This window comes from Panthera uncia, chromosome F1, assembly GCF_023721935.1.
Source record: "Panthera uncia isolate 11264 chromosome F1, Puncia_PCG_1.0, whole genome shotgun sequence".
Classification (NCBI taxonomy): Eukaryota; Metazoa; Chordata; class Mammalia; order Carnivora; family Felidae; genus Panthera; species Panthera uncia.
In genome coordinates this window covers 42,088,134-42,155,915 of record NC_064813.1, presented here as the reverse complement: position 1 = coordinate 42,155,915, position 67,782 = coordinate 42,088,134, and the positions used below count along the sequence as shown (strand labels likewise).

At 46.3% G+C, this 67,782-nt stretch overlaps 1 protein-coding gene across 1 annotated transcript; it reads left to right on the top strand.

Annotated features, from left to right (window-relative positions):
* Positions 1 to 8,386: 8,386 nt before the first annotated feature.
* Positions 8,387 to 57,684, top strand: DSTYK (dual serine/threonine and tyrosine protein kinase). Its single transcript, XM_049634468.1, has 13 exons — positions 8,387 to 9,008; positions 27,056 to 27,441; positions 38,179 to 38,848; positions 42,671 to 42,903; positions 43,307 to 43,390; positions 44,018 to 44,194; positions 44,815 to 44,944; positions 45,690 to 45,846; positions 46,298 to 46,430; positions 48,446 to 48,559; positions 49,976 to 50,090; positions 52,761 to 52,895; positions 53,311 to 57,684. The coding sequence occupies exons 1-13, from the start codon at positions 8,741 to 8,743 to the stop codon at positions 53,496 to 53,498; spliced, it is 2,790 nt and encodes a 929-aa protein (XP_049490425.1). The 5' UTR covers positions 8,387 to 8,740; the 3' UTR covers positions 53,499 to 57,684.
* The last annotated feature ends 10,098 nt before the right edge of the window (positions 57,685 to 67,782 follow it).

Genomic DNA, 67,782 nt, shown 5'->3' with positions numbered 1-67,782 from the left:
GAGCCTGATTCGGGGCTTGAACTCACAAACTGTGAGATCATGACCTGACCTGAAACCAAGAGTCAGACGTTTAACTGACTGAGCCGCCCAGGCGACCCTCTTCCTCCATGCCCTTAAAAAACTGCATATGCCCTGTGTAGGAAGTGTGTGTACGTCTCATCAGGAAACTTGCCTAAGTGGATTCCTAAGTCCTATTTGGATAAGGGTCCTGATTCCTCTGGAATCAGCTCTAGGAAAATGATAGGAACCTTAAACACTGACATACAGAAAGGTGGCTCAACTAGGTTCCAGGTCCTGTTTTCCAAGCACTTAGAGGTTTATGTGACACTTGATAGATACTGGTCTCTGTCTCTACAATTTGGGGGTGGAGAAGGTTCTCGTGACCGGGATGCCTTCATCAACCTTTGCTTCAGAATGCTACTTCCCACCTCCATTAAACCACTTTCCCTGCAGAGCTAGATTCATGAGCCAGGGGGTAGCAGGAGGATGATATGAAAGAAATATTTTCTTTTGGCTAATATATACTGAGGACCCTCTTTGTATGAGGCATTGTGTTCGGCACATGTAAATACCTACTAAGCCAGTTGGAATATGTCTAGAACCCAGAAAACCTTCTAGGAAACCTCTATCAGGATAATGTTGACATAGAAAAGGTATTTCATGTGGATTTCCATCTATCCATCTTCATCCAAGATTAGCGGAGAGACACAAGAATAAAACTTGTGGTGACGTTTTATTCTGGCCAAGTAAGGAAACTAACCAAAAATAGATTCCACTGAAAATGTCAGGCAACGGGGTGCAAAAAGGGTGAAAAGCCATTTAGACTTGAAAAAGCAATAGCAATCTTCTAGTCTTACTGATGAGAAATGAATTGTGGCAAAACTATGTCTGAGGCTGCTTCTAGTAAGCTTTGGGTCAGTTACTTCAGTTACTCTAAAAAAATTCTGGAAATTTTGTTCTACTTGGCAGTAAAACAAAGATGATTTCTACCCGGGGTTATACCAAATTCTTTTTAATTGATTGTTTTTCCTCCCCATGTTCTGCCTCCCAACAGCCAGGGATGCCACTGATGAAATATTCAGCATTGGAATGATATTTGATGTATAATTAAATAGGATACATTTAGCAGTTCAGTTTTATAGACCTTTCATGTTCAGGTTAATAAATCTTCACAGAAGGAATCTCACAAACAAGACCAAAATATTTTTGGGAATGCTATCCTCCTTGGAAAAATACAGAATACTGAACGTAATTACTGTATATAGGAAAGAAAACATTTATCAAGCACTTTTATGTGCCAGGCAAGGTACTAAGTGCTTTACACATTATTTAATTTAATCTTCATGACCCTGTGAGATAGGTGTTATTAGCTCTGCTATACAGATGAAATAACTGAGGCTCCAAGCAGTTAAGTAATTTGCTTAAGATCACAAAGTATGTATGAGCATATCCAGGGCTGGAACTTAGGTCAGATTCTGACTCTCGTGTTTTTCCTTAAATTTTTACAGGAGTTCATTTCCAAAGCGCTTTCATTTACCATGGCTCATTCCATCCTCCCACCAACACAGTGATGTTGAACACAATCATAGGATTCTCTCTTTTAACAAAAGTCACAGAGACAGGGTCAGAACCAAGGCTTACAGCAATCATAACCTCAGTGAATTTCTATTGAGTGCCTTCTATGTGCTGGTCTCTGTATTAAGCATTTTTAATAGTTTTTCCCATTTTAATCTTCATAATCTTTTGAGGTGGGCACTATTATTATCCCATTTGATGGATGAGAAAACCAAGACTCAGAAGGGCCAATCTCTTGCCCAAGTTTATACAGTAGCCAGTCAGGACAAGAATTTAGGTTTGTAATAATGATAACACAATTGATAAAAGCAGTTGCCATTTATTGAGCTCTTCTCCTGTGTTAGATGTTGCTTAGAAATTTTTTTTAACCCTACATGCTTTGAGATTTACAATTGGCATTGCTCCTTTAAAAAAAATATTTTTAAGTAATCTCTATACCCAGTGTGGGACTTGAACTTAAAACCCCGAGACTGAGAGCCACATGATCTACCTACTAAACCAGCCAGGTGCCCCTGGCATTGCTCTTTTAATGCTCACCATTTTCAGATAAGGAAAGAAGACCGAAAGAAAATAAGTTAATGTCTCCAAAGCATACAAATGGGAAGGGGTAGAGCTAGGATTTGAATGCAGGTCTCTTTGACTCTTAGACCTATGTCCTTAACCATGAGACTTTGCTCACTCCTGTTGTGTCTCTATACACCCTTGCTACCCAAAGTATGGTCCCCGGACCAGCAGCATTGGCATCTCCTGGGAACTTGTTATAAAGGTGGCACCCCAAGCCATGCCCCAGACCTACTGAATCAGAGATGTATTTTAACAAGATACCTGCATGATTCTTGTGCCTGTTAAACTTTGAGAAGCACTGCTCTGCAGCACTGCCAGCATCTCACACACGCACACACACACACACACACACACACACACACACACACGTGGGGGAGGGGCAGAGAGAGAGAGGGGAACAGAGGATCCATCCGAAGTGGGCTTGGTGCTGGCAGCAGTGAGTAATCTCTACACCCAACACGAGGCTTGAACTCATAGCCCCAAGATCAAGAGTCCCGTGCTCTACTGACTGAGCCAGGGGGCACCCCCAAAATTCTTGGATTTGTGATTGTGATTTTATGTTGCACAATAGAAAACAGTTATTCTTTCTCTTAGTAAACTCGTTCCTCATTCACACTGCAGAAATAAATGTCACTTTTGGTGTTCTGCAAAAGTGCCTGATTCCCACCTACATTAACATAAGGATCTAGACTCTGGAATCTCAGGGCACCTGGCTGGCTCGGTCAGGAGAGAGCATGCGGCTCTTGATCTCAGGCTCATGAATTTAAGCCCATATTGGGCATGGAGCCTACTTAAAAGAAATAAAAAGAATCAAAATAAATAAATAATATAAAAATACATAAACTTAAAAAAAAAAGACTTTGGAATCTCTCTAGAAATCAAATCATCTAACCAAGAGGAACTTGTCTTGGTTCCAAGAGGAACTTGTTCTTACTGGATAGTAGAAACACGAGTGGTTTTATGTTCTCCTTTGTGCTTTCCCGAATATTTAAAAATATCTAGAGTGAACATGCATTCATTCAGCAAATATCACTTAGTAGGAACACCTACTAAGTGACAGGCACTGTTCTAGGTGCTGGAGATAGAGCAGTGAATAAGCCAGAAAAAAAAATCTGTGTTCTAGATTGGTGGTGGCCAGAGGCAGGGCAGGGGGATGGGGCAATGTAGGTGAAGGGAGTCAAAAGGTATAAATTTCCAATTGTAAAACAAAGAAGTCATGGCGATGTCACCTACAGCATGCTGACTAGAGGTAAAAGTACTGTATTACATATTTGAAAGTTGCTAAGAGAGTAAGTCCTGAAACTTCTCATCACAAGAAAAAATTCCATAACTAGGTATGGTGATGGATGTTAACCAGACTTATAGTGATGATCATTTTGCAATATACACAAATATTGAATCATTATGTTGTGTACCTGTAACTAATAAATTTCAATGTCAGTTAATTTCAATTGAAAAAATCTTGGGGCGCCTGGGTGGCTCAGTTGGTTAAGCATCTGACTTCGGCTCAGGTCATGATCTCATGGTTAGTGAGTTCGAGCCCTGCATCGGGCTCTTTGCTAACAGCTTGGAGCCTGGAGCCTGCTTCGGATTTTGTGCCTCCCTCTCTCTCTTCCCCTCCCCTCCTTGTGCTCTGTCTCTCTGTTACTCAAAAATAAATAAACATTAAAAAAAAAAATCTCAGGGGGCCTGGATGGTTCAGTTGGTTGAGCATCCAACTCTTGGTTTGGGCTCAGGTCATGATCTCACGGTTTGTGGGTTCAAGCCCCGCATCAGGCGCTGTGCTGACAGTGTGGAGCCTGCTTGAGATTCTCCCCCACCCCTCAAAGTAAATAAAGTTAAAAAAAAACCTCTGTCCTGATGTCAGTATCTTTTGGTTTTTCCTCTTGGTATAGTCAGATTCCTTGAAGAACACAAGTCACGTTTCCTCTCTGGAAGGTAAATGTCCGGTAGCCAGAGATCTAGGAATTGAATGGAAGAAGAGGGCTGGGAATCTTAGCATCCGATATCCATAAATCCACTTAATCTCCTTATTTATACGGAGACTCCTATTCAACCATCTCTGGAGAAGAAATACTTCAGTCTCCTTTTAGAAGAAGGAGGGCAGCAGTTGAAGAAGGGAGCAGTAACGTGGAGATCTTAAATAGCTTTAAAAATTCTTATTTTGACCCATGCCCAGAGTACACCCTGTAGACGGCCCGCTTTTCTAGATCCCCACAGTGGGCGGCACGGGGACCTACTGTGAGTGATCAAGTGTGGAGACTTGAGGGAGTCTGCAGTATAAATCAGGTGGGGTCTCAGTTTGGTTCCATTTTGGATTTAGGATTCAGGTTCTGCAGGTTGGCAACTTAGTTAATGCTTGTGCATCTGCTTTCCAGCTTCTACTTTTCTTTGTTTTTGTTTGTCCTACTGACTCCACTCATTATTGTGGGTTCATGCTTTAAAAATCCCGTCACTGGGGAGCCTGGGTGGCTCAGTCGGTTGGGCGTCCGACTTCAGCTCAGGTCATGATCCCGTGGTCCGTGAGTTCGAGCCCCACGTTCGGCTCTGTGCTGACAGCTCAGAGCCTGGAGCCTGTTTCAGATTCTGTGTCTCCTTCTCTCTCTGACCTTCCCCCGTTCATGCTCTGTCTCTCTCTGTCTCAAAAATGAATAAACGTTAAAAAAAAAATTAAAAAAAAAATCCCATAACTGGGGCACCTTGGGTGGCTCAGTCAGTTAAGGGTCTGACCCTTGGTTTCAGCTCAGGTCATGCTCTCACAGTTTGTGGGTTGGAGTCCTGTGTCATGCTCTGTGCTGACAGCGTGGAGCCTGCTGGGGATCCTCTTTCCCTCTCTGACCCTCCCCAGATTGCTCTCACTCTGTCAAAATAAATAACAAAAATTAAAATAAAAAAAAAATTAAAAAAAAATCCCATTCCTGTCATTTTAGTGGTGTTCTAGGAGAGAACAAAAACGGATCTATGTGTTCATCCTCATTAACTGTTTAACTTTCATCACTTAAAAAAAATGTTTATCGGGGCGCCTGGGTGGCTCAGTCGGTTGAGCGACCGACTTCGGCTCAGGTCATCATCTCACAGTTCGTGAGTTCGAGCCCCGCATCGGGCTCTGCGCTGACAGCTCGGAGCCTGGAGCCTGCTTCGGATTCTGCGTCTCCCTCTCTCTCTCTGCTCCTCCCCTGCTCACACGCTGTCGCTCTCTAAAAAATAAATAAAGTTTTTTAAAAATTGTTTTTTAAAATCTTTATTTTTGAGAGAGGTGTGTGAGTGAGCAAGGGAGGGGCAGGCTCAAACCCAGGAACTGATGAACTCATGAACCCATGAACCATGAGATCATGACCTGAGCAGAAGTTGGATGCTTAAGTGACTAAGCCACCCAGGCGCCCCAACTCAGTTTTAAGGAACATTTTCCTATCCTAACTTGAATCCTCTCTTGACACCATTTAAACTTTCATTCTCTCCCAGTTGTCCTTAGAATTGGATGTTTGAGTAAAATACGTACTTTCACATGTAGCTGACTGTGATTTAGGAAGAGTTCATGTTATCCTCATATTTAAGATTTTAAGTAGCAGGAAACAAACAAAATGATCACTTTCCTCAGCAGATCAAAAATAGAGATGAGACATACACATATGCAAATTGTGAAATTATGTATGTTAAATTATGTAGAAGCTTTGTGATGGCAGTATTGTTTGTAATACCAAAAGACTGCCAAAAACCTAAAGGCCTATCAATAGAGGACTTGTTAAAGAAAACATACCAATCCATATGGTAGCATATTTATACAGTTAAAAAGAATGGGGCAGATCTTTATATTTTGGTACAGGAGGGCCTGGAAGGGCAGAATAGAGTAAGTATACTGTGCTATCATCTGGGTTTTTTTTTTTTAATTTTTTTTAACGTTTATTTATTATTGAGAGACAGAGAGACACAGAATGTGAGCAGGGGAGGGGCAGAGAGAGAGGGAGACACAGAATCCGAAGCAGGCTCCAGGCTCCGAGCTGTCAGCGCAGAGCCCGACGCGGGGCTCGAACTCACAAACTGCGAGATCATGACCTGAGATGAAGTTGGTCACCCAACCAACTGAGCCACCCAGGCGCCCCCATCTGAGTTTAAAGACACATACCTACACCTCCAAGAGGGCTACCTCCTGGGAGGGGAACAAAGTGACTAGGAGACAGGCTGGAAGAAAGACTTAGTTTTCCCTTGTATAACCTTTGTAGCATTTGAATTTATACAACAGGCTTATATTACTTATTTTTTAAAATTTTAATGTTTATTTATTTTTGAGAGAGAGAGAGAGAGAGAGAGAGAGTCGGGGAGGGGCAGAGAGAGAGGGAGACACAAAATCTGAAGCAGGCTCCAGGCTCTGAGCTGTCAGCACAGGGCCTGATGCAAGGCTCGAACTCACACACTGTGTGAGATCATGACCTGAGCAGAAGTCGTAAGTTTAACCGACTGAGCCACTGAGGCGCCCCATTCTTTTAAAAATAAAGTACTGACAGGGGCGCCTGGGTGGCTCAGTTGGTTGAGCGTCTGACTCCTGGTTTGGGCTTAGATCATGATCTCACAGTTTCGTGGGTTCAAGCCCCGAGTCAGGCTCTGTACTGGCAGCATGGAGCCTGCTTGAGATTCTCTCTCTCTTCCCCTCTCTGCCCCTCCCCAATTTGCACTGTCTCTGTCTCTCTCAAAATAATAAATAAACTTAAAAATAAACTACTAACGAATAGTTTTTTAAAGAATGAACTCCATGGCCTTTACCTAACATAATGCTCTCCCTCATGACTTCCACCTTTCCAAATGTTACTTCTTTAAGATAGTTATTAATTCCCAAATCCCTTTCTGGACAACTCTAGCCCGAGTACTCTCTTATCTGATCCTCTTTGTTAGAAACTATTGTGCGTGGAGGAATGCCTGGGTGGCCCAGCCGGTTGAATGTCTGACTTCAGCTCAGGTCATGATCTCAGAGTATGTGAGTTTCAACCCCGCATAGGGCTCACTGCTCTCAGTGCAGAACCTGCTTTTGATTCTCTGTGCCCCCCTCTCTCTGCCCCTCCCCTGCTCGTATTCTCTGTCTCTCAAAAGTGAAGAAACATTAAAAAAAAAATGAAATGATTGTATGTGGCAAAATTTTCACACACTGATTTGCTACCTCACTGCTGCTGCTTCTTTGAAGTAGTATCAGCCATCTTGTGTTAAACGTTCCGTTTTGTATTTTCATTTGTGTTTTACTGAGTCTTTTAGAGGTTGCATGGGGGTCTTGCAAAAAATGAGGAGTGGCTGGTGGAGAATATGTAAGTAAAAGGGAAGGAGCGCAAAAGAGTCTGAGGCTCTCTCCAGACCTGTAGTCCTTCACACCCACCTACCAAGCAGAGATTCATGTGAACCAGTGACCCCTTTTCATAAAATACTAAAAGCCCCCTCACATTTTAACATTGAATTAACCCAATTATCATGACATCACTCTGCTAAGAGCCCTTGCACTCAAGGGATGAGAGGTTGGGAGACAGAAGCAAACATTTTGAAGCAAGATCAACAAGCCTAGACCCTTATTTCATAGATCCCAAGACAAGACGCTGGAGGCATTCAAACTCAAACTCAAGTCTCCTCTTAAATGCAGTTGAACTACACCATCCAGCAGAGGTCTGGCCTGGGTGAAAGAGGGGGATCTTTGCACAGCAAGAAAGACAGGAAAACTCTGTGCCTGGAGAAGAGGGGAAGAGAAAGCAGGAGGTGAAAAGGAGGTGATTGTGAAGTTTTGTCTCCTCTGTAATTGTGTCCAGGGCTCTGTGGCAGTCTGTGGCAATAAAAGTCTCTATTAGCAGAAGCCAAGTTGAGATAATCAGAACTGGTTTGGAACTGCAAACCTCAACTTCCCCTAACCCAGCCCAGTCCCTTTACTTCCAGAAACCAATGGACTTCGGTTTAAAGCTCTTTAACGACCCTTTCACATCCCCCTTTTCCACACCTGGAGAGAAAGAGGGCGCAATACAAACAAGAACCGTTTCCCTATTTTTAGGGTATTTTCAGTCGATTCCCCAGTATCTACTGTATCCGGAAAGTGAGAACCGTTTAGGGTAGCCATGGAGACATCGTTGGCCTCAGTCTTGTTTCCTTCCTTCTCTCTGCTATTGAAATGTTTTGCTCTGATTTCACGAAGACACCCCACTTCTGCTGACGCGGGATTCTGCAGCCTCCTCTCTCTCCTCTCTATGCAGGGCGCGGGAACCCGTTTTGAAACGAGGGGAGCGTGTGCGCACAAAAACGGGCGAGGTTCCACCGGGAGTCAGCCCCGTCCACGGTCTCCAGGTTTCGGAGCCCGCCCCCGCCCAGACTACAAATCCCAGGAGATCCCGCGCAGGGCCTGCGCGCTCCAGTGATCCTTCCCTCACTCTGCCGGAGAGTGGAGATAAAGGTTCCGTTAGCGGCGCACTGCGGGTTGGTTTGTTTTCAACGGCGGTGACGGAGGTCGGAAGCCCGGCCGACTGCAGGCGGGGGCGTCAGGGGGTGGATTCCTCCTCCCCGAAGCACTGGGGGGCGGGGAGGAGGGAAGCGGGGCCGGCGGGCCGGGGACCGAGCCGCCAGGACAGAACGGGCCGGGGCGATGGAGGGCGACGGGGTGCCGTGGGCGAGCGAGCCCGTCTCGGGTCCCGGCCCGGGCGGCGGCGGAATGATCCGCGAGCTGTGCCGGGGCTTCGGCCGCTACCGCCGCTACCTGGGCCGTCTGCGGCAGAACCTGCGCGAAACCCAGAAGTTCTTCCGCGACATCAAGTGCTCCCACAACCACAGTTGTCCCTCCTCCCCCACGGGCGACGACGGCGGGGCCGAGCGCGGCCCTGCCGGCGACGTCGCCGAGACCGGGCTGCAGGCGGGTAAGGAGGGCAGCCGCGGCGGAGGCAGGGCTGGAGGAGCAAGTCGGAGGGCGGACCGCACCCCTGTCCCTGCAAAACAAGCCGGGAAGGGGCGCAAAGTGGGAGAGGGGCGGCGTGGCCGGGTCCCCGGGCCTGGGCCGGCCAGATCCGCGAGGCCGTGGGCGGGCATCCCCCGGGGCGGGGGTGGGCGAGGGGCGCTCGGAGGCCGGCGGGAGTGCCAGGAGCGCGCTCCCGCACAACCGGCCGTGCGCAGGGGCGGGGAGTGGGGGTGGGAGGGGGTGGGCGGCTGAGGTCGGAGACCCGCCTAGGAATGGAGGAGTGTGGACGCCCGGAGGAAGGGCAGCAGGTAGGGTGCCCCAGGAGCCCGAGGAGTCCAGGGAACTGTAGTGGATTGTGTATGTGTGTGTGGTGTATGTGTGCGTGCTTACGTGAAATGCTTTTGCACGAAAACTGAAGAAGTAAGGGGTGTACTGTAAATGGGGCTGGGGTCGCTAAAGGAAATCCCTATCTGACGTGCCAGGGTGCCTGAGGGGTTGCTCGTGCTTATGGCGAAGAAGTTGGGGAAGAGATCGGGTTGTTGTTTGGTCCTGAGACTTCGTGACTTGATTCTCCCTGGGATGTGCTAGAGTCCCTAAAGCATTTAAAATCGTGCAGGGCCTTTGATCTTTCCCAATTTCTTGCTTCCTCTTCAACTGCTTTTTGGTGGCGATCCCGAGGGTTTGTTAAGTAGCGCGTCTAATTAGGAAATAGGTGGGAAGGGAGAAGGGACTGGCATCCCATGTGGACAGGTACCCTGGGGACAGCACAGCAAGTAAGACAGTGGGTTTAATTTAGTGATTCTCAAACTTAAGTGTGTACTCAAACCAAATTAGCCTTAAAAATGTCTCATGCTCTACCCCACAGATGGGGACGGTCTCGTGGGTGGGTCCTGAGAATCTAAACATAAAACGCTGCGGGGATTCTGTTGCAAGTGGTCTACAGACACACCTGTGGAAGCACAAATGTAGATGCTAATAGCGAATTTGAACATGAGGCTCAGACCAGAATGAATTGTTGAGCTCTTCAGTGTTTGTGCGTTGGGTTCTGTGTTTCCGAAGTTGCCATGTTTCATATCCTCCAGTTGTCTGAGACTCCAGAAATGGCGATGAAAGAAAGTAAGATAATAAGAATCTGATCTGGTCCTAAATAATATTCTTCCACTTAGTGAGCTTGGAAGTAATACAACGGGGAGGAAAGCACGGTAGCTTTTCTGGAGTGGTGGTTTGACATCGTCAGCCCAGAGATTTGCCGTTCTGAAAATGGACCTATAGAGGCTGTCAGAAAATTGGCAAGAAGGGCTAATGTTTTCAGAGATGATCCTCAGAATGTGTACTTTAACCCTCTCCCATAGCAGTGCTTTCCAGCAGCTTTCCTGCTCCCAGGTTTTTCTTAGAGCTTACCTAAAAGAGTCCTCTGTCGCTGTTATTTGATAACAATTGTTTATTTTAGAATCACTACTGAAGGAGAGAAAAAAACCATCAGGGAGTAGTAGATTCATCGCAGAGAGATGGAGGTTTTCAAGGCACCTTGACAGACTCTTGTTTTTATTCTTTAAAAAGCCAAGTTAAGGGGTGCCTGGGTGGCTCAGTCGGTTAAGCGGCCGACTTTGGCTCAGGTCATGATCTCACAGCCCGTGAGTTCGAGCCCCGCGTTGGGCTCTGTGCTGACCGCTCAGAGCCTGGAGCCTGTTTCAGATTCTGTGTCTCCCTCTCTCTGACCCTCCCCCGTTCATGCTCTCTCTCTGTCTCAAAAATAAATAAACGTTAAAAAAAAAATTAAAAAAAAAAAAAAAAGCCAAGTTAAGAAAGACAAACGTACCCTTTGAATTTTGCCTCACTGGCTTTTCTAGTTGACTGCACCACGAACTAATCTTTGCGTACTGTATTTTTTCCAAAAAATTTTTAATGTTTATTTCTGAGACAGAGAGAGACAGAACACGAACAGGGGAGGGGCAGAGAGAGAGGGAGACGCAGAATCCGAAGCAGGCTCCAGGCTCCAAGCTGTCAGCACAGAGCCCGACGCAGGGCTTGAACTCACAAACTGAGATTGTAACCTGAGCCAAAGTCAGTCGCTCAACCGACTGAACCACCCAGGCGCCCCTTTGCATATTGTATTTAACTCTCTTCACCCTCTGGAGTCTATTCATCTGAAACAAAAACCAGGGTAGGGTGCAGATGACTGGACTGGGAACAGTTAGGTTTTGTTCCAGAAAGTGCTCCCATTCCCATCCCTATGGAGAGTTTTATCGTTGGAGGTGAAAATGAGCATCAGGGAAGATCAGTGAGGTGGCGCCTAACTCTGTATGTTTTGGGAATGGCCATTTTCCCAGTTGTTTAGGTAATTGTGTTAGAAAGTAGACTTAAAACCTTACTCCTTAAAAAGACAACTACCTCTTGTGTCCTCCTTTTACGGGCTATCGTTACAAGGTCAAGTCCACTCAGAGACTGTCTCAACTTTCTTTTGTGAATGTTGGTTTCTGAATAGGAACTTGGAATATCAAGAGAAGGAACACTGAACGTTTTTTTTTTTTTTTTTTTTTTACTTTATTTCACCCATCCCTCCACCCCCCTCCCCTCTGGCAACCACCAATTCTGTTTCTCTCTCTCTCTCTCTCTCTCTCTCTCTCTCTCTCTCTCTTTTTTTTTTTTTTTGTTTATTTTTTGTTTGTTTGTTTGTTTCTTAAATTCCACACATGAGTGAAAGGAACACTCAATTTGTAACTTAACAAATCTCTGGAAGGTTTTAATCATCATTTCAGAGTGGAAGTGTGCTTTTAGTTAGGATGTAGTGTTGTATTTGAGCAACTGAAGATCATCTAGTAACTCTAAATTTTTATTATTTCACTTTTAAATCACAGAGGAGATGGGAAGAATGCCAAAATACTGCTTTCTTATTAATTTTGACAGTTTTGTATTTATTGGGGGGGTGGAAGGTTAGAGGGTTATGTAATGGACATGATATTTCAGAAGCTAAAACGTAGGTGGGATTGAACTCTTAAAATAGGAATAGCTTGGCCCATACAGAGCAAACAGAATTGCAAGTGAAATTTCTTTGATTCCATTCCTCCCCTGCTGCCCAAATCATTGGCCTTCTTTTCACTTAAGTCTAGGGGATGAGAGTCCTTTTATCTGTTGACTTTCCTCTGTCAGAGGCTTTAGAAGTAACGACATGAAGGCTTTGAGAACTTCTTTGAAAAAAGGCAGAATGGAGTGTCACAAAGTAGCAGGGGGAAATTGTTCGTGTTTTGTGATCCAAAGAGTGCTTCGCTGTTGCAACATATCATAGAGGTATGAATTTTAAGAAATTGGAATGACTCAAATGTGTCTGGTTGGAATGCCCTCTTCTGTGCCGCATTCCTCCAGTCCTGCTTCCGCATCACCGCTGTGCTGTGTCAGTTTCCTCGTTGTTGGAGCCGCTGGTTACAACAGCGGTGCTCGCCTCTAGGGTTGTTGGGAGTTAATGCACGTGTTCAGAACGGTGCCTTATAAGGTGTTGTGTAAGTATTAGCTGTTATTATTCAATAAACATTTAGTACTTACCTCTAGGCTTGTTGGGAGTTAATATATGTTAATAGTTGTGTTTAGAACAGTGCCTGGCACCTTGCTGTGTATGTGTTCCACAGTAATATTATTCAATTATTATTCAATAAACATTTAAGTACCTGGGGAACAAAGAATCAGATAAAGATATTGGCATTGGCCTTAGGTTAGTGGGAATCAGTCTTTCCCTTCTATACTTTTCTCCTGAGAAAGAAAAAAAAGAATTGTAATTATTATCATTACGGTGCACCTGTTATTTGTTTATGCTGGATGAGGGATGAAAAGAGCTAGGAGTCCTGAAGTCAGTCCTCTAGAAAGGTACAGCCTATCTTCAGCCATATACATATGCAACGCCCAAAGCAGAAAAATGGCACAAAGGTAAGGTATGGCTGGATTATAGGCATTTTATGTGAGTTACAATTCTTAGATTTAAAAAAAATTTTTTTTTAACGTTTATTCATTCTCAAGAGAGAGAGAGCGCAAGCGGGAGAGGAGCAGAGAGAGAGAGGGAGTCGCAGGATCCGAAGCAGGCTCCAGGCTCTGGGCTGTCAGCACGGAGCCTGATATGGGCCTCGAACCCATGAACCACAAGATCGTGACCTGAGCTGAAGTCGGACGCTTAACTGGCTGAGCCACCCAGGCGCCCCCCAGTTCTTAGATTTTTATAGCTCTTTGCCTTTGGTTAGCAAACAGCTTAGTTTCTTCAACATTCTTCTCCCTCTTTTTTTCACACCTAGTATAAACTGGCTGCCAGTATTTAAAAGAAGAGGAAAAGCACTACGTATTTATTTGAAATAGACATTTTTCTTGGACTCCTTAGACAGAAGTTGGTATAGGTAATAAAGTTCAAGTGGCAGAGTGACATCTGGGAAAGAGACAGAAAATTGGGCGAGAGGAGATTCCTTATAGCCTAGTTTCATGTGGCTGCCTCCTTCGTGGGGCTGAGCGGCGGGGAGAAGTCGGGTTGTGGGGTGAAACAGTGAGAGACGGGGACAGGGGTGTGCTTTCCAGTAGTTTTCCCTGGTCTGTTTTAGAAGAGCTGCCTCAGCTTTTCAGTACATCCTCAGCAGACATGGTGTTGTAATTGTGGTTCTTATTACTTTTATTAGCCCAAGTGTAATGAAAACTTTCACTTTCTCTCACAAGTTTCTTCCTATATGGAGGCATCACATAGTGGTCGAGAAGCAGGTACCAGCATTTCCATCAGACCTGGTTTCCTATTGTAGTTCAGCCTCCGATTCACTGTGTGACTTGGGCTTTGAGTCTTGGTTTCTTCATATGTAAAATGGTAGTGATATAAAATGCTGTCTATTGTATGAGTCCATCTATGGGAAATGCCCAGAATAGGCCAGTCTGTAAAGATGGGAAGTATAGTGTGATTGCCAGTGGGTGAGGAGAGAGGAGGATTGAGTGACTGCTAACGGGTATGGGATTTGTTTTTGAAGAATGAAAATGTTCTGGAACTAGATAGTGGTGATGGGTGCACAGCTTTGTGAATATGCTAAAAATACTGAATTATACCCTCTAAAGGGGTGAATTCGTACAAATACATACATAAAATGGGAGTGGTCATGTCTACCTCCCAAAGTTGTTGTGACAACTAGAGATAAATACTCTAAAGCACTTAGCACAGTCATATGGTTCGTGTTAAATCTACACGGCTGTTTGTGTGTACGTATGTAGTTTGAGCTGGAGCCGGATTCAACCCCGCGTCTCTACCTACACTCCCAGTCAGTTCTGCTTCTGTGACTCGTCCCTTACTCTTCCGACCTGCCCGTGAGAATATAAAATGCACCCTGGCAGTGGAGAGATTTTGTTCTACATGAGTCATAACCCAGGCTCCGTAGCTTGCCATGGAGCTATAATTGACTTCAGTGGGAGACTTTATCTGATTGAATTGAGTGTAATGTGACCCTACCTCCTCTAGCCTCGTATTCCAGTTTCCAGTCCCTGACATTTAGGGTCCCAGGCTCCAGTTTGCTGATTTTGCTACCTCCGGTTCCCTGGGGGGAGCCTGGGAAGAAGTGGCTTCTCCCAAACACAGTAATAACTCTTTGCACCTTTTCCCTTTACAGCCTTTCCCTTCCTAAGCTTCCTTTCCTAGGGTAATCTGTTTCCCATGGCACAGGGCAGCTCACTATTAGAAAGGGTCGGATAATTCTGCCTGCCTTTAAAAGAAAAGACATGATTACCTTCACGATTTGCAATATGTGTAGTTTAGTCTTAACTGTCATTACTGATTTCAGTATACTTAGCTCTTCAGCCTTGCAAGTGGTTTTTTAATGTTTATGTATTTTTGAGAGAGAGAGAGAGCGTGCATGAGCAAGGCGGGTGGGGGGGGGGGCGGGTTGCTGGTGCAGAGAGGGAGGGAGACTCAGAATCCGAATCAGGCTCCAGGCTCTGAGCTGTCAGCACAGAGCCCGATGCGGGGCTCCAACTCGTGAACCTCGAGATCATGACCTGTCGGACCAGTCGGACGCCCAACTGACTGAGCCACCCAAGCGCCCTGCAAGTGGTTTTTAAAGAAAGCATGGATTTAAACAAAAATCCATTCTGGTCTTTAAATTTTGTTTTGCTCTGTCTGCTTTCCCAGCACCTCCTCTTTCTTAATGCTTTTATTCTCTGTCTCACTTCCTGCATTAAATGTACTTCTCAAAAACAATCTTTTGAAAATAAAACCTCAAAACATATGTTGTCGAAGTAAAGGGGAATATGAATTTCCCCTTGTACCTGTTGCTCAATTCCTGTAGGCTCTGGACATACAGAACATGTTTTGTTTGCTTCTGGGATTGCTACAGGTATCTTTGTTTTATCCCGTTTACTAGATTGGGGGGTAAAGACTGTGTTTTATTCATGTTTATACCCCCTGCAAAGCCCGCCATAATGCTTTATATATAACAGGCAGATAAATACCTGTTAAATATTTCCCCGGATGGTAGATATTGGAATGCTGCTTTTTCCACTTCAGAAGGGCATTTCCCACACCCTCCCCACCCCCCATGAAAGACAGGGATTTTTGTCGATTTGCCCACATTTTACTAGCCGGGCCCCTAGAAAAGAACAATGATGCGTTTGAGACATGACTGATGAGGCTAGGTTGCATTCTGTGCTGATACTCAAATGATTTTCATGCCCCAAAGATGGAGTTGCATACAGTCCCAGTAGGCCAGAGCTTCACCATGATAAGGGAAGTAAATCCTCAATATTCATTCACTCAACAAATCTTTATTAACGCCTGACTCAGTACTGGGCACAGGACATACAATGGTGAACCACAGACCCACTAATTGATGCTGTTTCAAGTTGACGTTATGCAAGGAGGGATTAGTGTTTCCTCGAGTTCCCTCCAGAGGATTTTCTACAAATTGGTTACCTACTTAACTATTAGCTGTCTGTGAGGGCTTGGGCTAAGGCGTATGGGAAGTTGTAAGATTAAACGACATTGACAGAAAAAGGAGTTGAGATGCTTTGCTAATTCTGACAGAGTTCAGGATAATTAGCCCCGACCTGCCTTTGATGGAGTAATTATAATTGTGTTGTTTGTGTGGCTCAAAAGCAGAATGCATTGGGGCGCCTGGGTGGCTCAGTCGGTTGAGCGTCTGACTTTTGATCCCAGCTCAGGTCTTGATCTCAGGGTCGTGAGTTCAAGCTCCACATTAGGCTCTGCGCTGGGCATGAAGCCTACTTAAAACAACAACAACAACAACAAAAAAAAAAACCAGTGCATTGGCGAAAGTTATCGTTAGAGCGTCTTTTGCCTTCATATCTTTTCTCAGACTTCCTCAGAGGGAAGCCAGCGTGAAGAATACGAGGTACGTGGATACATGAGGTTCTCTCCACATGTGTCAAGACCTAAGGGGAACTTGCTCCTTAACGTCTCATAGGAAAATAGTTCATCTCTAAGGATGAAGACTTCTGCTTCTTCTGTGGTCCAGGGAGTCTGATGGTGTTGTTCCTAGCAAGGGTACAGAGGGTGAGTCCATGTGGAAGATGCAGTTTTTCTTTCTGGATTCTCTCAGAGGTCTGACCGGAGTCCCCTGAAGGATTTCTAGTCTAAGTATAGGCCACCCGATGCTTGAAAATTGATTTAATTCTTTGCCAAAAGGAGAATCGATGTAGCAGCGGTGGAGATATGTGCCCCTTGCTTAGAGCCATCAGTCAGCCTCTCTGGGAAAGTCCCCTTCTAGATGGTACTCCCAAGTCCAAACCCAAACTCTCTGAGGGAAAGTTGGTCAGAGCATGGGGACTCATTAGTATGGCCTGTGGGCCCCTGGCTGAAGTGCCCATCACGTGTGGTGCCTTTTTGTGTCCTCTTTAGCAGGTGGCGTGAATGGTTTGGACCGACTCCCCGGCCTTGTGCCATGCGCTGTGGGAAGCTTTAGACCACAACTCTCTTTGGAGTTGGGCTTTGTAACGTGCTTCCGTTCCCTGGGGTGGTGTTCGCTGGGCAGGAAGATGGGAAATAGGACTTGAGGATTGTTTTGCTTTTCACTTGTCTAACTAGTCATGCCTCAGAGCTGTCCTGAGGAATGATGATAGGTTATGTACCCATAACAGCTTTTGATTAAACACACACACACAAAACACACTTGCTTTATTTATTATTTTTTATTTATTTGTTTGTTTGTTTATTTATTTATTTATTTTAATTTATGAAATTTATTGTCAGATTGGTTTCCATACGATACCCGGTGCTCATCCCAATTTTTAAATTTATTTTTGAGGAGACAGAGACAGAACGTGAGCAGGGGAGGGGCAGAGAGAGGGGGAGACACAGAATCCGAAGCAGGCTCCAGGCTCTGAGCTGTCAGCACACAACCCGATGCAGGGCTCGAACTCACGAACCGTGAGATCATGACCTGAGCTGAAGTCGGACGCTTAACCGAATGAGCCACCCAGGTGCCCCACCTCTTTTTATTTTTTAATGTTTTACTTACTTTTTGAGAGAGAGAGCGCAAGCTGGGAGGGGCACAGAGCGAGGAGCGGGATAGAGGATCCAAAGCTGGCTCTGACAGCACAGAGCCGGATGCACGGCTGGAACTCACGAACCATGAGATCATGACCCGAGCCAAAGTTGGACGCTCAACTGACTGAGCCACCCAGGTGCCCCTCACTTCTTTTTTAAAGGTGCTTTTATCCCTTTTCTTTGTTCAAATGTAAAGAAAAAGAACAAAACAGTCCAACTTCAGCTTCATCAGATTAAGAACTTTAGTGCCTTATTTATTTATGCTGGACATATTTTATAGCTTAGTGTTTTTTACCCTTTCCATTCTATATATGGGGAGAGAATTACATTTCTCAGGGGTTTTTTTTTTTTGTTTGTTTGTTTTTATTTTTTTTCAACGTTTTTTAATTTATTTTTGGGACAGAGAGAGACAGAGCATGAACGGGGGAGGGGCAGAGAGAGAGGGAGACACAGAATCGGAAACAGGCTCCAGGCTCCGAGCCATCGGCCCAGAGCCTGACGCGGGGCTCGAACTCACAGACCGCGAGATCGTGACCTGGCTGAAGTCGGACGCTTAACCGACTGCGCCACCCAGGCGCCCCTGTTTGTTTGTTTTTAAATCAAGCCAAACTTTCCAGAGCAAAGACTAAGGCCCTGTCATAAATGCAGCTAGATTCAAGACTAATTTGAATAAAAGCTCACTCTTCATTTAAATTAGAGGGACAGTATCTGAACCAATATGGAGTTGATTTTTTGAAGAATATTCTGTACAGCATACCCTAGCCTTAACTTTTAATATTTTGGAGATATGCAAGGGTGAGGAGGAATGTGTGGGGAGGGAGACCGGCCAGGAGGAGAGAAGACATTCTTATTCTTTCAGCATACAACACCCCACTGGGGGATCTCCGTCTCTCCTGATTGAGAAACTGGCCTGCTCGGCTGCCTCTCGTTCCGTGGGCAGAAATGGAGTGGTTCTGTGGCTCAAACTTGGAAGAGAGTTTGTAACTGTGGGACACAAGTGGTTACAGAAGAAGGACACCTGTACTCCAGAAGAGGTGGAGAGGTGGTCCCTACTGCCGAGCAATCAGAAGGGACCCCTGCAGGCAGTGCAAGGTCATGCCTCTTTGTGCGGCTCTTGTTCAGTGAACTGGATGGTTACCCGTAACTTTCAGAGGTGTGTCCTATCCTGGAGCGTCTTTGTCGGTACTGCTTAGTCTTGAGGATTTCAGTTCTAAATCTGATCCTGCACAGCTTTCTTAGATTAATGCCTTGAACTCCCCTGACTCAGGGCAAAAGTAAGGGATAGTGAAAAAACTGTTACTGCTTCAATTCTGTTATTTCTGTATTTGATGTGTGTGTCTGTGTGTGTGTGTGTGTGTGTGTGTGTGTTTTGCCTATTGGGTGGTTGTTGTTGCTGTTGTTGTTGTTTTTCTGGTAAAATTCTGTCTCTCCATCTCCTTCCTGTGAGATCCAGAGCTGGATACAGTTCGCTAGGTATCCTTCTGGCCCATTTAAACAAAATTACTTTGAAATAATTTTAAATTTACATAAATGTTGCCGGAACAGTACAAAGAGCTTCTTGTACCCACTTTGTGCAGATTCCCCAGTTGTTAAAGTATTGCTTTTGTGTTTGCTCATGTTCTCTTTCTCCCTCACTCTCTTTCTCTATTGTATCTACTCTTTGTCTGAACCTTTTGAAAGCAAACTGTAGACAGGTTGTTTTCTCTGCTCTAACACTCCAGTGTGCCGTTCTCCCAGCCAAGGACGTGCTTAGCGTGTAACTCCTCAAGTCAGGAAGTTAACTGACTCAGCGCTACCATCCAGCGCTCAGACCTCGCCCGCGGTTTGCCAACTGTCCCAAGAACCACGCTTTTTGTTTCTGATTCAGGATCCTATCCAGGAACACGTATTGCATTAGTTGTCATGTCCCTTGAGACTCCCTCAACGTGGAACAGTTCCTCGACCTTTCCTTGGCATTTATGTCGACAAGTTTAAAGAGTAGGTTTTATATTCTATAGGATGACCCTCAACCAGGATCTGTTTTGTCCTCATGACTAGACTCTGGTCCTGAGCTTTTAGCAGGACGGGGTGTGGAAACGATGGAATGTGCATCGCGTCAGGGGTACCTGATGTCAGCCCCCCATATCTGGAGATGTTAAGCTTGGTTACTGGTCATGTTGGTGTCCTCTGGGTCTTTCCACCTTAAAGTCACCATTTTTTTTTTCCCCTTTGCAGTTGGTTAGTCTTTTGCGGGAGGTGTTCTAAGATTTCACTGAGAATCTTGTTTCTGAAAACACCTCCCTCCACCGGACCTTAGCATGCACTGACAGCTCCCTCCTGCCTCGGTGCTGGTGTGTGTGTGTGTGTGTGTGTGTGTGTGTGTGTGTGTGGTTTTCACAGCCGTCATCCCTTCTGGCCATCATCCCTTCTGTATTTTGTAGTTGGTATTCTTGTAGTAAGGGAGAGTTTTCCTTTTCTTTTTTTGCTTAGCTGTTTACATCAGTGTGGACTTGGACTTGGGATTTTTTTTTTTCAATAGATTATGATCTCTTATCATTTAAGAGATTTTTTTTATGCCTAATTGACCTTGATTTGGTCAGTGAACCCCGCCCCCCCCCCCCCCCCCCCCCCCCCCCCCCCCCCCCTTCCCTTTGAGCTGGTTCCTGTGTCCTTTTGACTCATTCCCACCATGGACTCATTCTTGATGATTACTAGGTGTGGGAGGCTGGCTCCCAAATGACAGAAGCTAAGCCCTCTGTGAAGTTTGGGGTTGGCCTCCTTGGAGGAACTGCTTCCATCTCTGCATCCCATAAATTACAGCTTTAGCTGCCTGCTGCCTGTCCCTTCCCTCCGCAGGGTGACAGCCTCAGGAGCAGTTTTGCCCAGAGGGAAACTTGTCAGCAGGCTGCTAAGTGTGGGCTCTTCATTTCACAGCTCCCAGGGAATATAAGCTTCTGGGGGGATGCCATCTCCCTCTTCCCAGGTGCCAGGACAATCTTCTTCTTAAAAGTGGTTAGAGTGACACCTGGGTGGCTCAGTCAGTTAACTGTCCGACTTTGGCTCAGGTCATGATCTCATGGCTCATGAGCTCAAGACCCACATCCGGCTCTCTGCTGACAGGTTGGAGCCTGGAGCCTGCTTTGGATGCTGTCTCCACCTCTCTCTGCCCCTCCCCTGGTCATGTACTCAAAAATAAACAAACATGAAAAAAAAAAAAAAAGAAAAAATCTTGTCAGAGAGACCTCAACGTGGTCTCTAGGTAGGATAACTTACTGACGTTTCTGCCAGCCTGACTTTTCAGCTTTCAACAAGAGCTTTGGCTGCTCGAGAACATTTCAGTCTCTCATCTCCAAAAACCATTTTCTCCAGCCTCAATGTACTTGTGCCGTTTGGTCTTGAAGATTCTGAGACCAGACTACCTAGGCGTACGTTTTCCTTAAATTCTCCTGTGTTCCTAATGTCTCCTCTGTAATTCAGAATCCTTTAAATTGAACTGAAGGTCAGAGCTTGTTTGGGAGTGATAAATGAATGTGTCATGACAGAATTCTTTCTCTCCGCTCCTGGGATTTTTGTAGCCCAATACCTTGGCGCTTGTACTAGAATTTATGGTAGTGGAAAACTGTATAACATTCATTTCTCAACTTAGCATTTGTCCTTTGCTCTTGGCACTCGCAGTTCCTAAGAAATAAAAACGCCTCACTGCTTGTTTGTGGAAATGCAGATTTGGATCCACTGATTGCCTCAGCAGGTTATTAAATCCTCCCATAAAATCCCGTGTATGTCATTCACTTTTGGAGACGACTGTAAGTTCGATGCTGAAAGTGAGGTAAAAACACTTTACCCAGCGGAGGGAGATCCTTGGGTACCAGGAGCAAGGATTGCAGTAGTAACTATTGAGACCTGAATTCACTCTAAAGCCCCGCCAACCCCGCCAATTGCAACCTTGGTGGCGATTATAGTATTGCAATTGTGAGTTGCAATAATATAAGGTGAAGGTAGAGCCCATTTCGCCTCCTCCATGTAGTGCCTTCCCTACCTTGGCCATGGACTGCCCCTTTCCCTGGCCTTCGCTAACCTCTTGAGTGTATGTATATTAGTGATGGGAATGGAAGACAGGCAAGGAGCGAGTATTGACCTAGATCCCTTGCCATTACTCCAAAAACAATTCAAATAAAGTGTCTCTCCTAATGGGTCACTAGAGACGTAAAAAGGTCATTAGCATTTCTTCCCTCCAGTTCTCCCTTTTTATCATCGTCCAAAACTGAAACATAAAGGATAATAATCCAAACGGATAAGAGGAGCATGACAAATTTTTCTGAAAAGCACCTACCTTTTCTTTTAGAAAAGGGGCTCTAGAGACCTCCGGCATAATAACAACTCTCTTTAAAAGCGTGTACCAGCTAGTGGTAACACTGCGTTGTTACTGTTGTTTTTCCCCCACGGGCTTTATTTATTCCTCCTGATTTGGGGCAGTTTTCAGAGAGACTCTGTCAGTCCTCTTTAAATCGGGGTCCTGCAATCACCAAATTGTGTTTGGCCCCAAATTGGGAAAAATGTAGTGGGTCTGGGGGAGGAAAAATTTCTCCTCTGTCTTTCTGGAGTCTTCAGCCAGGCCTAGGAATTAAACCGATGTTTGATGGGTACACAAGAGAAAAACGCACACATTTTATTACATTTTCCATGTACATGAGAGTCCCCACAAGAGCTGAAGGGCCAAAGAAACAGAGCTGAGCATATATAGACTGAATTGGACAAAAAGAAGTAAATTATGAAAACGTGACAAGGCAGAGGAGCTCGGGCTAGAGCAGTTAGTGGTAGATAAGGGTTAGGCTAACAAGGCTTATTTGTACCAATTTTTCTTGGCCTTGACTCCAGGTCTCTGGTGATAAGAACGTTGCTTTCCTTCTGGTATAGCGAGTTCATCCTCCAGATGGGGGTTTTATCTCCTGCTTTCAGGAAGAAAAAGGGGAGGTCACAGCGCCCTTCTTATAGTGCCGTGTGTCAAATGCCTTGAGCTCAAAACACCCTTATGTCAAAGTGGCACATTTGGGGATGGCATATTCCACCATCCGTCAAGGTCACTGTCTATTACCAGGTGTTGAGCTGACCCCCTGAGACGTAGGTCCAGCTCCTGGACCGTCCTGTGTACCATCTCTCGTCTGCTTAGATAAATGGAGAAACGTGGGCTCTGTTTTGTTTTGTTTTTTACGCTACTGGTTCCTCATCTATAAATGGGGATAATAATGGTCCTTGTCTGGTAGAATTGTGGGCATTAAACATGATGAAGTAAATAAAGAGATGTACTTAGAAAGGGCTTAGTAAGTGTTACTGTGGGGGAGGAAAGTAATTTTTCCTCTGCTCTAGTGGGTTCTTGGCCGAGACACCCCTGAGATAAAAAGACACATAAACAGGAGAAGAGCAAACACCTTAAATGTGTATACCTCCCGTGTATACCGTGTATAACGTGTATACCTCCCATGTACGTGGGAGGGAGCAAGGAAAAACTCTCCAAAAAGGCCCACGCCACCACCCTAAACATCATCTCCAGCTACAGACAAAAGACGTTGGGGGCGGGGAGTCCGTCCTGGGAGGTCACCGAGAGAAGCACTGTGAACGGGGTAAACGTTTGTTCTGCATTAAGATAAGAGTTTCTAGAGATGTAGACTCATCTCTGTCTTCCTGGTACAGAGAGGGAGCCGCCCTTGCGAATGGAGATTTCCCTCCTACGGCTGTAAATGTAAATGTTTCTTACAAAAGGGTAACTTGTACTCAGTTTTCAGAGAGCTTCACCTGTGTCTGCTGTTTATTTTTAAATAGCCGGCTTAAAATAAATGCCAGAGAGGCATATTTTGGGGTGGTCTGTTTTGCTCCCCATTCACTGTCGCAAACAAATAAACCAAATGGGTTGCTACTGTAGGTCCTCTCCTTGTCCTCCTTCCAGGTGGAAACCTGTGTTTAGAAGGAACCCTAACCAAGACGATCTGTATTTAAGAGGCATCGAGAAAAGAAGTAAGAGCCTTGGCTTGCACTTAAGACAATTTGATTCGAATTTGCCTGCAGCTAGCGTTGGCAGGGTTAATGTGCTCCCGCTGAGAAGTCCTGCTGGTCCCTTCTGGCAGCCCCATATGCAGATGCTGTTATATTAATTACAAAAGAGAACCCGATTAACTCAGAAGTCCTTTAAGTGTCAGTGAGACAGCTGCTCCCGCTCTGAAGCCGGTTTTCTTCCTCCTTCCTTCGCTGCTAAAAATGCACTCTCCATAGATCCTCGGAACCCCTGGCTAGTTTAGTCAACTTTTTGATCTGCAGTTATCTTAGTCCAGGGAGAGCTTGCCTGATTCAATTCACAGATAAAACAACCAGACCAACCACCCATCCCCCTCAGTGGGTCTTCTTTGACCCGTTAAAACCTGATGGCGCCCTGGAATTTTTGGAGCTGGAAAGGATGTTGGAGATGATGTCATGCGGCTCTTTGAGTTCACAGATGAGATATCCAAGGCCGAGGAAACTCAAGTGAATTGCCAAAGTCACCGAGCTAGTGAGCGGCGGAGCCTGGGATACACTCCTCCCTCCGGAGCCCTTTGCCGAGAGAGGCGGGTTGTGAAATGATCTAGGGTTGACTTTGTTTCTGTCCGTGCCCTTGTTCAAATGTGGTACACCTGTGTCAGCGATCAATGAAAAAGCTAGAGTAGTGGCAGAAGCAAAGGGCTTGAATAGTGACGCGTTGAAAAACAGATGGCGAGACCCACATGGAAGATTTTTCTTCAGTCCACTAGTTGCACGGAGAGCCCAGCAGAGTGCCTGGAAACACATATTAGAACTGGGCTCAGCACCAGCCCCCTCTCCCACTGCAGTGGTCTATGGTGGTTTGACCCTAGCTGGTTTATTTGTGGTGGCTGTTTGTGTCACTACAGAGATTGGGGAGGAGGGTGATAATTTGGGTCAGATGATTAACGGGGTGTGTCTCCTGTGGTTTTGGCTGATGGAGCATGTTTTACTGGCTCTCCTATAGTTGGCCCTTTGTCTCAGAGGTTTTGTGATCTCTCCCTCTGGTCCTGAAAAGTGATGAGTTGGTTTTAGTTCAGCCATTTGGTTGGTTTTATCCACTCTCCACGCTCATTTAGGTTTATTTTTTTTTTTATTATGTGTCAACTTTTGTTGTAGGAGTTACGAAGGTTGTCGGTGTGGACTTTCACCTGGACACCTATCTATGAATCCGAGCAGCACTTGGGAAAGAGGAAGGGATAGAAAGTGTGGGTGAGAGGGACTCTAGCTGGCGAATCTATCCTTCTCACGGCTCAGACGGACACCACTGGAGCTAAATTCTGTGAGGTGAACGGGTCGGCCTTATTCTGTTGTCCAGGTCCAGTCTCCATGTTGACATGAAGGTTTTTAGGAATAACAGTTGCCCCTAAACTATTCACCATGGTACTAGACTTTTCTGAGTACTTGCTGGAGCTGCTTACAGCTTTCTGAAGATAATTCTCCCACAATAAATAGATTCTTACACCGAGCAAGCAAGTGCATAAGCCAGAGTACTTAACGAGGAGTCAGTCACTGTGCTGGGTGTTGAGGATACAGAGAAGAATATGGCCCTTCCTGCTTATGATCACTATAAACAGATAACTAGAATTGACCATGATAAGTGTTGTTTAGATAAAACAAGATAGGAAGGGACTCAGGACTAGCCCATTGCTACTTGCTAGGTGGTCACACAAACAATTGACCAAGGCCCCCTCCTCTCCTCTCCCTTTCTCTCCCCACCTCTCCCTTCCTCTCCCCTCCTCTCCCCCTCTTCTCCCCTCTTCTCCCCTCCCTTCCCCTCCTCTCGTCTCCCCTCCCCTCCTTTTCCCTCCTCTCTCTTCCTCTCTCCTCCCCTCCCTCCTCTCCTCTCTCCTCCTTTCCCCTTCTGTCCTCTCTTCTCCCCTTTCCCCTCTTTCCTCTCCCCTTTCTCCTTTCCTTTCCTTTCCTTTCCTTTTTATTTTTAGGTAATCTCTACACCAGCATGGGGTTCAGACTCACAACCCCAAGATCAAGAGTCACATGCTCTACCGACTGAGCCAGCCAGGCCCCCCTTCCCCTTGCTTTTAGATTGTGGATCAAAAAGACTAGACCCCTTGCTGGTATGTTACTCTTGTGCTTGGTAAATACCTTGCACACAATTAGGCACTCTGTCACCACTCCTTTTTTCTCAAAGCAACCCAGCTCTTTCCCAGGAGAGTAGATTTCCCTGTCTCGGAGTCCCGTGTTGCTGATGTACACGTGCAGGCTGGACTTACAGTCAGTCCAGCAGGTGCTGGTCTTAGAGACACGCATGAAAGGAGGGGCCTAATGAGACACACAGAGGGGTCTGGGTAAAAGCAGACTTCTTGAAACCTTTTGGTGGTGCCATTTGTGGAAGAGAAGGAGGTTTGAGGATTTGTAATGGGACAGGTACATTCCGAAGTAGAAGTGCTTCTTAAACAAATTAGACCTCCCTTACATGAACAAAGTAAACAGCTCATGGATGGTTCAACAGCTCATGGTGAGATGACTGAAGCGAATCCCTTTCAGCTGGTACCATACAACATTTCAGTGAAGGTGTGTGTGGCTGTCCAGAGACCAGCCTTCTTACAGCCTAAGAACCCAGGGTCCGGGCCTTTCTGAACAAACGCAGGGGCTGCCTGAATCCTAGGCAGGAGCGGGCACCGGCACCCGAGTCTGGAATGATTGCATTCAGAGTCTGAGTGTTTCAGGTCGATGAATTTCTGGTTCCTTTTCCCAGGCAGAGGTCTCTCATACTTTAGGAACATAAACCGAAGTCTCGCCATCCATAAACCGAAGGAATGTGATTTGGTCAGGCGATATTGATCTTAACTGAGCACCCGAAATTTTGAGAGAACAGATGACTTGGCAGCTGGGATGCCGTCACCCGCCATCAGAGAGACGAACTGGAAAAGATTCTGGAGCTTCGGCAAACTTGAATAACATTGCATTTTGATATATGTATATGTAAAGATTAGCTCACACATTTAGTTATAAAATATGTCATAAATGAGGAAGATAAGCTAACACTGCAGATGGTGGAGACATTTAAAAGGGCCTTACGTTCAAGTGTTCGGTCTTCTGTCACAAAGGTTTTCATTTTCACATGTTCAGGTACAGTTTCTCCTTGGGTTCCCATCCTGATTAGTGTAATCCTTTCTGGCTCTGTCATGTCAGTGATCTTGTGATTGTGGTTGAGTCCTTGTATACTCCTTGACCCTCCACTGGATGTAAAAGGAAGGGGAAGGGATCGGGTCACTGCCACCTTTCTAGGTAGAGATGCCTGCTCTGGGGACAAACCACGGAGGGGACTTCTGTTTGATATTTGAGGAGCCTGTTCTGATTGAGATGTTTTCCTGATGTCTTGTCCAACCAAGGGCTTCTGAGATACTTCTTCCCTAGGGTCCGGCCGTCCTGACTGGGTCTCTGTGCGAGTCTCTGTCTACCCCTCCTCACTGTGTCTCTGTACTCTCCTTCTCACCCTCCCCCTCCCCAACCAGGCCAGCTGAGCTGCATTGCCTTTCCAGCTAAGGAAGAGAAGTACCTCCAGCAGATTGTGGACTGCCTGCCCTGCATCTTGATCCTCGGCCAGGACTGTAATGTCAAGTGTCAGCTGTTGAACCTGCTGCTGGGGGTGCGGGTGCTTCCCGCCAGGCTGGGCAGCGAGGAGAACTGTAAGCTTCGGCGCCTCCGCTTCACCTACGGGACTCAGACTCGGGTCAGCCTGGCACTCCCGGGCCAGTACGAACTAGTGCACACGCTGGTTGCTCACCAGGGCAACTGGGAGACCATCCCCGAGGAGGACCTGGAGGTCCAAGAGGACGGTGAGGACGCTGCCCATGTTTTAGCCGAACTGGAGGTGACGATGCACCATGCCCTCTTACAGGTACCCGTCTCGTATTCCTTCAGTGGCGCGCGCGCGCGCGCGCGCACACACACACACACACACACACACACACACACACACCCCGGCTTTTCCTGTAGTTGAGCTCTCTCAGAAAGTAGTTTGGCCCTCTATAGTCTGGGCTCTGAGCATCAGCCAATAGAGCACATAACTTGGGAAGTTGAAAGCCAAGGCCACAGCAGTGCCCATCCCTGCCTCTGCTACCCTGCTGCAAGCCCCTGCACAATGTACTTTTCTCCTTGCCCCCCTGTCTCCTTTTCTGCCACAGAAGGAATGGGCTACTTGCACCTCAGGCTTTCACAGAATAACCATGGTCAGGGCTAGAAATCCTTTTTCATTTCTCAGCTGGAAGGTGTTGCCAGAATCCCTTTCTAAAAGGAACGATAAGGTAATAGATTATTCACGCTCTTATTAGAGCCGAGGCCAAGTGAAGAATCTTGTGAGTTTTTCCGTAGACCTGGCCATTATGTACTGAGTGGGACAGGCCACGTCTCCTACTTTCTAAGGAACTCGGGAACCTGAGAGCAGGTCTGGCTCAGTGTAAGGAGATACGGAGATCCCGTCATCTGAAGAACGTCTTTGCTTCTCTTTTGAAGTGAACTCCCGAGAGAGGGCTACACCTCTTGGAGCATCTTCCGACAGATCATATTGACTATCTGGTATTCCTGTCTCCACTTAGGAAGGACTCAGCTCTTGTGCTGGCTTCCTCTGCTACCCTCTAGCTAGGACTGGGCTGACTGATTAGACCGAGTGAGGCTCGGCAAAGAAGGTGACTCTGTCAGGGGTCAGGAGTGGGTAAGATTAAAAGAATGCAGACCTGCTCAGAACAGAGAGTCTCTTCACGTTGGTCAGCTGTGCCGGAAAGGAAGGGCTAGTCTAGCAGGACTAGGAAATTTGCTGCTGCTTTCTCGTAGCCACCTTACCTACCCCTGTTCTAAAACGCCTGATCTTCTAGTCAATGAATGAGTCCTTTGGTTGTGACCATGGCCTCTGAGACTTCAGAAGTAGAAAGTGTCATCTCATTTCCTTCCAGAGACCAGATTTCTTTTATCTTGATAAATGCTAGAGGGGCTGTGTGCACAAGCCAGCGTTTTCTCTGAGCTGAGTTTCGGCAGCGGCTTTCCTCTGTTTTCACACGGAGAGCTCGCGATCCTTAGCTCCAGGGTTGCCGAGAGGGTTCTTGGAGGACCCTGATGGTAGCTCTGACGGTAATCCTTGTTTATTGACCGAGGCTGCTCAGTTGACCCGCGAACCTTCTTCACAGTTCACGAATACTTGAGCCATACACAGTCTTTCTGTGATATACTGGCCTGGTCTGGTTCTTTCAGGTTCCAGTGGCTCAGTGGTTTTCAGACTTTCTCAGAATTTCTTAGAATCTCATTCACTGGGGTCACCTGGCTGGCTCAGTCAATAGAGGATGCTACTCTTGATCTTAGGGTTGTGAGTTTGAGCCTCACATTGAGTGTAGACATTACTTAAAATATACGTGAAGGATTTCATTCACCGTAAGAAATAACATTTTAGGGGCGCCTGGGTGGCTTAGTCAGTTGGGTGTCCGACTTCGGCTCAGGTCATGATCTCGTGGTTCGTGGGTTCCAGCCCTGCATCTGGCTCTGTGCTGACAGATCAGAGCCTGCAGCCTGCTTCGGATTCTGTCTCCAGCTCTCTCCCCAGCTTGTGCTCTGTCTCTCTGTCTCTAAAATAAATAAACATTAAAAAAAATAAAAAAAAGAAATAACATTTTATATCAAGACCTAGTACATATATGTGGGTGTGTGTGTGTGTATATATGTATACATATTGACATAAAATTTCATGAAAGAATACTTTTACTTTTTGCAAAACACACTGTTATCTTCTCCTCTATTTGATTTCATCTAGCAAAAATGATGACAGAAACCTACTAAACTTGATGTTGTGAGGTGCTACATTATGACCTGCAGCTTAAAAAATACCGTTAGATGGCTGGTATAACTGCTGTCGGCCAGGCTGTGATTCTCTTCCTGTTCTTGTCTTCTTTTTTATTTATTTTCTTAATGTTTATTTTTGAGAGAGAGAGAGAGAGAGAGAGAGCAGGGGAGGGGCAGAGGGAGAGGGAGACACAGAATCCGAAGCAGGTTCCAGGCTCTGAGCTGTCAGCGCAAAGCCAGTTGTGGGGCTCAACTCACAAACCCTTGAGATCGTGACCTGAGCTGAAGTCGGATGCTTAACCGACTGAGCCACCCAGGCGCCCCCCCTGTTCTTGCCTTTTAAAAAACAATCTGGGAATGTGAGTAAAGCCATGTGCGGGAGAGGCACGTTCTTTGATTGATTTCTCTGGATCCCTTCATCTTATTGGCTTTAATTTTTAATGCTCATTTTTGTGCCATGAATTGAAGTACTTCAAGCGAGCACTGGACAGGAAAGTGAGAGCCGTTCCCCAGGTGCACGTCTGAGCACTCATCTTCCTGAGAAGAGCCCCCCTTGCCCGCCCCCGCGGTGTGCTGAGACCTCAACTGAGGTACCGGCAGAGGAGGTCACTTGGTTGGGAAGTCGAGCCACCAGATCAGCTTCTCTCTCTGCACAACAGAAATACGGATTTTCTTTCTTGAGGAATATTCTTCACCAGTCTTGAGGAATTCTCTAGGCTCTTGTGCTCTGTTTCATGTGGTTTGTGAGGCTTCCTTAGCCAGTGTTTCTCCGGATCTGCTTTCGTCTCCAGTGGTTTTGATGTAGAAATAGCAACGGACCCCAACGGTTCTAAGTTTGGAACCCCTTGATGCTGTGCCTCAGAGAAGCCTTAGTTGCCTTTGTGGAGCTCCGGCCTGCTCCGCCGCTGTGGTCGGATTCCTGTCTTCATTAAATTCACGGGCCTCAGTGCCGGGAGCTTGCTGCCGGGAGCAGTTCACAGCCACCTTGAAGATTTTTGTGCCAGTGAAAAAGATTTTTCTTTTGTTTAGCTCCGGTTATTTTTGGGACCAGTGAGTTAGCTCTAAACAGCCCTTCCATTTGGTTTTGCAGAGGGTGATAAAGAAAGGAAGCACTTAGCTCAAGGAAACCAAGATTGAATTAGGGGAAATGAGATGTTCATTTTCAACTGTCAATTTATCAAGGCAGAATTTCCCCCTACCCTTGTATACAATGGTCATTCTTCTAGTATGGTACTTTAAAGCTCTCATAAATTAGCCGTTTTTAGTTTGTTCCAGAATATGCTGACCCACGCGGCCCCTTAGTGTTTGGTATTCCCAGCTTTGTAGCTCTGGGTCCCCTGAGATTCCCAGTTCATAATTCAGCAGCAGAGGAACAGAGTCAAGCCGTTAGTTTCTGTAACCTCGTTTAGTGTTAAAACATAGTCCTTTCCAGTTGGCGACGTATTTCACCATTCGCCATGCTCACTGGATCTGTCTCCACGTACAGACTTCCCCTTCCCCACCCTTACCCCCTCTCTGGCACGTACACTACCACCTTCTCTTACAAGTCCAGTGGAACGTGGGTGTTTGCTTCAGAGTTTCCTCAGTCTGGAGTGTGTGTGTGTATTTTTCCTGTGAACACCTATGAGAAAAGGAGTAGAAAGGAGCTGAAATGATTCAACTTTCTGAGTCTGAGCCGGGACTGCTGCAGCCTGGCTGTGGCGTTTCGCTTACGGTGGCACTTACAGAACTGACAGTTATTCTGCTGGCCTGTGTGTCCCCACCCTTTGGATGAATGTACCTGTCACCTGGCAGCCAGACTGCCACACGCTGACATGGCCATTGGCTCAGGGTGATGTCTGGTAGGGTATCTTTCAGGGAACTGAGGTAGACTAATGTTTCTAGGCAAGCTCTAATGAGTTGCAAGTAGACCTTTTTTTTTTTCCTCACTACTTTTAACTCTAACCAGTTGGAGTCATAAAGTTTTCTCTTTATAACCCTCAGCCAGCAGCTAGCAATGGGCATAATCTATTAAAAATTTTTTTTTTTAATGTTTATTTATTTTTGAGAGAGAGAGTGTGAGCAGGGGAGGGACAGAGAGAGAGAGAGAGACACGGAATCTGAAGCAGGCTCCAGGCTCCTAGCAAAATTTTAACGTCCAAATTTACGAAACAGTGTTGCTGGAAAATCAGCTTCTCTCAAATTTTTGTCTAGTCATTGGCGTTTATGATGGTGCCTTATAAAACTCAACTTGTTGTGTGTTGCTTCCCTTTGGTTAGACACCATATCTTCTCCTGAATGTCTTTAGGTGGAAAAATAGCGGTGAATTGGTAAAAAGTCACAAAGAAAGCCGGGTGAAGGTCCTGAGGGCAAGAAGATACCTTTTAGGACTAGGAGATAGTATGTGGAATTAGGTTAAAAAATGGCCATTCCAAGGCAAAAGACCCAAAGTTGGGGTTAATACGTATGAGGGGGAGAATGATACTCTCAAGAGAGAATTACAGTAAGGAAACCATGATTTTATGGGGCAAAGAGAAAGGAGAACTAAAGTGTCATTAATAAAGGGTATCGGAGGTTCAGGCAGATGTGAAGTATAAACTCCTTCCAGACTATGAGCCTGTACTCATCCTATTTAGCTTGTCTCGTGCCTTTCCCCTACACACGCTGACATATGTAGTGGGCCGTAGCCATCCAACACGTGTGGCTCTCAGCCAAGAGACCCGCAGACACCTACTGCAGGTTAATTTACCTGGTAAGGGTACGGGTGGTTTAGAGGCAGGTTGGCTTTTTGTGGTCTTTTGGGTTTTTTTCCATGCTCTTGAAAAAGGAAAAAGAACGGCTTGAGTCTGAGGCTGTGTTTTCTCAGATCACCACCAGCGCTTCAATTTGCGGCCTTCCGGGGTTAGCTCTTAGGGAGAAAATCTGCCAGAGATTATAGTCTTCATCTTCCTCTTTCACCTGTTTTCCAGGATCCCGTCTACCTCTTTCTTTGGCCCGGAGGCTTCCCTCTGTGTTTTCACCAAGAGCTCTGCGTGTTTCACTTTGAGTCGAGGATGGTTGGGGTGGGGATTTCAGAGACTCAGAGGCCGAAAGTACTGTCAGCAGACAGTTGGGGTTATTAAAAATACTCTTTTTGACTTCCTTCCTTGGCATCTCAGTTGAGTCCCTGAGGATTGTCTCACGGCAGAGCCTTTGCTTGGTAGGATATACTTTTTAACCCAGGAACTAGGATTGTTAGGATCCCTAAAGTCACCTTGTCCATCCCTTATCCTTCCTTCAGAACTTCCCCAACGTCAGCCCGGACGGTTCCCGACACACAGTGGACCTTCGGTAACTGCTTAAACATGCTCTCTGTAGTCTGTCGGACCTGGATTTACCTGCTGGCTTTGTCAGTTAACTGTGTGGCTGTGCTGGTTCCCTCGTTGGCAAGGGGGTGGGGGTGACAGTCCGTGTCTTTGAGGACTGGTGTGAGGCCTAAATGAGAGGGTGTGTGTCAAGCACTTAGCACAGTGTCTGGCACACCATCCGTCCGTCCCCTCCTCCCTGGGTGTCCTAATCAGTGTCCTCGAGAAGAGAATTTCTCTCCCCGTCAGTTACCAGTCCTTTCCCTGACAGCCATGTTGGCACTCCTTCCTCTTGTCCAACCTAAGTCACTCTGGTTCCAGCTTACTTACAGTTATTATCCTGCTCTAGTTAGAGACAAAGTTCTTCATAAGTCATTATGAAATACTTCTGTAATGAAAGAAGAGAAAGAAATTGTTAAAAGGTAAATAATACAAAAGGTAAAGTTACAAAGTTAGAAGTGAAAGGTTTCCCTTCCTTCTTCTCTCTTCCTCTTGCTACTACTTTGTCTCTCTGCTTTGATGAATGTAGTGACAAGACAATAAAGCTTCCAATTCCTATTGTTTGCTTATTATTTTAGAGAGAGAGAGAGAGAGAGAGAGAGCAAGCCTGAGCAGGGGAGAGGGGCAGAGAGAGAGAGAGAGAGTCTTAAGCAGGCTTCAAGCTCAGGACAGAGCCTGATGTGGGGCTCAGTCCCACAACCCTGGGATCATGACCTGAGGCAAAAACAAGAGTCAGGCGCTCGACTGACTGAGCCACCCAGGTGCCCCCAGATTCCTGCTTTTATCTGTATCTATGGTACTGGATGTTTGGATCACTGTTGAATACAGCTGCCAGGCAGATTGCACAGAGGCTACTCAGTATATCTTCAGCAAGGCATTTTCTATAATGTAGCAAGGATAGAGAGGTATTTTCCTTAATATGTAATTGACATGTAAGAGTGATCGTTCTTGGAACCATATAAAGATGAAGAGGAATCATCCTGTGTGAAAACAAACAGGAAAAATCTCTCAACAGTCCTGTGAGAATGGCGGGGGAGGAGAACGGATGGTAAAGGTAGATAGAACACAGGGACAGGGATTGAGGTCGAGGCCACGTCGGTTGTGTACTTCTTTTCTGTGTGATGTGAACCTGAGGTCAGAACTGTAGAGAAAGCAAAGACATCTGCGACCTACCTGAGTATATGGCTGTCTTCTGTTTGAACCATCAGTTAATATACTCCTCCTCGGCCAGAACTGAGTTTCCGTGATGTGCCATGAACCATAGATTAAGGAGTCTTCCCCAGTAAGAGCCAGTGTTCTTAGGAAGTGGTCAGGCTTCTTCAGTGATTGAACAATTTCTTCTTGGCATTTAAGATAATGTCATTTTACATCAAAGATAAAACCTAAGAGGTCACTTCTGGTGTTTGCAGGGTAGCAACCTCCTTTCTGTTCATTCTCTTAATGTTGTCAAGAAGATTGATGGTGAATATACCAACTTCTGCAGATTCTGTAGATTTGTGCAGAATGCATTCTACAAGAGAAATCTCTTTAGGAATTCACTGTGACTCACAGTGGGAATTATGGGATACTCTTATGATTCCCTGAGATTCTTTTCCCCTGATCGAGTTAGGAGCAAAATGCTCACTTACTCACTGCTTTATTCTTAGAGTAGAGGCAAACAGCAACTGCAGATAAATGTGTGGGATACGGGTTGAAAGACAGCAGATTTCACACATGATTACTGAAGAGTAGTGAAGGCATCATTTGTTCATCCATCCATTCCACGTTTGTTTATTGGATGCTCACGAAGCGAAGCGCCAGGCACTGATTGAGGTGCTAGGAAGGAAGACAGCTTCCAGGGAACAGCCCGAGATCAGACCTCCCTCTCACGTGGCCATAATAGGGCCCAGAACAGGTCTGGTTCCTCCTCTCTGTATTAATTATTACTTTTTTCACTCCCTGTCTCCGGGAGACAGTGCTGGCTTCCCTTTTTGTTTATAACTGTCAGGGATGAGTCATCCCTTCACCGTAAGTGTCACAGAATCACATAGCACGTTCTAGACTAGTATGTGCTTCTGCCAGGACGTCAGGCCGCAGCTCTTCTTTGCCTGTCTTCTAGCAGCCACGATGGCGCAGCGAGACCAACGGGGCGAGGTTGCTCACTGGGGAATCGAGGAGCAGGAGCACAGTACTTGGTTTCTATCCATTTTCATTTCATACAACATCTATTTAGGAGCGGACACCTTCTTTCTAGGTGCCAGCGTACCGGGCAGCACCTACCATTAGAAAGCCCAGAATCCATTAAAAAAAAAAAAAAAAAAAAAAAAGAATTTGCACCTCTGAGCACACAAAGTCAGCGCTCTCCTAAGAAGGATTTTGGTTGTGCAGATGGACTCCGCGGCTTTCGGTTTTCTTACATATACAAAATGGACATTAAAAAAAATTTTCTTTACGTTTCTTCTTTTTGAGAGACAGAGAAAGACAGAGAGACAGAGCATGAGCAGGAGAGGGTCAGAGAGAGAGGGAGACACAGAATCCAAAGCAGGCTCCGGGCTCCGAGCTGTCAACCCAGGGCCCGACACAGGGCTTGAACTCACGAACTGTGAGATCATGACCCGAGCTGAAGTCAGACACTTAACCGAGTGAGCCACCCAGGCACCCCCAAAATGGACATTTCAAATAGACATTGATTTTAGAATTTTAAGAAAACCCTTGAAATAAGCAAGCAAAGAAAATGATTCCTGAAAGCTTAGAAGACTTTCTAAAGAACTCCTACTTTAGGCTTTCTTCTCATAATATTCCTATAATAAGTGTGATTGGATTATAGCTTTAAAAATGTATATGTTTAAGAAAGGTTTGCAAGTTTAAAATATTTATTTGAAAAAACATATTCACCTATAATTCTCTACCTTATTATAACTTTTCATTCCTTGGGATTCTCTTCTCGTCATTATTAAATTATTATGTATTATAATGCTGGCATTCAGGCAATTATGTCTTCTGCTCTCAGCCTTACAAGTTCTTACCCACTCTTTGAATATGCCCTCACGAAGTGATTCATGCTGTAGCAGTGTGACTCAGGGTAGTGAAAGGGGGTTTGTTTGGAACAGTGTGATGAGTGTCAGACTAGTCTACCAACCAGAAGACATTTCCTGCATTTCGAGGCATAGATGAAACAGCAGATTTCTTTTTGACCTAGGCTTAGATGGAAAGTAGGTGGATTTTTAGTGTTTGCTCAAATCATAATTGGTGAGATGCTAAAAGCACTTTTAGCTTTAAGGGAGTTCACAGCGGCCAGCCAGATAACAGTTATGTGACCCATCTGTGAATTAAACTTACTAGTTATTTACTGGGGAAGATGAGACCTTGTGCTTTTCTGGAGATGGGAGATCTCTCTCTCTCTCTCTCTCTCACACACACACACACACACAGATACACACACACACACACACACACACACACACACACACAGAGTACAAGAGACAATAGGCTGGCATTTTCTAGTCCTTTCCTACTTAAAAGGTCCCAGGTTTTTATTTAAAAATGTTTTCATCAAAAATGCCTGCTGCTCAGTCAGGTAAGGAATAAAAACAGAATATCAATCTGAAAGAAAATAAACAACTGCATATCTTTTACATTTCAGATGAAGTAAATTTGCAACATCTGACAAATGTTAAGGGCACAAATGAGCAGATTCGCGCTGACTTCTTTTATAACTCTGTCAAATGTGCTAGAATTCTGTGGAGGATTGATTTGGAATTGCAGATCCCTGAAGACATCGGGAGTTAGTGTGCCTGCAGCAGTGATATGGGCATGAGTCTCCGGGTTGACCCTTAGGTCTGGGATGCCGGGCAGAGTAGACAGTTTCAAAGATAGAGAAAAGCAGCATGTGCAGTGGATGGAAATATATGCTCTTAACTGCCTCAGGATCCTTAGGAAAGAAGCAGAGCACAGGGGCACCTGGGTGGCTCAGTCGGTTAAGTGTCTGACTCTTGATTTCGACTCAGGTCATGATCTCAGGGGTCATGAGTTCGAACCCCGAATTGGACTCTGCTGACACTGGAGCCCGCTTGAGATAGTCTCTCTCCCCTCGCCCCTCCCCCACTCGCACGCACGCACATATGTGCGCATGCTGTCTCTTTCTCTCAATATAAATAAATTAAAAAAAAAAAGTAGAACACAAAACAAAAACTGTTGGCTAGGAAAGGACCTGTAGACGTTTGTTTCTAAACCAAAGCTCGTGCTTGAAACTCACTTTAACATCTTGGGTATATCCGTTATGACTGGGTTCAATCACATGTAACAGACAATCTGAAAAACGGGCTTGCTTAAACAAGATAGAGGTTAATTTTTTTTCCCTCGTGAAAGAAGTCTGAAGCTAGGCTGGTGTGGCGGCTCTGCGGTCGCCAGGGACCCAAGCCCCCTGTTTCTTTTTGCTCCATCATCCTCAGTGCTGGCTTCTACCCTCAGGTTTGCCTTAGGGCTGCGGGCTGACGTCATCTTGCCACTGGCAAGAAGGCTGAGGCCAGAGAGCGTGCTTCCTGGGAGGGTCAAACCCCCTCTAAAGAGTTCTCCCAAAAGCCCCGCCCTGTTATTGGCCACCTTGTCTGTAAAGACCATTGCCTTCCCAATAATGCAGAGGCTAAATACTGGATAGGCAAACCTCAGTCTTGTCGTACCAAGTGATCATGAGAATGAAGGTATTACCAAGACTTAGGTGGCTAAGACTTTGAGATACCTGCAGACTTTTAGAATAGGACAGTAACGATGTTGGCCAAACCTGGTTTTTAGTTTGCTGCTTGACTGACTCAACAATATTGAGGCCCATGTGTTAGGCACTGGAGTTACAATAGCGAACAAGGTGGACATGGTCCCTGCCCTCAAAGGGTTGACAGGCTAATAGGGAAAATGGGTTTTCAAAAAATAAAGTATAAATGTGTTGAACATTAAGGAAAGGAGAAGTAGAGAGTGCTTGGGATTATGTTCAAGGAAGGACTCTCTAGGGCATGACATGAGTACACAGGCAGATTGGAAGCCCGCTTGGGAGTTGGTCTGGGAGTTAGCTGGCTCTGAAAGGTTGGGCAAGTGCAATGAGCGAGGACTGGAGTGGGAGGAAAGTTCCAGACAGCCTCACTCCTGAGCTGATAATTTCCACAGCACTTCTTTCTCCTTCCATTACTTGTGTTACTCCTTCTTCGGAGGGTATCTATAGGTGTTTCCAAACAACGAGGGAAGCCAGGAACTAAATTCTTTTTTCTGAAGTGGCTAAAGAGACGGCCATTCTTTCTACTGACTGCTTTCTCTCTCTAGACAAGTGCCTGTCTGCACAGGCTGCACCAGGGAGTGTTGGTAACCCAGGAAGGAGTTGGACAAATGATGGGGGCGTACCGAAGTCCCATTGGCCCATCACAGATCTGGACTTTGGTCTCAGTGTGGGACTCAGGGGAGGCAAGGATTGGTTCTGACCCTGAAGTGCTGATATGACCCCCCCCCCCTTCCCCTTCTAGGAAGTGGACATTGTGGTAGCACCGTGCCAAGGCCTCCGGCCTGCAGTGGATGTTCTGGGTGACTTGGTGAACGATTTCTTGCCTGTGATAACCTATGCACTCCACAAAGATGAACTCTCTGAGAGGGATGAGCGAGAGCTTCAGGAAATCCGAAAGTATTTCTCCTTTCCCGTATTCTTTTTCAAAGTGCCGAAGCTGGGCTCGGAGATCATTGCCTCCTCTACCAGAAGACTGGAGAACGAAAGGTCACCGCTCCATCATCAGCTGATTGGCCTGGGCTATCTGAGCAGCAGTCACTGTAACTGTGGGGCTCCTGGCCAAGACACTAAAGCTCAGAGCATGTTGGTGGAACAAAGTGAGAAACTGAGACACTTGAGCACGTTTTCTCACCAGGTGCTACAGACCCGCCTGGTGGACGCGGCCAGGGCCCTGAATCTGGTGCACTGCCGCTCCCTTGACATCTTTATTAACCAGGCCTTTGACATGCAGCGGGACCTGCAGATTACTCCCAAACGTCTGGAGTATACTCGAAAAAAGGAAAATGAGTTGTATGAATCGTTGATGAATATTGCCAACCGAAAGCAGGAGGAAATGAAGGACATGATTGTCGAGACGCTGAACACCATGAAGGAGGAACTTCTGGATGATGCTGCCAACATGGAATTTAAAGGTAGGTCCTAGAGAGCTGGGCGTGGGCTACTGGGACCAGAGGATTCTTTAACCCTTTGCTAACCTGAAATTGAGCCAATTAATTCTGAGGGCCAAAGGAAACTCAGGAGGATCTCATCTACCCAACCGTCATTAGCAGGAGCCCACCTTAAATCATTTAGCCACAGTGGCCTCCCTTGTTCTCAGAGGCCTTCCTGGAAGATTCCGCTGTCATTCCTTCCCAGGACTGGCAGTCCAGCTTCTGGTAAGTTCATCCTAATAGTGCTCTTTAATCTCCAGTTTGTGTCTGTATTCCCTTGACCTTGATGGAGCTGGAGAAGAGCTCCAACTGGAGAAGAATGTTAGTGGAGAAGAATTCTTCTGGAGAAGAATGTTACTAAGTCATGCTTTAACCTTGGCTTTAACCTTCGGCATGGCCCATGCTTCCTTATTGGTCCTTTCTGTGTGTGTCGTGATCTCATTTTCTTTCCAGGCTGCTCCCGAAACCCAGCTCAGGAGGATTTCCCAAAGTCCTGTTTTCAGCTTTTCTGGAAGCCCCATTCTTCATGGATGGCTGTTAAGAAAATTGGGGCACGGTGATGGGTCAGGTCTTTTGGGGCTGACGTTTAGGTGTGGCTGACCTTGCATACTGACTGGTCTGTGGACCTCCCTGCAGGAACGTGAGCCCTACCACCTGTTCATTAAAGGGAAGTCGTTTGCAAGTTACCCTTTGGGTTCTCAGTCCCGGCTGTACATCCAAATCTGCTGGGAGGCTCTTTGAAAACATAAATGTTCGATACCACCGCAGAGCACTGCAGACCGATTAATCAGAATTCCTTTTCTTTTCTTTTTCTTTCTTTCTTTATTTTTGAGAGAGCAGGCGTACGTGAAAGGGGAAGGGTCAGAGAGAGAGAGGGGGAGAGGATCCAGGGAGGCTCTGTGCTGTCAGCACAGAGACCGACTCAAGGCTCGAACCTATGAAGTGCAGGATCATGACCTGAGTCGAGACAAGAGTCGGACACTTAACTGCCTGAGCCATCCAGGCACCCCAATCAGAATTTCTTATGTGAGAGCTAGCATCAGTTTTTTTTTCTTTTCTTTTCCTTTCTTTTCTTTTTCCTTTTCTTTTTCCTTTTCTTTTTTTTTTCCAGTCTCCCTGCGGATTCTGTACATTGCCATCTTCTTGATGAGGGAACTGAGGCTCAGGCAGGTTAAGTAATTTGCTCAAGGTCACATAGCTACTGAAGAGTAAGGGCAGAATTTGAATCTAACGGTCTTATTTCTGAGTTAATTTCCATGCTTTCCTGCTTCTTAATCTGTTTCTGGCTGCTGCCGCCACCGTCGTCCTCATAACCGGCTCCCAAGGCTCAGCCTGGTCTCCGGCTCTTTGCTTTCCCTCGTCCTGCATCCGGTCTGCCGCCGGGTCCTGACGAGTCTTCGTCCCTGTTTCATATCTACCTTTGCTTTTCTGCTGCCTCTTCTGTAGTCTGCCTGAACTACTGTTACCTGTTGCTCCCCCGGACATCTTTCTCTCCTTTCTCCAGTTCATCTTTCGCGGCTCCCTGTTCCTACAGACTAAGTTTAGACTTATGAGCCTAGTGTTAAAGATCTTCCAAAGTCTGACCGACTTTCCTCTTCCTCTTTCCCAATGTGCACCTTCCTGTAATTTCTATTTCAGTTGGTCTCAACTGCTTGCTGTCCTCCATATGCTTCCTTTACTTTTTCTTTGCTCCTGTTCTGCCCTAAACCCAAAATGTCTTTTATTTGGGAATTTCCAAATCCTACCTAGCCTTCAAGGCCTCTTCTAGATAACATTTTGACATCTCTTGCAGCAGATAACACAGAGTCTGTGGATGGTACCTCTTCAGAGCCCGAATGAGCGTGCGAATGATGGTATACGGCCGTGTCACGCTTATACAAAGGACATAGAGTTGACCCTAGCAAACACAGGTGCCTTATCTCTTACAGGTCTTTCTAAAGATGAGCAAAGATACGTCTTTGGTGAATTCCCCCCGTAGGGAGGACTTGCAGTGGAGATGCTAGGAGGGTTTCTGACTCACCGAAACAAAGCTGGCACATCAGTGCCAGTGGCACAGAGCCCTTGGTAAAGGTGGGCAGACCGTGAAATATTTGACTGTATATTAGGTGCCAAGTACACCAAGTTTGGTGCCTGGGAAGCGGTGGTTAGTTCAACAGACGCAGGGGGAACTGGGAGCATGTAGATCAGACGTCTGGCTCTGTTAATTGCATGATGGATTTGTGAAGCCACTTCCGTACTCGGCTGTGTGTTAGACGAGACTTGCATGGCTACTACTTAACCTTGTTCTAAGTTCTTCCTGGAGACCCTTGATGCAATAAGTAAATTTAGAAGAGGCCAGAAGATTTACCAGCTGGCCTGGGGAACCAGATTTCTGGTACCGTTTTTTTGTTCTGTTCCATTTTGTTTTGTTTTGTTTAAATAAAGGTAATGCAGGTATGCTGGCTATATGGCATACACACTTCAGAAAAGACTTTTGGGGTGCCTGGGTGGCTCAGTCAGTTAAGCGTCTGACTCTGGCCCAGGTCATGATCTCACGGTTCGTGGGTTTGATCCCCACGTCGAGCTGTGTGCTGACAGCTCAGAGCCTGGAGCCTGCTTCAGATTCTGTCTCTGTATCTCTGCCCCTCTCCCACTCGTTCTCTCTCTCTCTCTGTCTCTCCCTGTCTCTCTCAAATATAAATAAACATTTGAAAAATGTATTAAAGAAAAGCCTTTTTTTTTTTTAAAGGTAATACCTACATACATAGAATAGTTAGGTCAAAGGGAATGTAGGTGATTTTGTTGATTTGTTGGTTAGCTTAAAATTCTGATAGATTAAAAACAATTTTTTTTGTTAGATGTTATGGGATCTCCTCCAAAAGAGGTAGCACCGATTTAAATTCCCACAGTAGACATGAGAGTGCCTTTTTAGGAGTGGAGTTTTTGCAGGTAACTTGTCTTCTCTTAAGTTCTGTCCTCTGGCTGGCAAAACAGATTTCTGATTCTGGGAGGTAGCTGGATGGTGACAGTGTTCCAGTTTTACTTTTTATTTATCTAGCAATTGATCAGTGCTGAATCCCCGACTCTCGGGTTTTTCCAGGAACTAGGCAGTGTGAAAGGTTACAAAGGCTTTGCAGTCCCTGAGCTTTGGGTTCAAATGCTAGCCGTATTACTTCCTAACCGCACCGTACCCTTCCGGGTGCCGCCTTTGTCCTTTCTTTGAGACTGTCTCCCAACCCGTAAAATGTGACCAATAATACTCACCTGACAGGGGCGCCTGGGAGGCTCAGGCAGCTGAGTGCCCGACTTCGGCTCAGGTCACGATCTCACGGTTTGTTGAGTTCTAGCCCCACATCGGGCTCGCTGCTGTCAGCGCAGGGCCCGCTTCTGATCATGTGTCTCCCTCTCTCTCTGTCCCTCCCCCTCTCATGCCCTCTCAAAAATAAAACATTAAAAAAAAAATACCCACCTGACAAGGTTATTGTGAGTATTAAATTCGATTGCATATATAAAATACTTAGTATGGTGCCTGTCAAATGGTCTGCACTCAATAAATGATCCTCCTCCTATAAATGCGACATGAAAGCTGACAAAAATCAATGGGCTCGTTCTAGACACAGTTGCTTTTTCTCAGTATTCTTAGATGCCTGAGTAGTAGAGGGTCGCATGGCCCCGGATCATACTGAAGGTCAGAGCTCGTCAGCCAGCCGTGTCTTTTACAGCCATCGTGCTGGTAGCTCCTCGGCTTTGGTTGGGGGAGGCCCTTATTCTCAGTGCCTGCCCCTTCCTCTCACAGCCCACTGGCTTCTTTCTCTGCCTCCATAGATGTCATTGTCCCTGAGAACGGAGAGCCAGTGGGCACCAGAGAAATCAAATGCTGCATCCGACAGATACAGGAGCTCATCATCTCCCGGCTTAATCAGGCGGTGGCGAACAAGCTGATCAGCTCAGTGGATTACCTGCGCGAGAGCTTCGTCGGCACCCTGGAACGGTGCCTGCAGAGCCTGGAGAAGTCCCAGGATGTCTCAGTTCACATCACCAGTAATTATCTCAAACAGGTACTCGCAGAATGGCCAAGATACCGTGTCACAGGTGACGCACAAAGCAGACACCACACAGAAACCCAGCCTCAAGTTAGCCCGGAGTTGCCCTTTCACCCCTCTGCCCATCCCCTTTGAATTATATTGAACTTTTCCGTCACATGAGCACTGCCTGTCAGAGGGGCTTGTGAGCTGCACAGTCGCAGTTTGGGTGATGAGCTAGAAGGTGAAGAGGGAAGGAAAGGGGCCCAGAGAGCCGCAGAACCGATGATGCACCTGCGTCGACTCTGCACTCGTATCGATGGGTCTATTTGGGAACCTTGAAACTGGACCCTGCCTTAAGTAAATACTATTTATCACATTTTCTAATCAGCCCCTCTGCTCAGGGCATATTGACTTTGGTTTGTGTGTTCTCTTCCAGATCTTAAATGCCGCCTATCACGTCGAAGTTACGTTTCACTCAGGGTCCTCGGTTACAAGGATGCTGTGGGAGCAAATCAAACAGGTGGGGCTTGCTTAGAGAAACATTCTCTGGCCCTGGTTGGCTCAGAACCTTAGTCACCAATAGCAGCTGATGTCTAGGATCTTCTGTTGGTGTAGGTAGGTGGCCGTTTGTCCCGATTTGCCTGTCCAAGACAGTTCTGGTTTATGCCAGCTCTGAGATAATTAGGAACGGAGCCACTTTAACGCTTGAGAATGGTGCGTTTAAATATTTTATGCAGCCGTAAGACTCTCCTTCACTAGCTTCTTCAGATTCCTTTCTCCCCAGCCGAAATGTTTTCTCAGAATCAGGCTTTCCTGCCAGAGGCCATTTGTGTGGTTTCTTTTCTGGAATTTGATGTGGCTCTTATTCCATACTGAGTTCAGAAAGGGAATTCCGGGCGCCCCCGGCGCTGACTGTATGTAGTGAGGGTTTGTGAGCCCGTAGACTAGGCCTAGTGTTCTTTGATGCTTTCCTTTGGTCTGAGCCCTGATTATGAGGTAGATGGAATGGGAGAGGAATCTTGGCCTTCACGTGGCTGCTTTCTTACTAGCCTGCTCCTAACAAGTGGGTAGCCCAGAGGGGAAGGGCGTTGGCTCTTTCTGGTGGCTCCTGTCCCCACCCTTGCATGTTCTTCCTCTCTTCCCGCAGATCATCCAGCGTATCACGTGGGTGAGCCCACCCGCCATCACACTGGAATGGAAGAGGAAGGTGGCCCAGGAAGCCATCGAGAGCCTCAGTGCCTCTAAATTGGCCAAGAGCATTTGCAGCCAGTTCCGGACCCGACTCAACAGTTCTCACGAGGCTTTTGCAGCCTCCTTGCGGCAGGTGCGTGTGTCGGAAGAGAGAGAAGAGCCTTACCTGTCGAGCAATATTTTGCCCACTGCTCTGCGTGTAATTTTTCTAAAATCATCAGTGTGTCTTCTTCCTATATGTTAAAGGATAATATCATGTTATAGGAAGTTTCATCAGTACATTTTTCACGTGGAGATGTTTCTAACTCTTGGGAACATGAAGGGAACTCGGTTAATTTCTCCCCATTTCACCGAGTGAGGAATGAAAATCAAGGGGTAGGAATTTTATTTATTTAGTATTTTAGAAATGAGTCACAGAGGAGGATGACTTTGTAACTTTCACACTGGTTCACAGTTATGTGACATGTGCTTGTCCCCTCAGAGTGTGCGTGTGTGTGTGTGTGTGCGTGTGCACGCGTGCACATGTGTGTACGTGTGTATAGAGGGGAGGGTGTGGAGATGGCGCATCCAGGAGGCAGAGTGGTTATTTATCGAGAGCTCCCTGGATGCCAGTGTTGGAGCCATGTTCTGCACAGCTTGGGTAACTCTCTCAGTTGTCCTCAGCAGGTAAATACTTTTGTCCCCATATAATAGGTGAGGAAGCCAAACTAGGGACTGGGAAAGTCACGTGTCTTCTTTCTGTTTCTCTTCCAGCTAGAAGCTGGCCACTCAGGTCGGTTGGAGAAAACAGAAGATCTCTGGTTGAAGGTTCGCAAGGATCATGCCCCCCGCCTGGCTCGCCTTTCTCTGGAAAGCCGTTCTTTACAGGATGTCTTGCTACATCGTGAGTCCCTGTCTTTCCCAAGTAAATTGGGAGAAGTTTCTGGATACCTGGCGTTCGCATGTTCTACCTCTAACGCTGCTTCCTTGCAAAGCTACCTAAGCACCCACTGATGTGTTTTTGAAACCCTAAAGTCTGTTTGGTCCCACTATTTGTTACAGAATCCATTTCTTTTTTTTTTTTTTTTTTTTTTTTTTTAACTTTTTTTTTTTTTTTAGACAGACAGGCGCCCCTGGTCCCGCTATTTGTATAGTTCAGGTGACATGACAGGTTTATTTAAATCAAACCAGTTAGGGGGCACCTAGGTGGCTCAGTCGGTTAAGCGTCTGACTTTGGCTCAGGTCATGATCTCACAGTTGGTGGGTTCGAGCCCCACGTCAGGCTCTGTGCTGACAGCTCAGAGCCTGGAGCCTGCTTCAGATCCTGTGTCTCCCTCTCTCTGTGCCCCTCCCCCCCTTTCAAAAATAAATAAACATTAAAAAAATAAATAAATCGGACCAGTTAGGGTACTTTCTACTAGTTTCCAGTACTGTCAGAATTACAACTTCCTACTTTTAGGTCTGTGTCTAAGAATCCTTTTTTTTTTTCCTTTTTTCTTAAACAAGGTATATATTTTCTTCATAGGCAGTCTTTAAGGTTTTATTTTTAAGTAACCTCTACACTCAACGTGGGGCTCGAACCCACAACCCCAAGAGCAAGAGGCAGGCTCCCATTCCTCCTGCCTCATCCCTGTCTCTGTATTTCACAGGTAAACCTAAACTGGGTCAGGAACTGGGCCGGGGCCAGTACGGTGTGGTGTACCTGTGTGACAACTGGGGAGGACACTTCCCGTGTGCCCTCAAGTCGGTCGTCCCTCCGGATGAGAAGCACTGGAATGACCTGGCTTTGGAGTTTCACTACATGAGGTGGGTTCTCCTGTCGTTCATCCCTGTGGGAAAAGATCCAGAGAAGAAGCCGGAAGCCGACACGACTTTTGTACCAAGAGCTGCAGCGTCCCTGGTCTCTCCATTCCTGTGCCCCAGGGTGTCGTGGACAGTATTTCTGGGTTTGTTCCAGTCACGTGCTCTCTGCCAGGCCTTCAGTGGCTTTGCTTGCCCTCTCCCCGCCATCCTGATTTCTCATAGACTCCGTCTCCCGTTGGACTTCTTCCTTAGTCCTTGCGGCCTGTCCGTCTCTAGATTCCGTGACGCTTTGTCCTCACTGGAGGCCGTTGTCTTTCCCTTTCCTCTGTACCGAGGGCCGGTCCCCCTGGACCTGGACTGAGGGTGGTCCCTGGGGTATCCTTTCCCCCGTGGCGGCACGCTGTGCAGGGTGAGACCGGAGCACGGCAGCCGCGGCCTCTCTCGTTCCCACCAGGTCTCTGCCGAAGCACGAGCGCTTGGTGGACCTCCACGGCTCAGTCATCGACTACGGCTACGGCGGCGGCTCCAGCATCGCCGTGCTGCTCATCATGGAGAGGCTGCACCGGGACCTCTACACCGGGCTGAAGGTGAGGCGGGGCGAGGGCGTGACCGCGCAGCCGGAGCCACGGGGTCCTCCCCGGCCTGTCAACCCTCCTTGTTTGTCCGGGCCTTCTAGCTTTCACGACACGTTGTTGGAATAGTCAAGCTTGATTACCCCAATCCGGAAAAACCTCACAGACTTCTCAGAGTCTGATTTTCAGCCCAGAACGCTGCCGGTTCGCCACCGTCACCTCTGGTGATGGTGGTACAAACCTAGACTACGCGGAGGAGCAGAAAAGCGTCCTATAACTTTGCTGTTCTTCCTCCTTTTTTCGCTCTCGAGGGATGAGCCAGTTTTTGTCGTTTAACCAGCCAGTATTTATCAGTGACTCCTTTTTGTCCAAGAGCCTGTATTAAGCACCAGAAGGGGATATCAGGAGGTGCGATTGCCAGGGGCCCCCGGCTGGCTCGGTCAGTGGCGCGTGTGACTCTTGATCTCGGGGTCAGGAGTTCAAGCCCCACTTCAGGTGGAGAGCTCACTTAAAAAAAAAAAAAAAGTCTAATTGTCAAAAAGCTTCTAAGAGACTTGTAGTCAGTGAGTATGTCATGAGGATTTGAGTTTGGTAAATATACCCTGATGGGTAAAATTTGGTAGAAGGAAGAGGCCACACTGGGGGAAGGAGGAGTGTAATGCCCAGAGCATCTGAAGGACACTGGTCGTGTTGGAGCAGCTGTCTGGGACTAGGGGAGCATGATGTGCAAAGACATGTTGAGAACAAATTGTAGAACACCAGAATTAAGAATTTCCATAGAGGGGTGCCTGGGTGGCTCAGTCGGTTCAGTGTCCGACTTCGGCTCAGGTCACAATCTCACAGTTCGTGGGTCTGAGCCCCGCGTCGGGCTCTGTGCCGACTGCTCAGAGTCCGGAGCCTGCCTGTTTCGGATTCTGTGTCTCCATCTGTCTATGCCCCTCCCCCACTCATTTTCTGTCTCCCTCTGTCTCAAAAATAAATAAACATTAAAAAAAAATTTTTTTTTAGAAAAGAATTTCCATAGAATTCAAATCCCAGTCTAGACCCTGAAAAGCTGTTGAAAGATTTTGAGTGAAGAGGAGATACGGTCAGTCGGATGCTCAGTTTCCCTCGCCCAAAGCAGCAAGGGAGGTAGAGACGCTCGTTTCTCTGGTCCCTACACTGGGGCTCAGTGGGGCTGGGGGAAGCTAACCCCAGCGCATGTGGGTAGGTCCCTTCTCACAGATGCCTCTCATGCCAGTTTATGCGGACGCTTCTGGATATAAGACAGGAATCTCTAGAAATGATCGCAGGAGCCGTGGAAACTCAATAGGGTCGAGAAAATGACTCTCCCGGTGGCTCTCCCTCTTCATTTCAGAGGAGTTAAGCTCAGCACTGTCTGATGCTTTCCCACAAGAGGGCTAGAGAACTGAATCTCAGCTTCTGGATGAGTGATGTAATGTCCTCTGGAATTCAGGAGACCCTAAGTTGGAGGCCCGGTACAAGTAAGATGTGTGAGTTTGATATTTGAATCTGTAAAGCCAAACCTGGGCCAATGAGGCTTACAATGCAGCAGAAGTCATTCTGCCTGAGAAACCTAGAAACACCTTTTTTGTAAAAAATATGTTTTTATTTTCTTACTTAAAAAAATGTTTAAGTCATCTCTCTGCCGAACGTGGGGCTCAAACTCATGACCCTGAGACTAGCAGTCACGTGCTCCGCTGACCTAGCAGCCACGCACCCTGAGACCCAGAAGTACTCTGGGTCTCAAGGGCAGTTCCAGAGTTTGTGGGGGGTAGGGGATGGAAATGAACTCATGCGTTCAGTTGTTGGACTGTGCCTCTTGTAGTCCTGTTTGGGGCAACCCCTCAGCCTCCTCCTCCTAACTTCTTTCCTCTTCCCTTCTTCCCATCTACTGTCTGCGCTTGTCCTGTGTGCCCTGGTGCAGGCCGACTCTCGGTGCCCCGCAGAAGGAACTCTTAGTTGGTTTAAGCAAGTTGGACTGAGGAGTTGTCTTGTTAGTGACACGTGAGCCCTTTTGTCTCCCCAAGGCTGGGCTGACGCTGGAGACACGTCTACAGATAGCCCTAGATGTGGTGGAAGGAATCCGCTTTCTGCACAGCCAGGGACTTGTCCACCGTGATATCAAGCTAAAAAATGTCCTGGTGAGTAGAGCTGTTTCCCCGAGATAACGCCCCGCCTCCGTGGGTTAAGTGACCTTGGGAGGGTCCCCACGAATGTGAGTTTGATCATAGGAAGAGGCTGCCGGAAAAACAGTGGATTGATGGGATCTCAGACATAAGGCTTGGGGAGCGTGAAGCCGCATCATAGACTGAGCGTACGTTGCTTAAGGCTTTTCCTCCGAACACCGTTGAAAAACTTCAAACTTACAGAAGAGAAAAGAGTGGTACAACGACCACATATGGTTCACCCGGATTCATATTCTCTTTCTCCTGGGTTAGTCTCTCTCTGTTCCTCAGTCTCGCACACACGTACGCACACTCTTTGTTCAAGTATATGAAAGTAAGTTGCAGATAACACGTTCCTAAGTACTTGAGCTTGTATCTCCTAAAAAGGACATTCTTCTGTGTAATTAAAATGCCATTATCACACCAAAGAAATTTAACATTGGTATAATGCTGTTAGTTAACATGCAGTCTATATTAACATTTCCCAGTTGTCCCAAATATGTTTAGTTACCCGAATACGGTCATTTGTTTGTGTGTTTGATCCAGGGTTCGCTCCAAGGGTCGTACAGCGTACTTTGTTGTCATGTTTTTTATCCTCCTTTAACCTGGAATAGTCTTTCTGCTCTTTTGTGCTTTTGTGACGATGCGTTCGAGGCTTCCAGGTCTTGTTATTGCTTAGGGTTTGATCACAGGTGCTGGATGAGGGCTGAGATGGGTAAATGCACCTTAAAGGTAAGGTGGTCATGTTCCGTTATCTCAATTGTAGAGACTCCTCTGACATATTCTCTTGACACTGTGTTGCATTATCATTGAGGTGTTTCTGGCAACAGGTACATACAGAGAGATGACAGCAGTTTGGGGGGAAGGGAAAGATCGTCCTAAAATCATAGGCCGAAACCTAAGAGGCTTATCTGTAGTCAAATGAGACGTAGATTTATTCTCTTGGGCCTTTGGGAAAGGAAACTGCAGGGAATTCAGGAAACTCTCCTCAGCTCACCAGAGGACCTCAGCCTTCGTACTTAGCAACTTTCTGCCCTGGGGTCTGGAGGTCAGAGAAGAATAATCAGGAACCAAAATCCTTTCCTCCGTGTCCTTCACTTATTCGTTCTTCCTAGACTTACTAAGTTCCTGCTATGTGCCGGCAGTGTGCTAAGTGCTAGGTATACAAAGACGAGAAAGGCAGCCCCTGCCCTTAGGTTGCTTACAGTCTGGGGGGAAGATGGGAATGGGAACGAGTCTGGAGACAGGGAGGCGGGAAGCAAGATTGAGGAAGCGCTCCTGGGAAGTAGACACCCGCTTCAGAGCTTGAGTGTGCCCCTGAGCTTGAGTGTGCACCTGAGCGTTACGTGCAGGGTCAGACGCAGGCTGACTCTTGCCCTGCTTTGTTGGCAGCTGGACAAGCAGAACCGTGCCAAGATCACTGACTTAGGGTTCTGCAAGCCAGAGGCCATGATGTCAGGCAGCATTGTGGGGACACCAATCCATATGGCCCCTGAACTTTTCACAGGTAAGCTGCAGGGCGGGAGTGGGCCTCAGCAGGGCTCCATGCTTTAATGAGTTCTACCTCTTGCTTAAGTAGTATCCACAAGTAACTACCGGCCGGTCTGGGGCGGGCAAGGGAGAGCCAGGGGAGGGGAAACCTAAAGACAGGTAGGGGGAAGGTGAGGAGGTGAAGGGGTGAGAAGGAGAAGCGTAACCAGGAGTCACCAGGTCTGCTTTTGGATGTTTCTCTGGGCTATTCGTGCCGTGGTTGCCATAATCAACCAGTTAGTTGATCATAAAGTCCTGACTGAATAACTTCTGTACATCAGGAGTTGGCCCTGATCATCAATGAACTCGCTGATGACAGAGATCTATTAAGAGAGGTAAAACAATTAGGAAGCAGCATCAGACTGTGTGACCAGGTGCTAATTCGGGTGCTACGTGATGTGATGCTGGTGTTCAGACAGGTGGTAAGTGAAGGTTGAAATGTTTGACAGTTTTATGGTAGGAGATTTGGGGTAGGACTTGAGTCGAGTCCGGGAAAATTGGTATGTGGGCAGGGCATTGCTATTAAGCATGTTCTTGGAGCTAGGCAGTGCGAGTACGGTTTTTCATATATTTTGTTCCATTTAATCCTCACAGCAAGTCTGTGCTGCCGCTGATGCATTTTTGTGCCCGTGTCACGGGTAAAGTTAAGTCCAGACCGGTGAACATCAGAAAGCCACCCCACAATGCTGAGCTAGAAATGATGGAGCTGGGATTGGAATCTAGGTCCTTCTGGCTCTAGAATCTAACCGGGTGTCTGAAAGGAGAGAACATTCTGGAGGCTGGGGAAAGGGAAGTATGAGGAAAATTGCCTGACAGGGGACAACTCCCTGTGGGGAGTAAAAGCAAACAAGGTTGGAGATGAAACACACCGAGCTTGAAATCCACACCGAGGAAGAAAGCCTCGCTGTGGAAGAAATACTGGAACTTGAGCTTTTGGGGCGCCCACGTGGCTCAGTCTGTTAGGCGTCTGACCTAGGCTCAGGTCATGACCTCACGATTTGCGAGTTCAAGCCCCACATAGGACTCTCTGCTGTCAGCACAAAGCCTGCTTTGGATCCTCTGTCCCTCTTCTCTCTTCCCCTCCCCACTTGCTCTCTCTCTGTCTCTCTCAAAAATAATTTTAAAAATTTGAAAAAAAGAACTGTGCAGGCGGGGGATGAGGACACGTTCACGGAAGGTCAGCTTAGCAGCGGGAGGTGGAGGGGCTTTGCGGGGCGAGAACCAAGGCAGGCAGACCAGGGGTTTGGGTCTCCAGGATCAGGCTGGTAGCAGCACTGACACAAAAAAGCCGTGCCAGATTCAGTTTCAGTTCACGGGAGGAACGGGTGGGATTTTGTGGTTAACTAGGTGTTGATGGTGAACAGCAAAGGATGACCAGACGAGGACTCGAGAGTTTGAGCCTGAGGGGTTGGGGGGGGGGGTCGTGTCTGTGCCAGGGAAGAGGGGACGGTCCCTGCGGGCCCCTCATCAGCGTGGGGAAGAGTTAAAATGAGCCGTGTACGTGGCCTGCTCTCATTGGCCTCACACACAGGTCCGGCCCCGGCCCTTCCCTGAGTGATGCGCGTGAGGGCAGGGGTGAGCGGGACCCACGGTGGACTCAGCACACAGTCGTTTTCTTTCTTGAGATTCACTTCTTGGAACATTTCTCTCCCCCCCACGGTTGTTTTCTTTTGGCTGCTTGGTATTTCACTTCCCTTGATTCTCTGCAGTCCATCCTGTTGCTGTCAGAAGAATCTTTATAAGATAGGTTCTTCATGTCACCTCCTGCCCTAAAACCTAAAGGACGTTATGCTGCCCATTGAATCCAGACTTTTCTGTCTTTTAAAAATCTTTATATTCTGAGGTGCCTGGGTGGCTTAGTCGGTTACGTGTCCAATTCTTGATTTAGGCTCAGGTCATGATCTCATGAGTTCGAGCCCTACATTGGGCTCTGTGCTGACAGTGTAGAGCCTGCTTGGGATTCTCTCTCTCTCTGTCTCTCTCTCTCTCTCTCTCTCTTTCTCTCTCTCTTTCTCTGCCTCTCTCCCTTCTCTCTCTCTCTCTCAGAAAGAAAAAAATAAACTAAAAAAATCTTTACATTTTAAGGGCGCCTGGGCGGCTCAGTTGGTTAAGCGTCCTGACCCTCTTGATTTCAGCTCAGGTCATGATCTCACAGTTCGTGAGTTTGAGCCCCCGCATCAGGCTCCTGCACGCCTGCTTGGGATTCTCTCTCTCTGTCTCTGTCTCTCTCTCTGCCCCTCCCCACCACCCCCCCTCAAAAATAAATTAATTATTTTTAAAAAATTTAAAAATCTTTACATTCTGGTTCCAATCTGCTCACCCACCTGTGTTTCCCAAGCTTATTTCCCCAATCCGACCCGTCAGGATGGGTCTTCTTGGCTGTTCAATCAAAATCAGAGGCCTGTCCTCCTCCTCCTTTGTCAGGCTCTGGTCTTGGCCATCCTGGTGTCTCGCATCGCCCTTCCTGTGCTGTGGTTTTGGGTAGAAGATGGGCGTTGTCAGCGGTCCTGCCTACCGGGGTTGCTGTGGGAGATCATGGCTGTTAAAAGCTTTAGACAAAAAGGCGTGATGACCTCTGCAGACCCAGTTATAGGGGCACAGCTGATCTCTCGCCCCGGCTCACTGCCGTCGCCCTTTCTTGCTGTAGGGAAGTACGACAACTCCGTCGATGTCTACGCCTTTGGCATCCTCTTCTGGTATATCTGCTCGGGCTCTGTCAAGCTCCCCGAAGCATTTGAGAGGTGTGCCAGCAAAGACCATCTCTGGAACAATGTGCGAAGAGGTAAGAGCCACAAGCCCTACCCTGTCCCGACCCCGCCCCGGCCCCCATCGAGGGGAGACTGAGACCAGGCCCTGCAGCCGGGCCTCCTGTCACCCGCTCCGGCCGTCGCACCGCAGGGCCACGTACCGTCAGGGAATCTGGGGAAGACACCGAGGTCGCCCCTTTGCTTTCAGGTAGCATTGCGCTGAACCATGTCAAGGCTTTTTTTCTTTAAAATTTCCAATTCTTCTACTTCCTATGCCAGTGCGTTCCAGTGTTCTGTCACCGTTACTGTCAGGTTCTAACCTAGGTGTCTGCAGTCGATGCCAGAACTCCTGAGCGCCACGTGGGCCATCGGTCTGCAAGCCGGTCAGGCCTCGTGGTGGCACTGGCCCCGTCGCTGACTCTGGTCTTCTTTCCATGCGCCTGTCTCCAGGGGCCCGGCCGGAGCGTCTGCCCGTGTTCGACGAGGAGTGCTGGCAGCTGATGGAGGCCTGCTGGGACGGCGACCCTTCCCAGAGGCCCCTCCTGGGCATCGTGCAGCCCATGCTCCGGGGCATCATGGACCGGCTGTGCGCGTCCGCTTCGGAGCAGCCGAACCGGGGACTGGATGACTCTACTTGAAAGCAAAGACCTTTCTCTTTTACTCTGTTTCTTTCCTTCCCCTCACCTGTTGGCCGTGGGAAGAATTGGACGTTTATTCAGAGAGCTCCCGAGGGAACTGATGCCCGCTGGGCAACTTGAGACCTTCCCAGGCAGAGGCGCCTGCCAGGTAGCGAGGAGCTCGCTGGCCGTCGGGGCGCGTTCAGCGGCTCACCGGTGCCCCACACTATCCCGTCCGCACAAGATCGTGTGGGACACGTAAACACGGAAGAATGCAACGTTCCAGCCCCAGAACTGAAAAGGAGGCAAATGTCACCATCGTCTGCTCACTGTATGTTGCTAAGACAAGTGGGGCACTGCGGTGGTGATAGTACTAAAAATTAGAATTTTTGTAATTTCGGCTCTAGCTAGGAATAGTTTGGTTCTATCCAGTCGTCAGGACCCCTGGAAAACATGAACTTAGTTCTGGGATTGTAAGAACATCAGAACAAAAAAATAACTTCCCACTACCTGCAGCCGGAGATCTCAGGTCGCAGCAGCCAGAGGCCCCGGTGAGGGAGCTAGAAACGGAGCTGTCTGCTCCTTATGGTGCCAGCGTGTTTACATTTATGGGACCGAATATCCCTGACTTCTGGGGGAGGCTTTCATGGGTTACATCACCAAGAGGCTGCATAAAGGCAAAAAAAATGTGTGTGTATGCATATGTGTGTATATACATATGCGATTGGATTTTGAGTTACTGGCAACCCCGGGACCCAATCTCTTTTTCTTCCCTTCATTCTTGACTTTTTCCCCCCCCCTTTGGGTTTCAACATGGGGAAGGTCCAGTTAACATGGTACCTGGGGATGAGTGTCTGAGTAACATTGACCCATGTGGAGTATCTGGTGAGACCTGAGAAGGGGCAGTGATCTGGAGGCCGTGAACTTCCACGCAAACCTACTAGAAAGATACCACATTGTTTCTAAAACTTAAAAGAATCAAAAACTCTCATTTTTGTGTTTGAACCTAACACACTGATGTTTTTAAACTTGGGTCAGTGAGCTTTTTCACCAAGATCTCTTTCACAATTCGTCCCTTCTTTTTACCTTGTTTTGAATACAAGGCAAGAAGACAAGCACCAGATGAAAAAGAAGAATGCTCTTTGTAGCTCTGTGTGTGCTCCTCGCCCTGTGTGTTAGCCTCTGGGGCGGTTCCCCTCCCTTGCAGTTGGGACACACACAGTGTGAGCATTTGTCAGGAGGTGTACACAGTAAGAAATTCTGAAGGGGAACAATTTAAATATCGGTGCCTCTCAGATCTTGACTTCGGGCCTCTCTCCACCAAAATGGTCCTCTAGATTTAGAAAACCAGGCGGGTGAGGGAAGAGGCAGTGGAGGTGAGGAGCCTCTGTCGCATCTGCCTAGTCCCCAAGCACTGTGGTCTGTCCCTTGTGCCTGACCTCCAGCTCTGTGAAGCAGGTCCCTGAGTAGATGTGTAAGAAATGGGCAGACTCGCTGCTGGAATTTTGTAGGGTTGTTTCCGAGAGAATGACCATCTCTTAAACATTAACGGAGTAGAAATGGAATCTAAAGTTCAGTTTTAACTCTTTGGCTATCCCGAGCTCGGATTATGATACGTTTGAGCACAGTAACCCTCTAAGCACTTGGAGCCCTTCAGAGACTCCACATAGTGCTAAAAACTTTTCTACTTGCAAACGATAAAGTGAGACACCCAGTATCTTTGGGTTCTGTGAGCGCCAGCCAGCCTTGTGTTGGTAGAATGTTCGGTAGGTCTCTTAACACCTATTTATAGCTTTACTTCTTCAAATCATCACTCCGTTCTTGTCACGTTAACTCGTTTGTCCTTCTGGAAACAATGATGGGGCTTCCAGGAAGCCAGATTTCAAGTTTAAAAAGGAGAGGTGAGTAGTGTCTACCTGCCGGAAAAACAGTCTCAGTGTCTGTTCTGTATGAGATTTCATAAAGGACTTCTGTGCTTCCCTTTTGCAGCCGGTCTTCCTTTACTCTAGCTGGGATCAGGAATCTGTGCTTCCGTGCTGAAGTCATTTTCCTAACATTCTTCCAAAGTCTTAGTTCTCACCCCCATTCACAGGGAGGGAGGGTCGCTTGTCTTCCACCCAGTGTCCCTTGTCAGCTCTCAGACACCAGTTTCCTAGCAGATTTTTTTGCCTGAGTGAGGAGGAAGGAGGATGGGAGGGACCAGTGCTAAGTAAGACGGTAGTTGCGTTAACAATTAAAAAAAAAAAAAAAAAAAAAAGTATTCTGAGGAAAGGTGCAAAATATTCCTGAAAATCTCCAGGCCAGCCAAAGTCCACATATAGATATTTGGAGGTGTTATTTAAACACTCAGCAGGCTGAGTGCAGGAGTGCATATATATAACACACTGCATACTTTGCTTTTGTTTTATAACATTGTCCGCTAATTTTGGATCCTTTGTTCCTTGGCACCCGTTGTTACTACGGTGATGGGATGCCATGAAATGTACTGTACTGTATATTACTTGGGAAGACACTAGGTATTCAAAGAAGTCTGGGGGGCACTTGGGCTATAGAGGGCTCGACAAGACCAAAGTCCTAACGATTTTCCCTCCTAGATTTGGTTGTATGTGCTCCCGAGCAGCAAGGTGAGATTGTGGCTGGGGAGGAGGACGGACGGGATGGAAGAATGACCCTCACTGTGTTCTGTCCTTCTAATCACTTCATCAGGGCGGTTTACCCCAGCCCGAAAATGATCACCTGGCCATTTTTAATGTGCTTGAAGTCCGGTCCCTTACGTGACTTCAGAACCGAGTGAGGGACCTTCTTGCAGAGCAATCAGGAAAATAGATGAAGCCCGGAGCCCCGGAGTGGCTGACACTGTGCCCAGGGAGCTGGCAGCGAGGGCAGTCTGGCATGACTTGAGGAATGCTCGCCTGGGTGAGGTTTCCACAGGCACGCGGCTCGCGGGTTGAGCGAGCCTTCCACTTCTCTGGGAAAGAGGGCAGTGTTGGTTCTTTCCGGACCAAAGAGAATCACTTATGACTCCATCAGTTTCAAGGGAACAGAGCCCAGACAGCAGCTTCTCCTGATTTTTTAACACTAAAGTTCAGGGAAACGTTGAAGGAAAGGCTATTATTAACTACGACAGATGGAAACGGGAACGGTAGAACTCTCCACCAGTCCCTGTCGGCATTTGGATGCATCTTTACCTGAGCTGCCAAAGAGGGGCCAGAAGTCTTTCCCTGATGAGAGAAGAGGTTGGGGTGGTAGGGCTCCAAAGTGATAACTGCACTGCATGACACTTTATTATTATTATTATTATTGGCTTAGTATTTAGCACTGAGAAGCCAGGAGGGATCGGTGATGACAGTAGCCCGTGGGGAGTAGAGATTCCCTCTGGCCTTGCTCTGGAGAGAAGGCACGCCTGGTCTCCCATCTGGCTAACCAGGGAGACTCCAGCCAGAGTCCATACTGCTTCAGAGCGGGATGAATGGCCCTTGACGAGTCCTTTGCCAAAAGACTAGTTGCTTCTTTGAGTTTTCAAAGCTTGAGTTTTGGATTTGCTGGATCAAGTAACCCACTTTTTGTTTAAAACAACAAAAAAAAGTGGATTGCTCCTTCTAACTCGGGGGGGAGTGGTTAGGGCCGGGGTGGCGGCAAAGGGGATAAGGGGGGGGGGGTAACCTTCAGAAACTTGTATCGCACTCTCCTTTGGGGGTTGCAAGTAGCACTACTGTTCCTAAAAGGGTTTTATGTTTAACTACATCTGCTTTGTCAACATCCAGTCCAGTTGAGAGGAGCGTAGAGACCATGTGAGTACCTGGCGTTGGGGGAGGCCACCTGACTCGGAGGGCTGAAAAGAAAATTGGTCTGGATGGCTTGTTGTCTTTTACCTTTATGTAATATTTTTATTTGTTTCAAAAGGACTAATGTCTATTACAGTGTTAATAAAAGCATAACGTACTGAGTGTGTAGAATGAAAGTGCAATAACCAGAGGACGTTACGTTGGCCCAAACCCAGTCCTTCTCCTCTCCCTTCTTGTGCTGCCTCGATCCGGAACATGGCACACAGGACCGCGTTGTGTTTTTACAAGACGTGACTTTGGGTTAAATCTTCGTCCAGTGTAACTTTGAGCGGTCAGGTTTGGTTTTATAGAGTATCCTGTATACTTGTTGGGATGTACAGATACCACATGTGCTGTATAATAAAGATCACATTCACGTTTTAGTTGACATCTCCTTGGCTTTGTTTTCCCTTCCCTCCCCAGGTTAGGAAGACGCCCCCTATTCGTTCCGTTTCCACTGGGACCTCGGCAGTCAGAGGCCTTTCGGTGTGCCTTAGAGAGCGATGGAACGTCTTACTGCCCCAGGCATGTTGCTCTGGACTTCTGGGTGCCTGGCCTTACGGCTACCAGAGGGCGGGGCAGGCGGATGGGAGGTAGGACAGCAGAGAAGATTCGGATGAAGTCGAGTGATAGCAATTCACTTTTCAGAGCCTCTTCCTGGATTCACAGCCTTTTCCCCAGCTTCTTTTCAGCACGAACTTGCAGCGCGCTGAGCCCAGGCATGGGCCTGGCTCCTCTTTATTTCACTGTGAGAGAATGGAATCTATATACTGGTGTATCTGCATTTGGAATATTTGAATTTTCTTTTTAAAAGGTTAAAAAAAATTTTTTTAAGTTTATTTGAGAGAGAGCAAGAGGGAGAGAGAGATTGTGGGAGGGGCAGAGAAAGAGCGAGAGCGAGAGCGAGAGCGAGAGAGAGAGAGAGGGAAAATCCCAAGTAGGCTCCACGCTGCCAGTGCATAGCCTAACGTGGGACTTGAACCCACGAACCGTGAGATCATGGCCTGAGCCGAAACCAAGAGTCAGATGCTCAACCGACTGAACACCCCCCACCCCCGCCCAGGCGCCCCAGGCTATTTGAATTTTTTATTTAGGCTCACCCCACTGTTCAGATCTGCTTGCCCAATACGCCCCGTCATAGACCCCTAGCAGCAGAGTGGCACCACCTATAGTCACCACGGAATGTCAGCCAGCAGCTTGCGGGTGTGTTTGGTGGGGTTTGGGGTTACCGGATTGCACTTGTGTGGCTGCGTCACTCTTTGCTACAACTGCCTGTGATGTGACAGCAACACGAGTTTGGCCAGGAGGTGGCAGCACACCCTAAAATACAGTTGACATGTTTGTGATGGACTCGGGGTGCCAGGGTTGGAGCTGAAGTTCAATCTGGATGGTTCTCAGCCAGGCCCTACACAGTAGACGTTTCATGCAGATAAGCCTCTTAGGCTGAAGAAACTTTCCACTAGCTCCAGCCACCCTCACAGTAAATGCCTCCCATCTTACATGTACATACTCTCTGTTCTAGGATAAAGTTCAGCACGACTGAGTTTGCTTCACTTTTTCTCTTGCCATGATTACTCTGCAGAAAACAGCTTGTGTTTTGCACATTTTTAGAGTGGGCGTGGTTTCCCAACAACACATCCCTCCTCAGGCTTTTTCCCTTGAGTAGGGCTATCGGGGTGGCCTTCCTGGCCCTGTGTTTGGGTGGAGTTCAGAGGGGAGGGAGGGGCCGCCAAGTTTCTGAACATTGTTAAATTCAATTTCACAATTTCTGCCTTCAGCAGGATCCCAAGGAGTCCACAAAGTAATAACTGAACAACCTCCTTTCAAGTGCAGTTATGATTGGCTATGAACTGGTTGAGGCCTTTTAGGGCCCTCCTAGGGATGGGCTGTTCCTCACTATACCCTAAAGGTAGCATTTCAAATCAGTGGAAAACCAGACTATTTTATAAAACTGGCTATCCACTTGAGAAAAAAAAAACACGCAAAAGAAAAAAGATCTAAATGTAAAAAAAGAAAACTATAAAGGAACAAGTATTTCTATATGCTAGGCACTATTCTAAATGCTTTGCATATATAAACTCACTTAATCCCCACCACCACAACCCCATTTTACTAATGAGAAAATTAAGGCACAGAGAGATTAACCAGAGTTATGCAACTGATAAATGCCAGAGCTGGGATTTGGACCTAAGAGGTCTAGCTCCAGAATTTCTCCTTCTACAACTAACCACTACACCATGCTGCCCCTGAGGGAAAATGCATGTAAATATGTTCATGTATAGTTTGGGGGCAGGGAGAACTTTCTTGAGTGTGATCAGGAAACTAGCAGCCATAAAGAAAAAACATAGAAATTATAAAGAATGTATATGCAGCCAAAGACACCAAAATCAAAATTTAAGATAAATCACTAATTTGGAGAGAATGATTGCAGTATATAACTGATAATCATTATGTTCATATTTTTTTTTTTTTTTTTGAGAATGCACAGGGAAGGGGCAGAGGGACAGGGCGAGAGAGAATCTTAAGCAGGCTCTACACTCAGTGCATAGCCTGATGTGGATGGAGCTTGATCTCACAACTGTGAGATGATCTGAGCCGAAATCAATAGTTGGATGCTTAACTGAGCAAGCCACCCAGGCACCCATAAAATGTTCATATTTCTAATACATGAAGAAATCAAGAAATAAAAAAATCTACAAGCAAATTGACTAATGCATTTGTTATTACTGTCATTTAAAAATTTATTTTGTGTGTGCGTGTTTATTTTTGAGAGAGAGGGAGAGAAGGGAGGAGAGGGGTAGAGAGAAAGGGAGACAGAGGATCCAAAGCAGGCTCTGAGCTGTCAACACAGAGCCTGACACGGGGCTTGAACTCACAAACCGTGAGATCCTGACCTGAGCCGAAGTTGGACACTTAACCGACTGAGCCACCTGAGCCTGGGCTAATACATTTTTGAAAAAGATGTGCATCCTTGAGGGGCCTGGGTGGCTCAGTCGGTTAAGTGTCTGACTTTGGCCCAAGTCATGATCTCGTGATCCATGAGTTCGAGCCCCGTGTCGGGCTCTGTGCTGACGGCTCGGAGCCTGGAGCCTGCTTCAGATTCTGTGTCTCCCTCTCTCTCTCTCTCTGCCCCTCCCCCACCTGTGCTCTGTCTCTCTCTCTCAAAAACAAATACACATTAAAACAAGTTAAAAAAAAAAAAGTAACTTCGTATGACTCCCGTTTTTTGGTAAAAATGCCTTCCGTCTCCCATAATCCCAAATTAAATAGAGATCTAGTCCATCTCTGTTTCTATATGCACAGAAAAAATTTGTGAGGATACATACACATATCAAACTGATAACAGTGGTTTTCCTAGGGAGAGAACTCCAGCTTTAGTGTATTGCATTTCTGTTATTGTGTGAACATCGGTTTTTCTTGCAATTTAAGAAAGTGAATGGCGAGTACCTGGGTGGCTCTGTCAGTTGAGTGAGCGTCCGACTTCAGCTCAGGTCATAATTTCGTGGCTTGTGAGTTTGAGCCTCACGTCGGGCTCGCTGCTGTCAGCCTGTCAGTGCACAGCCCACTTTGGATCCTCTGTCCCCTTCTCTCTGCCCCTCCCCCGCTTGTGCTCTCTCAAAATTAAATAAATATTAAACAGACAAAAAAGAAAAAGAAAAAGTGAATGAAATGGCTAATTCAAGGGAAAGGAAATAGGTATTGGAAGGTATCACAGGCGCACAGAGAATCGGTGGATAGGATCCGTGGTAGATCTCCAGGCGACCACCAAGGGCTTCACTCCCTCACGAGGTGACAGGAAGAATGTCCTCACTGGGCTCAGCACAGGCCTCGGGCCCATCGCTTAGCTGTCTTGGCTCGCAGCCCCGTCCTGGCCACATGTGACGAGGAACTCAAGCAAGGGCGCCACACTCTTTGTACCTGGACCGGGAGAAAGATTCAGCAAGCCTGTGGCTGGCCCTCCTCACGCTTTACCCTCCTCACCCTTCCCTTATTCACTCTTTTCCTCTTGTTCACCCCTCTTCTCTCACTCCTGCTCCAAGTGGTCTTCAAGAAGCCAAAGTAGAGGGAGAAGAAAAATCTCCAGGAGAAGGAAAGGTGGCATAGGCTAGCAATCTACTGTATTTCAGTGACTACGCCCAAGGGGGGGCTGGCTTCCAGGAGCAGAAACCCTGTGATAGTAGACCTGTTTCATTTATTTGCATCTAATGTTTATTTATTTATTTTGAGAGAGAGAGAGAGAGAGATGAGGAGGGAGGGACAAAAAGAAAGGGAGAGAGAATCCCAAGTAGGCCGTGTGCGGTCAGCAAAGAGCCCAACACGACCATGAAGTCATGACCTGAGCCAAAACCAAGAGTCAGATGCAACCAACTGAGCCACCCCGGCACCCCGGTGAGCCTGTTAAAGAAAAAAAATTTGGGGTGCCTGGGTGGCTCAGTCGGTTAAGCGTCTGATTCTTGGTTTCGGCTCGGGTCATGATCTCGCTGTTTTGTGAGTTCAAGCTGTGCATTGGGCTCTGCGCTGGTGGCATGGAGCCTGCTTGGAATTCTCTGTCAACCTCTCTCTCTGCCCCTTCGCACTCGTGCTGTTTCTCTAAAAATAAATAAGTAAATAAAAGATGGGGTGCCTGGGTGGCTCAGTCTGTTGAGCTGCCAACTCTTGATTTCGGCTCAGGTCACGATCTCACGGTTCATGGGTTTGAGCCCCGTGTTGGGCTCCGTGCTGACAGTGCAGAGCCTGTTTAGGATTCTCTCTCTCTCCCCCTCTCTGCCCCTCCCTGTTTGTGCTCTCTCTCTCTCTCCCTTCCTCTCAAAACAAATAAATAAAACTTAAAAAAAAAAAAAAGTCAATTGCTTTCCTATATACCAGCAATAAACAAGTAGAATTTGAAATTAAAAGACATAATATAATTTAAATTAGCACCCCAAAAATTAAATACTAAGGTATAAATCTAACAGGAGTATGTTTAAGATCTCTGTGAGGAAAACCACAAAACTCTGATGAAAAAAATCAAAGTAGAACTAGATAAGTGGAGAGATATTCATACTGATGGATAGGCAGAGTCAGTATCGTCATGATCAGTTCTTCCCAACTTGCTTTGCAGTTTCAATGCAATCCCAACAAAAATCCTAATAAGTTATTTTGTGGCTAGCCACAAATGAACTGTAACGTTTATATGGAGAGGCAAAAGACCCAGAATAGCTAACACAATATTGAAGGAAAAGAACAAAGTCAGAGGATTGACATCATGTGACTTACAATAAGGCTCTGATCACAGTTCATGAGTTCAAGCCCCACATCAGGCTCGGCACTGACAGTGCGGAGCCTGCTTGAGATTCTCTCTCTCCCCCTCTCTCTGCCCCTCCTCCACTTGCTCTCTCTCTCTCTCTCAAAAATAAATAAAATCTTATAAAAGCTACACTAATCAAGACAGTGTAGTATTGGTGAAAGAATAAACAGACCCACATAAATATGGTCAGCTGATTTTTGGCAAAGGAGCAAAGGCAATACAGTGGAGAAAGAATGTCTTTTCAACAAGTGGCATTGCAGTAACTGGACATCCACATGCAAAGAAAAGAACCTAGGGGCGCCTGGCTGGCTCAGTCAGTAGAGAATGCAACTCTTGATCTCGGGGTTGTGAGTTTCAGCCCCATACTGGGCACAGAGCTTACTTCAATGAAAATGAATCTAGACACAGACCTTATACCTTTCATAAAAGTTAACCCCAAATGGATCACAAAATTAAATGTAAAATGCAAAACTACAAAGTTCCTAGAAGTGGGGTACCTGGGTGGCTCAGTCGATTGAGCGTCTGACTCTTGATTTCGGCTCAGGTCATGTCTTGTGGTTCGAGCATCAGGTTCTACATTGACAGTGTGGCGCCTGCTTGGGATTCTCTCTCTCCTTCTCTCTCTGCCCCTCCCTACCTCTGTCTCTCTCTCTCAAAATAAATAAAATTTTAAGAACTAAAAAAAAAAAAGTTCCTAGAAGTTAAAATAGGAAAAATGCAGATGACTTTGCACATGAAGGTCTTTTAGATCCAATACCAGGCATGATCTAAAAAAGAATTGATAAACTAGGCTTTGTCAAAATTAAAATGTGAAAAACTCCGTCAAGAGAATGAAAAGACAAGCCACAGACTGGGAGGAAATGTTTGCAAAAGACAAATCTGGTAAAGGACACCTATCCAAAATATATAAAGAACTCTTAACACTCAATAGAAAACAATCTGATTTAAAAATAGGCAGAAGATCTGAACAGACACCTCACCAAAGAAGATATATAGATGGCAAATGAGCACAGGAAAAGATGCTCCACATAATACGTCATCAGGGAAATGCAAATTAAAACAAGAGATACCACTATGCACCTATTAGATTGGCCAAAATCCAGAAAACTGACAATACCACAAGCTAATGAGGAACTTTTCATTGTTGGTGAGAATGAAAACTGGAAGACAGTTTGGTGGTTTCGTAGAAAACTAAACATATTCTTACCATACAAACCAGTGATCATACTCCTTGGCATTTATCCAAAGGAAGTGAAAAGTATATCCACACAAAAACCTGCACATGAATGTCTTGGGGAGCTTTGTTTCTGATCGCCAAACTTAGAAGCAACCAAGATCTCCTTCAGTAGGTGAACAGATAAATAAACGTTGCTGGTGCATCCAGACAATGGAATATTATTTGGTGCTGAAAAGAAATGAGCTGTCACGCCATGAAAAGACAAGGAGGAAACTTAAATGCATTTTGCTAAGTAAAAGAAGCCAATCTGAAGAGGCGACATATTGGATGATTCCAACTATACGACATTCTCGAAAAGGCAAAAAACAAAACAAAAAACAAACTAACTAAAACCCCCACAAAACTACGGAAACCATAAAAGGATCACTGGATGCCAGGGGTTGGGGGGTATGCAGGATAAGTAGGCACAGCCCAGAGGATTTTTAAGGCAGTGAAATTACACTGTATGACACTATAATGGTGGTTATATGTCATTATGTATTTGTCAAAACCCACAGAATATACAACAAACAGCAAGGGTGAACCGTGATATAAACTAAGAACTTTGGGTGATAATGACATGTCATTGTATGTTCATCAAATGTAACAAACATACCCCTCTGGTGGAGGCCATTGATAATGGGGGGGACTATGCATGTGTGGGGGCCGGTGGTAAAGCTCTGTATCTTCTGCTCAGTACTGCCATCAACCGAAAACTGCCCTAAAACATAAAGTGTATTTGGGGCACCTGGGTGGCTCAGTCGGTTAAGTTCTGACTTCGGCTCAGGTCATACCTCACCGCTTGTGAGTTGGAGCCCTGTATCGGGCTTTGTTGACAGCATGCAGCCTGCTTCAGATTCCGCGTCTCCTTTTCTCTCTCTGTCCCTCCCTTGCTTACGTCCTCTCAAAAATCAATAAACATGAAAAAAAATGTTAAAAAAATAAAGACATTCACTCTTGCCTTAAAAAAATATTTAGGGACACCTGGGTGGCTCAGTTGGTTGAACATCTGACTTCGGCTCAGGTCATGATCTCACAATTCATGCGTTCGAGCCCCTCGTCAGGCTCTGTGCTGACCGCTCGGAGCCTGGAGCCTGCTTCAGATTCTGTGTCTCCCTCTCTCTCGGCCCCTCTCCCACTCACGCTCTGTCTCTCTCAAAAATAAATTAACATTAAAAATAAATAAATAAATAAATAAATACTTAAACTAGGAATAAAAAAAGAATTGCTAACATTGCTGAAATGATTAACATCATTTTATGATGTTAATGTGATATCAATGGTGAAACCTGATAAAGATCCTGTGAAAACTATATAAACCAATCCCAATTAAAGATGCAAATTCTCTAACTAAAAATTCAGCCATATTTCAAAAGAACAATTGATAACCAAGAGAGATTTATTTAAAGAGAGCAAAATTGTCCTCTATCAGGAATTAATCAACATATTACATTACATAAACATATTTGTTTGAGAAGTTAATCAACCATTCCCATAAAAACTCTATGTAATGGGAAGCCTGGCTGGCTCCGTCAGTAGACCATGAGACTCTTGATCTCTGGGTCATGAGTTTGAGCTCCACATTGGGCACAGAGTTTACTTAAAAAAATAAAAATGAAAAAAGTGCTTAGCGTGTTCGTGTGACAAGAAAGTGCCAGTGTGGCTGGAGAAGGAGTTTCAGGATATGAGAAGTAGCAGGTCAAATTAGCTGTGTATCATTGCTACATTTCATTCATAGTTCATCACGGGAATTTATCATAATGTATCCATTCCAGAGTCCAAGTTATTTGGGTTGTTTCCCATGTTTTGTTATTATGAACAACACTGCTATGAACATGCTTGTACATCTCTCTTGATGCAGTTGTGCAACAGTTTTTCCTCAATATATATATAAAAGTAGAATTTCCTGGTCATAATACATACAAAACTTCATTTTCACTACATAATGATAAATTGTTTTCCAATGTGGATGTACCCATTCACACTCTTGAGAGAATTCTCTCACAAGACTTTGGAGTGCTCTTTTTTGCCAACTTTGTGGTTGTAAAATATCTCATTGTGGCTTTAATTTGCATTTTCCTGATTATTGAGGAGATTGGGCACCTTTTTTTTTTTTTTTTAATGTTTACTTATTTTGAGAGAGAAAGAGAGTGTGAGCAGTGGACGGGCAGAGAGAGAGGGAAACAGATAATCCCAAGCAGGCCCCATGCTCAGAGGGAGCCTGACGTGGGACTTGATTTCACAACTGTGAGATCATGACCTGAGCCGAAATCAAGAGTCTGCCTCTCAACTGACTGAGCCACCCAGGCACTTTCCTCCAACTTAAACAAACAAACAAAAAAACTGGCTCAAGCTCACAACCCTGAGAATAAGAGTTTCATGAAGATCCTTTTCATATGTTCTTTTGGGTGGTGTCTCCTTTTTTGTTGTTGTTGTTTTGTGTCGTCACAGAGCCTGACGTGTGGCTCGATCCCACAAACTGTGAGATCATGACCTGAGCCGAAATCGAGTCAGATGCTTAATCAACTGAGTCACCTAGGATCCCCTCTCCTTTTCTTCTTATTTTTTTAATGTTTATTTATTTTTGAGAGAGAGAGAGCAAGCAGGGGAGAGGCAGAGAGAGGGGGACAGAGGATCTGAAGCAGGATCTGTGCTGACAGCAGACAGCCTGATGTGGGGCTCGGAATCATCAACCATGAGATCATGACCTGAGCCAAAGTCAGTAGCTTAATTGATTAAGCCAAACAGACGCCCACCCTCTCCTATGTAAAAAAAAAAAAAAAAAAAAAAAAAATGGATTTGTAGGGCGCTTGGCTGACTGGGTCAGTAGAGCATGTGACTTTGATCTTGAGGTCATGAGTTCAAGCCTCGCATTGGGCGTGGAGCTTAAAAAAATGGATTCGTATATCTTTATGTATTCTGGACATGAGCCCTTTCAAGTTCTCTGGATGAATAAGCTTCTAAAAGAGAACATCTCAGTTTCTGGGAGCACCACAACAGAAGTCTCCACACCCCCTAGCAGATGAGATGAACACCCTCAGTATTTGGATTCTGGCCTGGGATGAGCTAGACTTTGGATTCTGTTTATAGAATTTACAGAATAGATTCTGTTTATCCACTGAGGGTGGAGATATTGGGGAATAAACTCTTCTTCCATCCCACTGTACAGATTTATTGCCAAATAGTACAGTTGCTTTCTTTCCTTGAAGTGCCCAGAGCTTGAAGTCTGACTTGTATAACAAGTCGTCTTAAGTTTCCCTTACAAAAAAGGTAAAATTAGAGGGTATAGAAGGAAAAATGGGTAAATGGGGGGAAAAACTACAGTGAAAATGGCACTAGGGGCTTTATCTAATGTTTTTTAAAGGGCTTGAATTTGAAATTCAGCAAGTATATTAGCATCCAGTCCAGTAAAGATGATGAAAATGATTCCACTGGCTTGGAGAGTCAGAGAATTGCGAGGAAACAACTTGCTATCTTCACATAATGTTTTTTATTGTTATTGTTACCTTTTCCTTTAGGCAGTGTTTTCCTTTGTTTTTTCAAAGGAGCAACTGTGGCTTTTCTTTATTTAAAGCAACTTTGAATGATTATTTTGGTTTTAGAAATGGTTTTTAAATCTTTTCAGTTTGAAAGTGTTCCCTCCCAACACAAATGGGGTCTGAGCATTCTTGGGGCGTGGAATTAGTTAGGACCTCTGTAATCAAAAAATGCTTTGGGACAGCACAAGCAAAAAAGCTTATCTTTTATAAAGGCCCAGGGATATTTCACAGAAGGAGAGGACGTAATGCAGCATGTTCTCGGGAACAAATTGGATGCAGAAAGTGTTATCTTTGACTTGCTTCTGAACCTCTGCTTTATTATTCAATCTGAAGCCAACCAGCATGGTTTCCATCTTTTAGATGCCAATAGCCCTCTCATTCATATCTGCTCTCTTCAAGAGATGTGCCACACTATGGGGGCCACTTAGTCCTCATTCCA

What these genes read in the sequence shown, in the direction of transcription:
- DSTYK (XM_049634468.1), top strand. Translation starts at nt 8,741, where the DNA reads ATGGAGGGCGACGGGGTGCCGTGGGCGAGCGAGCCCGTCTCGGGTCCC. An exon ending in TTGGAGTTTCACTACATGAG is followed by an intron (nt 45,847 to 46,297) that starts GTGGGTTCTCCT and finishes CGTTCCCACCAG; the next exon opens with GTCTCTGCCGAAGCACGAGC. An exon ending in ACCTCTACACCGGGCTGAAG is followed by an intron (nt 46,431 to 48,445) that starts GTGAGGCGGGGC and finishes TGTCTCCCCAAG; the next exon opens with GCTGGGCTGACGCTGGAGAC.